We start from the raw sequence: 60,948 nt of genomic DNA, 5'->3' as shown, positions 1-60,948 counted from the left end.
CATTAAATTCATCAGATAAGAAATACGGGGTTTGCCAGGCAAACTCTCTTCTGTTCAGTTAGCAAGTCTTGCTCTGAACTTACCTGCTGGCGGAGGCAGCAAGCGATGCCTCCCCACCCTGCCACGCTGCAGAAGAGGCAGATTCTGCCGTTATAACCCAAATAAAAGCTCTGCACTGAAAGCCTTCAACTTCTTAAAAAAAAAAAGACAAAAAAAAAGTAAATATAGATCTTTGTAATACCAGAGATTTGGCATAAAGCTTTGTAAATGATGGGAATTACATGATTATGTGCTGGGGAGGAACAAAGCAGCAAAACAGGGGAAAAGACCTAAGAAAGAGGGAGAGCTTAGTCCACCTATTCAGCATCAATTGCTTTTTCCTTACGCCTCATTTTTGTGCAACTGCTTGAAGTAACACCTTACAGCTGGAAGAAAGCCCACTTGGTGTATAAAACGAGTTGGCCTCGTTGGCTCAAACACGATACCTGCAGAGGTCCTGTGAAGAGGAGTAACCCGCAACGGGAAGGATTTTCCCCCTGGGAAGCCTCAGGAGAGCGGCTCAGCTCCGTGGCACACTGGACCCCACTTCTGCAACCTGCAAACCGGCTTTGCTGTACAGAGGCGAAGCGCGGAAGAGGGTGGCTTCAAGTCCTCCGTCTACTGTCCTCTCTTGCCCACAAAGAGGTAAGAGGAGCTGTAGCAGCTGTACAGGGGGGGCTGTTTCCTGGCTGCTAATCCGCAAGGAGGCAGTTATACACATCCCAGTCACCACAACGGTCTGAACAGGATTTAGCTCAAACTCATCATCTTCAATGTCACCACGTAAATGGAAATGTTCGATGGCCAAACAAGCTTCAGAGACCACATTCTGCTCCACAAGTCCTGCCTGGCTGGATTAGAAAGCGGAGAGCTTTGGCCGGATGGAATGAAGTGCAGCACTGTCCTCCTTTCTGAAAACCACCATGAGAGGGCTCACACTTCCCCGCTGTGAGGGGGGGGAAACACGAATGCCAGGGGGAAACACTGCCGTGGCAGCTTTCTCTCCACGGACTGGAAGGAGCGGTCTTCTTCCACTGTATCTCCAAGGTAGAGGTTTAGGATTAAAAGATGCAGCTTCCAGCCCTCATCTTGACTATGTAACTTCGCTACAGCTGAATTAAAAGATGGGGAAAAAAGGAAAGCGCAGCACTTCCCTGCCTTTCACAAGGAGCTTTGGGCTAATGGGGAGCATACAAGAAATAGCATTTTCCTGAAAAGACTTGTAGAGTTTGTGTTTCATTGCAGCCAAGGTGGGAGGAGATTTATACATGTTGTTAAACCCCGTTTAGTTTCTCCTCTTCTACTGGTTTTCCTCATGAAGCGGAGCCACCACTGGCACATAGCCGGTTGTACTATCATTGGCCAAGTAAATAGATGTCACAGGACAACCGCTGAATTCCACATTTGCAAAAGTTGCCCTACATCAACAAGATGAAAAACAAAGGCAGTCCACATCACAAGTCACAGTGAAGAAAAACAAAACCTGTCAGCAGAGTCAACCGTGCTGTTTTAACGTGTTCTTCACAATCGTTCCCTGCCCATCACACCCTGTCCGTCTCGTGCCTGCGTCCCTGCAGAGGCATTTCGCGCAGCTGGCAAGGTGGTGTCTGCTTTTGGTGGCCTGCTTCCTAGCAAATGGCCTGGGAAGCAACACCATTTGCCTTTCCAGCGGTGAGCAGGACTGCCCGCTCTAGCCACGTGGCACAGCTCAAGCTCCAGCAGGCTCACACCATGTAGCCCACCGCAATCTTGCCCCTTTGGCACATACCTTTATCACAGCAGGAACATAATGGTGTTGGCGTTAGAGGGGATCTCTCTCTCTCTCTCTCATACAATACGTTGATCTCATAGCATGTATCACACAATATACCGATACCATATACGATACTACTGCAGCTGACCAATAAGCCCCTAGGAAGGGAAAGGCAGCTCAGTGGAGATGGGCAAGGGCGATGCACCCGTGAAGCTCCGGGAATAACGCAGGGTGCGACTGACCACAGCCATTGCAAAGCTGACTTTAGCTCAACACAAAGGGGACCAGAGGGTGGCCTTTGTTTCAGATAAAGAGCAATTGACAGTTGAGTGGATCAAGTGGCGGTATAAACATCTCCCCCAGTTAGGCAGACCAGCATAGGGGGAATGAATCCATAGCTCAGCCCCACACAGTAGAAAACCTAAAGAACCAACAGAAGGATTTCAAAGAGAGCAATGGGCTTGAGCTGGCTTCAACCCATCAGTTCCTGACCGGCGATGAGGGATGCCCAGCATCGTGACGGTGAGCGTATTACAGAGACTGGTAATGGAGACCCCATCGGCATCATGCTTGAACTGTGCATTGCAATTGCTGTATTTTGCTGAGTGTAACTTATGTTTGTATCGTGCTGGGTTTTCAGTATAATTCGTATCATGCTGCTAAATCAGAAATCCCATGCAACAACAACTATTTTCAAATATCTTTGATATTAAACATTACACCCCTCCACATACGGAATATCTAGAAGAACCCAGTCAGAGTGTATTGGACTCTGACACACACACACACACATATATTGATAGATATAAGATAGGTTAATGGATGTGAATCCATAGGCTGGCAAAATCCAGAGGAGTACTTCATTAACCCGTATCACAGTTATTAAGCTTAGATCTATCCATAAAAATCTGTTAAACTTACATAAAGTTTTGTTTCATAGATACACTCAGGCTGTCAAGCCTCTTGGGAAGAGATGCCAGTTTCAGCAGTACGTAGAAGCCGCATTCACCTCTTCCTGCCCCCAGAAAGCCCTCTGCCCAACGTAACTGCAGTCAGGAGTGTAGCACATCTGAAACATGAACTCACTCCCAACGCAGCAGCTGATCGTGTCTGGTGTTGAGGACACAACATTGCTTTTATGGGATTCCAGGCTGTTTTCCCAAATACATTAAAGCAGTATGGGAAGAAAAAGGGTGAGATAAGTGAGACTGAAGAATCTAGAAGAGCTACACCCAGAAAGTGCCACCACCAGTAAACTTCCGACTGTGTTTGTGATTTAGAGAGGTTGTGTAAGAAACTCCCACAACTTGAAGGTCACTGTGATGTAGACTGCTTAATATAGAAGCAAACCCCCCAATAACGTCCCCGGTGCCTTCAATTCAAGTAGCAAATGTTTTCTTCCACTTCATCTACCTTACCCAGTGCTGCCCAGCACACACTGTGGTGACAGGCAGCCTCATTAACCTCCCCTTGTCCATACACCTCACTGCTGCTGCTGCTTCTCCAGTACGTGTAGTTATCATCTCTTGACACTGGCTGGTTCAACAAGAGAAAGCAGCTCAGGAAAGAGGACTTGCAGAAGGTGGACAGGCAATGAGAGAAGACAGGTACCTCTGAGGACAAGAATTAACAACAGAAAGATTTCTTCTGTAGCACACAGCAAGACAACAGTCATCAGGGAAGAGAGCTCTGCCGTCAGCTTTGCTTGTCATGGCTTGGCTTTTGCATGCATGTAACTAAGGATCATACCACCTTAATCAAATGAATTATTTATTATGCTGTACTGATAAAAACTTCAACCCCTATTTTTCACCTTAAAGCTGAAAAAAATAGTCCTGGAACAGATCATTAAAACTTCCATATCAAAATCATCAGCCTTTAAAAATGAATTATGGTTATGAGAGGATTCAATGGAGGCACAGAGGTAAGAAAAGCTGTACTTGTGCAAACTAGAAACGTTTAAAAAGTAAGTTTCTGCTTGTGTAATCTTAGAATCAGAGCCCGTTTCTCTCCACACAAAGGTCTGTCTGTACAGTGCCACACGCTGCAACTGAGCTGTCATTTTAAGGCAGCTCAACACAACCTGCAATATTCAAAGGAGCAAAGGATGAGGGAAGGGAAAACCTACAGGAGAAACCAACAACTCGGTGCTTGCAGTCTAGCAAAAAGATGACAGAGGAACATGATATTGTCACATGCCTTGTCATTTGTTACAGGCACAAGTATCCTAAAGAAGAGGGACCAAGCAGGTAGAGAGGCTGGGCAGGGATATACCAGAGGTAGAAATTGTAGAGATCTACTTCTGCTGGGCAGCTTCTGGCAAAAATATGGGAAAGGGAGCAAAAATGCCGAGTAATCTTCCAGTAGGTCTTGGTTTGCTTTCAGGTGTGAATGTATGACGTGGGCGTAGAGCTGAGGAAGGGGGAAGGTCTTTTATCTTCCTGTGAAAAATAGAAACTTAAAAGATGTCAGATTTGAAAAGTGGTTTAATCTACAGCCATCTACCCATACAGCCAGCTTACCCTGCTGGAGTCTCAACTTCATAGATCATACAGCTTTGGGTTTACACTGGAGGATTCTTCAGGAAAGGAACATCCCTTTCCCCCCATCCTGGTCATTTGAAGGAGCCACGCAAAAACTTTATATACTGCTTCTATAAATGCCACGGAAATGCACCGTCCCTCCGCACTCCTCAACGACTGGCTTAGCGCAGGGAACGGCCGCAGGGTTAAGCTTGTTCTTCACTCCCAGCCCCCACAAAACGATCCACCCAGATTATTGCTGCAGACACATGGCCCTCGCGTGGATCAGTTTGCAGGACTGAGACCAAAAAGCGTAAGTGGAAATAACAACCAACCAAAGCAAAAAGAAAATAGCCCTTAGTGCATGTTTAGCTAAGAAAACCAGAGTGGCAAATGGGAAAAGGATGCAGATCTCCCAGTTAAATTATCAGCTACTTACTCAGTAACATTGCAAAAAAACAGATGCTGGGTAGTCACCCTTTTTCATTCAAGCCCAATTAAAAAACCCTCTGTGCCAGCATGTTATGTACAAAATCACACACGGTTAAAATAAGCAAGTGAAAGCGTGAATGAGATTCTAATATACAGTACTTTTCACACAGCCAAAGCTATTTTATTTTACAAGATGAGTCTTTTGCGTTAATCTTTTTCCGAAAGCCCAGTAAAAACAGCGTGAACTACTTAAGCAAAATTTAAGAGACCACTTACAAAGTAATATTTGCATAGCACTGTAAATCTGCGTATTTGTTTGGGCACAGTTCTTAGTAGAAACTACAGTAGGTGACAGGGTTGGGTTTTCTTAATACCTTCGTTTTTAAACCAGATTCAGACGCATCTCCTCTGAACGTCATAAAATCAAGTGTAGGAAATAACTGTAAAAACGTACAAAAATATATACACATGCACAGTAAATGCGTACCCTGTATACAGTTTTATTACTCGTTAGATTTGGCTAGTAATGATCATCTGGTACTTACTCTTCCCTCCAAATGCCAGGTTTGCAACAAATCAGTCAGGTTAAGGATGGTGAGTTTTCTGAGAGAAGGTTTTCATTAAAGCTACAGTACTTGCTGGTGATCTTTAGGAGTGAGCGACACGCCAGCTGACAGTGGCTGCCTGGCGTTACAGGCAAGTAGCATTCAGTTGTCACAAGGTACAGCTCTGACAAAGCTGAAGCAAAGTAACACGAAGGGGCAGCGCAGCTCGGCTCTCTGCACAGATGCACATGCACGTAATAAAGGAGGTATACAGAAACCAGTTCATGCCTTGGGAAAGAAAAAATTCATTCCTCGTTAGCCTTTGCTGCCCACTCTTCCTCCCTTCGCAAATTGGATTTTAGTGTGACTAGTAAATCGGCGTGTTTTCCTTGAAAATACACCCTGGCCAAAATAAAAACCAAAACAAAACTTGTCTAAGACTGAAAATTGGTAGCCATAGCCCCCACACTAAAGAATACTTCCAATTCAGATTTTAAAAGAACTATTATATTCCACTTTCTGCTGAAGTGTCTATTTTTAAAATACATTTGCTCTTAAGATAAAATGCTGCTTCTGTTAAAATTTTTTAGAAATAGACAATCAGCAACACTCAGCTACTCTCAGAAGTGGAAGTGCACAAATTAACTTTCTTCCAAGTTTCAAAAACTGAAGAGTGGATTGCAACTATAGGTATAATGTTTTAAGAAATACAGTCAGCTTTCCATAAACCTTGAGAGGCTGAGGATAAGAGAAACAAACAGGACATATTTGGCCTACAGATACCAATCCACTGTCTTCCCGTTTCCAAAGAGTAAAATATTTTCATGACCTTTTCTGGTGGCTACCAAACGTGGCACAGACCCTGTAATGTGGGCTTCCAGAAAGTTTTCTCTCAAAACCATAGCAGGTAAAAAACCCACAAGCAACAACCTGCAAGGATCTTGCCGCAGAGATTGCCGAGACAATCAGATAAATTAGTCTTCCAGATAAACAGGGGCAAGTGTGGCAAAGTAGGAGTTGCCATCTCTAACAAGGAGATAAGCCCTTCAAGACAAATTCTGACCCCAATCAAGTGAACGTGGCAAGGGCTACCTCATAAGTTGTCGCAGGGTGGTGTGACACTCGTGTTAGAGTTTGCCTGCCCACACACACGCTTATCTCTGCTTTGCAAAGCTCCCGGCAATCGCTCAATTTTCTCAGGGCAAGAATTTGTCCAGACCTGCCGGTGTTCCTCCTCCCTTCAGCGATGCACCTTGCAGCTCTCAGCACGACTGTTACCTGCTTCACATCCCGGCTTCACTCAGCGCTGGCAGCCCTGGAGCAGCCCATGACAGATGAAAAAGTTCAGAGATACAGGAAAGAGTAGCTGCGAGTAGCAAAGTACAAACTCAGCATTACCATTATGTGGATTCGCTTCTTTCCACAGGCGTAAACCAGTGTAGTAATCGTCCGCTGTGAACCACAAGCTTCACACCAAGTGATGTAAGCACACAGGCATCCAGGAGATGGTGGGAGCTCCACCGCTGCATCCGATTTTCAAAGGAAATCTAGGAATGGATTTTTCACTTTTATCTGCGTTGGCCTCCAGCATCTGAACGAAACATGCTTGGGCTAGGTCTGTCCAATTTTGGCCTCAGACTTAGTTAATACATACTTCTCCAAGATGCCAAAATGTGAGTATTATCTGTCTTCAATCTGGAACACTCTGCATCCTGTGAACTCAGCATTATTAAAAGCCTCCAACCCCACATTTCTTTAATCAAAACCAGATTTTGGGGCAGTCCCTAACAAAAACTCTCTCTTTAGCAATTACCAGCCATAACAGCGATTCCTGCTTGATAGTTACTCCAACTGTTAGCGAAGTCCTTGTCCCAGCTCTCCTTTATTGGCTTCATCAATGCCAGAGGGACCTGTTACCAGGTAGTGATGGAATATGTGAGCAGGCCTCGGAAGGACTCCTCTTCCCTAATAAAGTTTTGCTCCGAAGCGGCAAAGTTGCATTATCACTTAACACAACTATGCTACTTGAGATATATTGAGCATGCCAACCAGCACCAAAATGCAGGAAGGCAAAACCCCAGCTACGTGAGATGATTTCTATAGATTGGTTGAACTGGAAAGCTCCAAGTTCCAGCTAAGAGGTTGTAACCGAACCATCTGCAGAAGATACAGGCAAGCAAATATACAGACATCAGTAGACGGAGACAAGCTGTATCACGTGGAAGTGAGCAGACACACTCACTTTTTCTGTGAATACTAGGCAATTAGGACAAAGGTAGTAGTCATATTCATTGGTCAGCATTTAAGTGTAAAGCCCTTCAAGATAAGTTAAAGCAGAACAAAGGAACGTTGCCCATGCTCTTTGTGTCAGACACGTATTTTGCTCAGTAACGCAAAGTCAATTGCAAGAGCACATTCAGCCCACAATGAGCAACAGAGAACTATAATCCCTACTGAGCCAAAACCTCCAGATACCAGTTGTCTGGTCCTTCTTCAGCATCAGCTTTTTGTGCCTTCCTAACCGAGAGATGCCACAATGCTAGCAGTCTTCAAGCTCTCCCACCAGGTTCTTAGATGCAGGTCAACATGATGCTACCTTGGAACTGCAAGTCCCACTTTGAGAGCAACATCACTGTTCTTCATGACAATGACAAGCACTGTCAAGGCCAAGAGCGTAGCATTTGTCCATGTTAGTCTGAGAACCACTGATCTTCGGAGTCAGTGCTGAACTCCATGGCAGTCAGCTTGCAAGTCCATACTGGAGAACACGGTATTTAGTCTAAACAGTCAAGCAATAAACGGAAGTTCTGAAAGGTGGAGAGAAAAAACGCTCCTATAGCTTTTAAGTTTATTAAACCCTAGCATGGTTGAAAAGCAAAAGACGAAAAACATGATACATTTCTGTTTATTATTGCTCTTAAAGGGCTTGGTAGTCAAATATACAAGCTATGTTCTATTAAACCAGAAGAAAATAAGATATAAAATCTATGCTCACTTTTCCAATCCAAGCCACCTGCTAATCTTCATTAGTGACATTAACTTCAGCTATTTCCAGTCATTTTAATTTATACATACTCTGTGTATGTGTGCGCACATGTGTGTATAAAAACCCCTACTCGAGGCGATAAAATTCAAAATGAAGATATTTGTGTTGGTTTTGTACTGTTTTGTGCATTGCTGTATATTTCCGTTTTCCAAATGGTCACTGATATGTCAGTTTAGAAGAGCAAAATTTAAGTAACTGATGATGTATTTATTATATTTTCAAAAAGAAAGCATGACCAATAAGTTATGATAAGAAAATATGAAATGTTGATTATTCTCCCCTTGATGTACATGCATTAATCCCATGATTCCTAACAGGGAGTTACATGCACTAAGAGGAGAAAAGGATCCTGTAAAGAGAAAGGCTATTAATTCCCTTCTCCTTTAAGCATGTCCCCTCTTCTCAGCGTTAAGAGGGGATTTAATTTTGTAAAATTTTTGTCATGCCCATTAATATACTTCTCAAAATCTAAGTATAAAACATAGTCAATGGTCAGCCTGCTTTGCAAGCCTCACTCTGCTAAGCCAGTACAATTTATATATACTCAGTATCGTCTTCAGGAAGCAAGTGTACAGCATTTGTAACATCTTTCTAAGAAGCGAGAATTTTATCCATTACTGAATTACTTAAAGAAAAAAAAAAAATAAAGAAAAGAAAGAAAAGCCCACTGCTTTTAGTCCTCTGGTTAAAAAAACAGGGAAAAGCCAGAGAGTTGTCTTTACCAGCATTTAGAAGTCTAACCACATTTAAAGACAGAGTACAAAAACATCCAGCAAGGAAAACCAGAGTCATGGCCAGGCTCCTGTTCTCCTCAATTCCCAAAGCGTATTCCAAATTCCACTAGCATTAACAACAGTGTTGCATCCCCTATCTTAGGGAAGATTTATTGAGGGGACAAAGATGACATACTAACGCTGCGGCTACAGGTACAATGATTCACCGAGGATGAGTATAACAGGAGACAGACAACACAGGTCATCCTTCAAATCTTGTTGAAAAGACCACAAATAAAAATCAAGTGCATGACAGAACAGTGATTAATGATCCCAACTAAAATATTTTTCTAAGTTACAAAATTGCTCTTCCAGTGTTTGAAAACAGAAAAATCTGTGGGAGGCTACATTCCAACAGTTAGAGTAAATACGAAAGGAAGGTAAATTATTACTCTCTTATCTTGGTTACTAGAGCAAAGATGAAAATAAGGACCAGTGCTTTGATAAGATCTGCTCTTTACAAAAGTTAAGATAAATATTCTAGTGGCAGCTGGGTTAAAAATACAGACCCCGAGGGTCACCTTCTGCCCTCAGCTGTAGATCTGCAATCTATTTCACCAACTTCTGAGCGTAGCCAAATGCAGATTGTGGCCTTCAGACTTGACCACACAGGTAGTTCCCATCTGTTTGCAAATAACTCTCCAGCTCTGCATACAGCAGCAATCTACAAAACCTTCAGAATGTGTGTTCGTAAAAAAAGAAAAAAGAAAGAAAAAAAAAAAAGCCACAAAAGCAATGACAGCCATGACTCTGATCTCTAATTTTCAGTGAAAAAAACCCAAAGGTCAACAAATAAAACTAAAGATATTTAAAATCCCTGAAGAGACCCCATACTCTTTCTAATGCTTAACAGAACAGCTTACCTTGCAAAATACTTCACATTAACATCTAAAGCACGACCAAGTACAAAGTGCAGCACACCCTATCATTACAGCACACAGGGTAAGATCCTGGCCCCATTTGAATCAATGTCAAAACTCTCATTAAAAGTTCAAGAGATGCCAGTATTCGAAATTCGATTGATACAGACCTCTCCTTTTCAAATTCTTGTAAAAGACGACATTTTGAAAACTATTGTGCTGGTTTCTGCTGCTGCCTCCCAGTTTACTGAGAGAAGTTGGCTGAACTGGACTTTGGTGATGAGAGACGTGAACAGAAATAAAAGGAGAAAACATCAGGAAAATTGATTCAGGTTCCTTCTTTGCACAACTCCAAATCCCACAGTCAGCATTAATTCAGAAAACAAAACAAGTCCAAACAGACTATTCAAGATTATCATACCTGTATGACGTGAAACAGGGCAAACAACACTCAAGACTGAAGTAATATTTTGAAATTAAACGGCCTTGAGCAGTTAGAAGAAGATATGATGTGAATTTTATACTGTTTTAATACTAGTGGATCTGTTCTACGGTATGTGCTGATCAATAACACACTGCTTTCAAACTCCACCATTCGTTCTCTCACATTACAGAAGTTTTAAGACGTTGCCTGAAAATAAAAGTATCAGTGTACCATACAAATAGGTTTTCATCTGTAGCCATGACAACGCAGCCTTTCCAAAAATGACTCTAACCCAATGAACATCTGTCAATTAATTTAAGAAGGTTTTTTTTTTTCCTGGCTCATTAATAAAAAAAGTTGGAAATCAACAAACATTACGTTGGCTTTAGCAAGAAGAAACATTCAATGGCTCCTGTTGTAAAAGTGAGTGTAGTGCTCTTGACAGAAACCAGTGTATTCAGTCATCTGAAGATGCACGTGGCCATGGCCAATGCCCTCTTTTCTCCCCCACCCCCGAGTCCCGCAACAAAGCAAGAAAAATTAGTTTCTTCTTCCACCCCACCCCAGATTTTCTCCCATAGTTTGACTACAGTAATCCTTAAACAGGCAGAAAGTTGACGTGTTCTCTTCAGTTGATGCCTCCGACTTCTTAATTCTTGGCTCAAGTTTTATTCATCAATATTAGTCATCAGTTATTAAGAAAAAGATAGTTTCTAAGTGTTTCTTGTTGTTTTTTAACTGAAATTAATTGGGTACCATAGTCTGGTTATATGTGCTGAACTGCAGCTGTCAGTTACTCCTTTTTCTTGAATTCTTGGTTGCCATAGCTGGAGCCTTTTTCTATTTCAGTTACTCCTATCAGTCTACGAACTCCAAAGGAAGCTTTAAAATATAACAGAGAAATGGGAGGCATATTAGAACCAGTTCAAGAATTTAGGAAGTTACATGTAAACACACAAGCAGAACCAACATGAGTTAACCCAGTCCTGAAGACAGTACTGACTACAGACCAACATTGCGCTGTATGAGGCTATACATGGTTCACAGGTCAGACATCACTAAAAGAGCAGGACAATCCAGATTTAAAAATATAATTAATGCTTCTATGTTGATTAACAGGACAGGTAGTATGCACACTGAAGCATATCCCCCCTGATCTGGTTTTTGGGTTGGGTTGTTTGGTTTTTTTTGAGGAGGGAGGGTTAGGGATTTGGGATTTTTGTATTTTGTTTGGTTCGGTTTGGGTTTGTTTTTTTAACTCACAGATAAGGTGCGCAGTAAAAGTATGTTCTCCATCAGGCACCATAATAATGGGCTACAAGACTCACTTGCTAATGATTCCTATAGATATTGCCTAAGATATGAAGGCAAGCCTGCCTGCATTAAAGCTCTTGAAATAATAAAAATGCTATACAATATAAAGACTACAGGTGAGCCCCAACTACTCTTCTGCAAGTCTCATTCATGTTAATTAATATGTAGAACTTATTGGAGGCAATGAATCCTGTTACATGTCACTTTGGGCATAGCATCTTCTCTGGTTTTATTACCTGCTCCAACAAGTCCCAGGAATGCAAGGATAAGGAGAGGTGATCCACTTGCAAAAACTCCAAAGCCAAATGTGAAGAGAGGAGAGAGGAGAACTGTGGCCCAAAAAAGAAAGTTTAGGAGAGTCCATGGTCTCCTAGGAGGTTTAAACTGCTGGCCAGGAAATATGCCTTCCTGATTATACATCTCTTGCAAAGCATCCTGGGAGAAAAAGAAGATAGAAGAAAACACATTCATAATGCTTGCACCCAAGCAATACAAGACTAGTCAACTCCAGGGCAATGTCAAGGACAGTATCTGTGGTAAATACCCATCAAAAGTTCACAGCATCCATTTCCATCTGCTGTCATTTATTTGGGCATTTCTGCTGACTGCTGAGCCTACTGAATTAGCCCTCTGAAGGCAGTCTTGGCCACCATCAGAAACTGAAACCGTATCAGCCTCTCCGCTACCAAATACCTATATCTCTTCTCTTAATTACTTAGGAATTTAGGGCAGTGTCAGGCTAGAGGCCAATTTGTACACTACCTGCCTCTGCTTTTTCTTCCCGCTTTTACTTCCGAAAAGGTCAGCATGATTTAGCAAAGGACAGCAGAAAAATGCTGTATATACAGCCAGAAGAGGAAGGCAAAGCACAAGCTGACCAGCAGAGGCAGCACTGTACTAGCCATAAGCCCCAGACTTCAACAGAGTAGTTGCATCCTGATCTGAGCCTGCAGAGAGATGCAATCGCGAAGCACATGACTTCAAAGGAGCAGCACGCCCACAGTCTTCCCTCAGTTTGTAAGAATGTTTTGTGAGGTTTCCAAACCATTACCAAGGATGGCTCAAGTTTGTCTACTTCTTATTTTTCCCCAGTTAAGCTGTTTTTGTTTTAGCTTCCCATATAAAGGGCTGAGAAGCATGAGGCGCTCCTTGCCAATAACACAGCCTTTTGAGAACATACCCTCTGTGCGGGAAGAGCATTTTAGGGATTCCAGTTACAACATATTGCTAACACCACGTCGCGGTTTACACTGGGCTGGCCACTAAACGAACAACAGATGCTCTCTTTTAATCTCTCTCCCTTCCCAGAAGAGAAGGGATGGCGAATTAGGGAGAGAGACTTATGGGTTGAAAAGAAACTAAAATTACTTTAATGAAATATTAATAATAAAAAGACAGTAATATTAATAAGAAAATAATGAATTATATACAAAACCAATATCCAGCTTCTAGGATGATGATCATGTCACTGGCAGGCACTGGGAAAGTCCCAGACTGGACTCAGTGATGGACGGGAACTGGGTTCAGGAATTAGATTCAGGAACACACAGATCAGGATCAAAGACAGACAAACAGAGTCCTCCTCAGATGCTGGCCATTGAAGAAAGAGGCTGATCCCTTTGATCCCTCAGTTTTTATACTGAGCATGATGCAGACAGGATGGAATACTCCACTGGTCAGTTTTAGGTCACCTGTCCTGTCCACTCCTCCCCACAGGTGTGACCCCTTTACAGGAGGTCTGCTTCCAACCCTCCAACGTGGCACATAACGAAGTTAGCTAACCTCGGTGGTTATAGCAATAAGTAGAAGCAAAAGCCTCTCTACATACCATCCCTTGGTATTAACTATAAACATCAGACCTTATCACTCTGGAAGTAGACACTGTCTGAAAAATATGCCATTAATTTCAGTTAGAAGAGACTTAACTGAAAAGTAAAAATCACTGAAAAGAAAATTGGTTCTGTTCTACCTCAAACCAGAACACACCATAAGATCAATATATAAAATACCTCCCCAGTAAAACCTCACACCAAAGTTGAACAGAGGTACAGCCGACACCAACAAGGAACACCAAGCCCTCCATCTGCAAGCAAAGCAGAGCATTCAGCCCAAGGAATGGCACCACGCGGAATGAACGCTCTGTGCTGCATCTGCTTAGCTCTGCATTTACAAAGCGGGAGCCAAGCAGAGACAGATCACCCCTGTAACATGCACCTTCACGTCTGCTCCTCCAGCCAGGCAATGTCAGAAGGAATTGTTACATCTAAGAGCCTTTTCACAAAGGAATGACATGATGGCATGTCCCTGATAGCAGGAGACAGGATTCAAGGATCCCAAAATTTATTTGGGGTTGTTTGGTTTGGGTTTTTTTAAGCTCTCTAATCCCCTATTATACTAAGTGGCCCACAAGCTAGTTTGATACACCTCCTAATGGGAGGTGGCGGGAGAAGACGATGACAGCTACTGTTCTTTGTAAGATAATTTAATTGAATTAGAGCTTAGGTATTCAAAAAAATTACGTTAAAATGAACAAAATGAAACTCAGAACAATCTGCTGCCTACCTACAGGCTAAGCATAATCTTGGAAATGCTGCAGCACAGATCATCACAGCAAAAGAAAGCCCAAGATAGTTAAAGTTTCTGTGCCCCTCTGTTTTCCCACAAAGATAAGCAACACAAAAATCAAGATACACATTTCAAGTTCAACAATCCAGCAATTAGATCTGGGCAACATTAATTACAGTTCTCTCCTCCTCCCCACAGAACTGTTAAATCTGTGGTGAAGAAATTAACCATCTAAGGTAAAAGGAATACAATACACTAGGAAAAGCTTTGAGCTGTTTGAAGGCATGCTGACCACGTGCCACATCAGTCCCTGGCAGCAGATCCCAGGGACTGTCTGTACCGTGTCACACACCACTGCAGAGGTATTACCAAGAGGCAGAAGGAAAGTGACAGTAGAAGAAACGTGAAAGCAAAGGACAATTGCAGCTAAGAGATGGACCGGCTGTCCCTGACATACAGTTATCACTTTTCTTGAGTGCCTAAAGACACCCACAGGGAAAATGGAGCTTTTAGAAATGTATGAGACACCCAAGAGCTGAAGAATATAAATAGACAGTGGATTGCTATTAGTCTTCTGCAACTCAGACATATCCCTGAATCTCATTGTGTTTCCCAGCAATTTGAGACCTATTCACTAGCCAGTCCTCTGTGGCCAAAGGGCTCTTCTGTACCACTCTTTCCAGAAGTTTGAGGGATGGCTGCCAAATTATACATAATATTTCCATCTCTTCTCTCCATTCAGTGGAAGAGTGTGCATTACTCGGTGCCTTAATACACTACCCAAAGTCCCGAAAGAGAGAAAAGAAAGCAAAGCTGTTTACCTTTTCCTGGTAAAGCTTATGAAGCCAGTTTGCAGCTTCCTTTTCATCTTGAGGGATATCTTCCAGAGGAAATCTCCTAGTTTAGTAGAGACATTAAAAAAAGGGGGAAAAAAAAAAAAAAAAGAGAATTAAGGGAAAATCCAGGTATTTGACTTTAGACCTCTACTAAGGAAGATCTTCTATTCACAGAATCACAGAATGATATGGGGTTGGAAGGGACCCCTGGAGATCATCTAGTCCAAGCCGCCTGCCAAAGCAGGTCCTCCTAGAGCAGGTTACACAGGAACTTGTCCAGGTGGGTTTTGAGTGCCTCCAGAGACGGAGACTCCACCAGCTCTCTGGGCAGCCTGTTCCAGTGCTCTGCCACCCTCACAGTGAAGAAGTTCCTCCTCATGTTTAGATGGAACTTCTTATGTACAAGGTTATTCAATGAAGAGCATAAGCTACAGATAATACTGCCACTGATGGCACAGAACTGGGACTTGAGTAACACCTGATTATCCATCTAAAACTCAAATTCCTGAGACAAAAGAAACTGTACAAGCTCCTATCTATTTCAGAACACAAGTAGAACAAGCATTTCTCATTCAAACACTGCTCTTCCTTCACCAGAACCTCACCGGCTGATTCCCACTGAGGTTAGACTGAGGCACCCAGAGGTGGGGAAAGACAAGCAAGTGGCAAACCCCAGGATAATTGTTTGTTACACTTTGTTAGTGAAAACCCCATTTTGGAAGGAATGGGAGGGGTAGTTAAAAATTCACTTACTACCTGCTCCAAGGAAAGGATCTTCTACAGCAACTGCACTTCCCTCTCCTTGCCCCTCCAGCCCCGCAGATTGAGGCATGCCGTTCTGGGTGCATGCAAAAATTATGCCCAGCTCCAGGTATTGACCTGACCTTACCGAGAACAGGCACCTTTTAAGGGTGTCTTTCTAGTGGTGAAGAGCCAACCATTTTCCTGCATTCTTTTATTTTCCAAGATAGGCCACTAACACGCTTGCAACTGTACCATTTCTTTTCTCAGTGGCACACATCTCAGTCCTGGATCAATTCAGAAATAAGTTGCTCCATTTGTAGAGGGCAGGCACACATCTTACCCTCAGCTTGACCACATTTTGGTAACACTTAGACTGTATCAGGGCCCTCTTATAGCAAGAGTGACCTCTGGGAGGGCTCTAGACTCACTGATCCCAGATAAAACTTATTTGCTGCTGTTTAACCAGGGAATATATTTCTGCAGTACAAACTAAAGCCTTCAAGTCTGCAGCAGCAGAGGGAAGATATTCTAATACATTTCTAATATCTTCTGTATCCCATAAATGAATTGAATACTGGATTTTACAGATCTGCTTTCATTAGCTCTAACAGGAGAAGCTGCTCAATTAATATAAATAATGCCCAATAAAAGCTCAGTAAAAAGTAATTTGCTGAAAGCTCTCTGCTAAATTTGTCGCTGTGTTGCTATCACCACTAGAGGGTACTCACAGCAATAAATAACATTTGGTAATTTAGCTGATTATTTTCTCTGGAGCCAGTCAGGAGAAAGACTGGATCCTGTGCAGAGAGCTAAGCTTCTTACCTCTGCACAGGTAACCGAATATGCAGATATGAAGAACAAGAGCTTATGTGCTTCCTTTCTCTGAGCTAAGCTAAGTCTGCTAGCACGTTAAGGACATGTTCAATTTTCAGCAAGAGGACTGTAAAAATAGTATTCTTATTCTCATAACTTCCTCTCCAAAACAGAGAGAAAGCTTCAAGTGTAGAAAAGCCTCTTGAGAGTGTTGATTCAGTCCACAAATATATTTTAAATCAAAATTATCTGAACGTAGTCATTAATTTCTATAATAGGATACAATTAGTAATTTTACCTGGCAACATCCTCCTCAACAGAATTTTATGAACTCAAATCTCTTCTAACAAATATTGAAAACTACATTTCTGTTCTTTCCTCCCGCTACCTCACCATTAAATAAAACCGACTTGCACCTGCATTAGCAAGGCATAGGATATTTAACTGAATGTAGCTGCTCTTCAATGTATAGAGACGTACATCTATCCATGTGTACCCCAGATCTAGCTATACATGCTACATGCATCTGCCATCACTATGGAATTACCGGTGGAAGCCATCTGACCAGCTGTTTTTCTAGCTGTAAGTTGTCTGCTCACTTTCCTCACCAGGAATATATCTGGCAAGTGTAAACAGTCAAAATGAAACCCCTTGCAAATGAGTGACCCCATCTCTCCCCATCACCTCTGCAGCCTTCTTTCCAACTGAAAGACTAAAATGTTGTGGAAGTTGCAGTAGCTGAGAGCATAACTAGAACACGTCCTTCCCTTCCCAATTAAGGCTGCAGCACTCTCCCTCTCTTGAGATAACATTTCTTCCACAAAAGCGTTGCTGCTATACCTCGACACAAAAGATAATCAATGTGATTCCCTACAAAGTCTTTAACCCTTCAAGGCTCTGGCAAGACACGCCTGCCCTGTAGAAGGAGAGTGTATAGAGCCAGTGCCACGTATCTGCAATGCAGACCCATGGCCAGTGGGGAAAGGAGTGGAGGAGGTAGCAAGACTTTTTTTTTTTTCCTTTTCTTTTAAAAACCAAACTTCAACCTCATCACCATAATGTAGCAATGTTTTCCAACGTGTGGGTGCTGTGGGTGAAATCCCTAGAGAAGAAGTGAACTGTCAAAAGAACAACCAGGTCGCTTGTCACATGCAAACATAAAAGGGAAAAGAAGAAATGCAACAGGGAAGGGTCAGTAGTTCTTATGATCACAAGCAAGCCTTTAAAGCAGAAGACAACAAGGAGAAAGCAAGAAAGAGAAAACATGTGTGTGCATGCACGTGTGTACATGCTGCGTAGAGTTAGGTATTAGCAGTTACTCTTTCAGGCAAAAGAATAGTGACGGATGTGAGGAATGTATCACCTCATTCATACAATGTCTGAATTTCAGTATTATTTAACTTCTAATCTGCTAATCAAACCATGTGAGAGAAGGAGAGAAACTGGAACAGTAAAGAGCTTTACACGATTTATTACAAGAGACTACTGATGTTGGACAGGCTATTTATACTATGCGTATGCTCACAGGGGACTGGGAAGGGGGCAGAACAGTTGGTTTTCTGTTCCCATCAGAGAAAGGAAAAAGGTGGGCTAGTGCCCTCACTGCACGAAACTTGGGGAAACCCTGTAGCAACAATGTGGTCATATCCAGGCTTAAAAAGTCTGCTCACTGCTCTCTGACTTGCTGGGTGATATCATGGGATCTCACATATGAAAGGGAACTACAGCAAGGGGAAAACGCAGAGGTCTTCGTAGCCTGCAGAGAAGCTTGAAGGACAAGGAAGAGGGGACTACAGCAAAGGACATTACCCTGTAAAAACTGAATACACTACACCATGCCAAAGCATGCATCTTAAGGCTTACCTCCATCATTATATGCTCACCTTACACACATATCTGCTTCATATTTCTTTCCATAAAGAATTCCTAATAAAGACGGGTTCTTGTTTCCTCTGAAATTTAGTGTTACATCGTACACTGCTGAAACTGTTACAAAAAAGAAAATATGGCTGTTATATCAGCAATTCTAGCAACCACGTTGCCAGCATCCTTACATTAGACAGCAACAGGGCCTCGTGCGAGCCTTGCATTAATGATGTCAGGTAGCAGAGTCCTTCACTACTTTGTGTTTACACGTCGTATTTTTCCATATCAGCCACCTGACATTCCCATCTACATAGCAAGTGTGTTATCAAAACACAATATAATTTGATGAACTTAGCAACAGTGACATAAATGAAAGGTTTATTATTTTTTAAGACTGGTATCTGAGAGTTATGTGGCACAAATTAACAGCTGACATGCTGAATGCTTATCACTACCAACTCATTAATTGTAATGGATGTAATGAACAACAGCGTGTACTACACTGTGCTACAAAGAGAATATTAAACAACACACTACAATAAATGCAACAAACAAGTAGTAGCTTGCCAGTACCTGTTCCCCTGAGACACTGGACAGCAGTGGTGAAACCTTTGGTTCTGGGCAACAGGTGGTATTTCAGTTTAGGCAATCCCTTGGATTCAGCTACCTCCATACTGATACGATGCTTGGTCTCCGTAAAACGAGTTCCTTCACAGTACAGGAGAAACTAGTACAACAAGAAAAAAGGCAAAACCAAGGACATCTTGAGATCAAAAGAAACCAAGCAAAACACTGAAAATATGTGTAAGATAAACATACATCCATGCACATGTACACACTTAGTTGTCTCATTTGATCATCAATTATTAGGCATAAGTACCACCTCACAACTCATTTACAATTATATTTAATTTTATCAACACTTGTACCAAATTTAAGGTGACAAAAGGTCTAAACGGTTATACCTGAAACATTTTTTTAAAAAAAGAAAAATCCCTGAAAGCTTTAGCTGGCTGATGATGGACTAAACTACAAATCAGAAAAAGCAATCCAAATATCAGTACATGACCACTTTAGGAAGTAACATATTAATCACTAGCTACCTCATTTGAAATGTGTACAGTACAACCAGAATTATTCATCTGAATTCAGATTTGTTTGTCTGAAAGCTTTTCCCATTTATTTTTGTTTCCTATTGGTATCAGTTGTGTTCATAAAAAATGGTACCTTTCCCTAAAGCCTGTTCCTTGTTCATCTTGTAAGGCACCAATCTGACTGTGGTATTCTAAGTAATTATTAAAGGCTTAAATCCTCCCATACTGACTTCAAGCAGCACAAAGCAATGCTCTGTCCTTCTCCAGCTTCTATATTGCCTCTGCTGTAGTTGAGAGAGAGAGAGAAAGAGAGAGCGAGCAGAAGCGATGCAAAGTAAAGAGCAGACAGAGCCCTTCTGAGGGCCCTAGGGTGAATTCCTGTTTATCACCGGCCTTTTTGAAAGGTGGACATCATTCCCATTGTGCCAGCAATAGAAAACATTGCTGCATTTGAACACACAAACGTCTGCACCCCTGGCAAGCAATGGAGGGGGAGAAGCGCAGGTTACTACTACTCTCTCATAGCAGCATCATGCAACGCTGTAACATTGCAATTCAAAAGAAAGACTTGTCGGATGCATCACCATACATCTGCTGTTTGTCAGTACTGTGGTTGCTTGACTTTTCTCTGTAGTATATCCACATGCTGCGCACCACAAAAAGCAAATTAAATGAATGTTAAAACTGCAAAGCCATGGACATGAGAGTTAGGCCTGCCAGAGCACAGTGGGAGAACGGGAGCTGGTCCTGCAATCTTCATTTGGCCATTGCGGGCACATCCATTATGAAAATGTGACCAACCAGCAGCACTACCACCAAGTGGTGAGGACAGCACCAGGTACAGAGTGTAACGCCACAGTAATCAACCCCAGTCTGCAATGCAAGCTCTTTCCTCTATACCAGACTCTCACCCTCTTTTAGTCAACGGCACAGTGATCCTTTTGAACCAAGTATGTGAGGGAGGTACAGACTGCGCTGCAGTGAGCCTGTGAGAAAGACCTCACGAAGGAAGGTTGCACAGACAGCCCTAACTGTGGCATTCAGAATGAACAGAAATTAGGAAATTGATTTACTCAAGTCAATTTAAATCATGATTTAAATTACCAAGCAGGAAGTCTTGATTTAAATAATCAATGCTAAGTACGTTTTGCATTTATATTTTCTAGTTGTTTTCCCTAGAGACTACTCTTTGGTTCTCAATCATAGAATCATTAAAACATATAGATTTGCAACTAAAGTACAGCATTTTAATTGGTATGGGTTTTTCTTTTTTTTCTTTTTTCCAGCACTAATCAGGAGGATATATTAAGTGTAGTTCATATCATTATCATTCAAGCAATTAAGTAGTTTAAAATACGTTCTCCAGATTCTTATTTTTTTATCTTTGTAATGACAGAAAATCACAAATGACGCATTCACAATGTGCTACTTAAGGCTTACTATTTCACTATTCATTTTAACAAGCTGTACTGGGTAATAGTGAAAAAAATCACTTAAAATGCACAAAAAGCCCCTTAAAATGTTTTGTGAGCCAAATTACATGTGCTGCTATAAAAGCAAACCAGTAAATTTATCAAAACGTTTGCATTCAATACTAAAAGAAGCTTAATAGGTTGATTACAAGACTGTGCTCCTGCAGTAAAATCTAACAACATTGCCTATAATGAAACATAGATGTTTCACCCTTGACTTCAAATAATGTCGAAATAAAAGGGAAAAGCATAATTGCAAAAGCAGATGTAAGCTTACACGGAGTTCTTATAAAGACTTTTTGGGAAACCTGTCAATGAACATATTAACAAGAACTTCCTATAAAAGTCTATGGCCTGTGCATCTCCCCATCAAAATTCTTCACTCACTTCTCCAGAAAAGACTTTTTTGTTTATGTGTCTTTTTAGCCTACCTCAGATAATGTAGCTTAGGGTTACATTAGGGTTGGGTTTTTTTAAAGGTAAAAATAAGATCAGACAGAATTAACAAGTATTAGATGAACCTGATTTTTAAGTTATCATCATGTTTCTAATCACCTATGCAAGCTTCTGAACTGTTTCCCAAAGGGCTTCCCTTACCAACAGGCAAACAGAGCAACACTTTACCAGCATATCCCAAAAGACCTCCTGAAACACATTTTCCTTGACAACACTTGAAGATGAGCAGACCTTTTCCTGATATATAAGGCTACAGTATCATGTGAGTATCTCTGTCAACATTTCACTTCTAGCAGTCAATACTAGAGGAGGAACTCAACACTTCCTTACCCACATATATTCAGGATAATCAGCCAAACGTTTTAATCCTTCAATAACCGTATCTCTATCTTCTTCCCATTTTCTTTTGCAGAAAACAATCTCAAGGAAGTACCACGTCCAGCCAATTAGTGGCACATATAGTAGCTCTCTCTTAGCAAGAACTTTGGAACTCTTGGAGAAAAACAAAAACAACAATTAAAAAATGTCACTTGCTGATTTGTACAATGAGATCAAAGACATTAAAATTGTTACAATGACAAAGAGTTGATGGAGTTATATCTAGAAACTCAAATGCAAAGAAACTGTATGCGCATGGGTTTTAAACAGATCTATAGTCCTCCTGATGAAGGGAAAGCTCATGGCCCCACATACCCCTAGCACTCCAAAGCGTTCTGTCATAGTCCAGCCACACAAGAAGTCGATTTCAAAGTTGTGATTCAAGATGATGATGACGTGTTCTTTCCCAAAGGTGTTCACCGTGGCCTCGTCTGAGAACAAGGTGCACTCTGTGCCTGACCACCATTCCAGCAGCATTACCAACTCTGACAAACATGATGAAGATGGAGAGAGGAGTTAAAGGTGCTGCTTACAAAAAGCATTTAGTGTTTCATCTCCAGCCCCATTCAGTGCCTAGTCTCTCCCAACAACTCTGTCACATTTTCAGTCCAACCCAGTAGAGATGAAATGAGAGCTTAGACAGGTGTAGACCAAATAACATCACCATCCTGAAGCAGTATTTAGGGCACTAGATATATGCATTATGGATAATTTAACAAGTTTTTAACAGTGACAAGTTTGGGCATTATATTATGAATATGAAATTTCATGATCACTGGAAGAAACACCAAAACTTTGTGCCTGAAAACAGACAGTTGAGTCGTTGATTGCTCCACTAAATGAGTACAGTTTCTCCCAGGTGGAACACAAATTATGCATAGATGCAGCCTAATGCTTTTACTCAACATGAAACAAGCTTTATGGAGGTAAACAGACCAATGATGGGCTTTTAAAGGGATACAGTGCCATAGATCTTCTGCAATAGATTTAATATTACAGCACAGGTCTCTTAATTGTTCTGTATTATGGTCATCAACACAGAGTCAAAAGCACCAGAGAATTGAGCTAATTTATCAAAATACCCGGGCAAAGCCAGGAATGGTAACTTGTGTCTTTATTTTACAGCAAAAGAAAGAATTAGCTCTTTCTCATCTGTCTTCTCCAGCTCTTCCATATCCCAGCATCTGTCTTACTCCACCCTGAACATTTCCTTCATTACCCACTCTTCTTATTTTCCACCTCCCCTTTTTTTCATCTTATAAAAACCATTCCACTTAAATTCAGCATGCACTGTATGTAGTTGCTATGGTTAGCCTATTTCCCTCATTTCAGTACAACCAGGCAGACGGAAGGCATTGCTTCTATCATGGGACAACTATAAAAAGTATGAGAATAGTTCATTCTCCCAGGAGGAAGATTTGCTTCCATGCAAACTGTAGTCATTGATATTTTCTCATTTCAATGAGATACGGGTGCAATCAGAATTTTGATGCACAAGTATGGCAGTTAAAAAGTCCAACTCTTCCCATATAACTACAACTAACTTGCACGGTCAAAACTGGAAGGCGCCCCCTTGGCTCTCCACATCAGGTTCTGCCACACAGTATTTCAGCTTTCCATCAAGAGGTCCTGGTTTTGCAAAATGGAGCAGTGCCTTCCTGCATAAGGGCTTCTGATCACAGATTCACACAATGATATGGGGCTGGAAGGGACCTCTGGAGATCATCTAGTCCCCCTGATCAGTGGGATCACGACAGGGTAATCTATCCATAACACTAAATAAGAGAGGGTCCAAGTTTGGAACATATCAGAGAGAAGGCACACACAGTATTTGGGTGAATGATAGGGAAAACCAATCCTGGTCTGCTCAAGATAACATAGCTTCTCTCATAGTAGTTTTTTCACTTATATTTCGCATGTGACCACTTATCCACCATATTATTCCCCTGTATCATTTTCAAGACTCGCTCATTTGGAGGCATGACAAAGTTACGCAACTTGCTGATGAAGACAGCGTAACCCTGGTAAACTGGAAATACAGCAGAGGAAAGACAGAATAATAGTTTATACAAACTAGAGGTTTCTATCATTGCTTTCCAGCTTTGTCTCCTTTGCAAATGATGTGATCACTTACCTTTCTTGCTTTGGTTATCCTGGCTCAGTAAAAAGGGAAAGAGGACATCAAGTGTGTCCTTAGTTGAAAGCTATGCTCTTCCAAGCAGGTGGCCGGGAAAATGGAGCAGTGGTACCAAACACAGTGTGGTACTCTGAGTGATTTTACCCTTTCCACTGCTCTCTATGTTCTAAGGAATAATCTCCAATACCTGCCACAGTTCCTGCATTTTATTCCGAAAAATAAAATAAAATGGGTGTGTTTCTTCTTCAAAATAAGAAAAAAAAAATTCAGAGGCAGGTGTGGATGATTTTCTGCAGAGCATTTCTTCTACTACTCACTCTAAAATAGTGGAGGAAGCTTTGCTGAGAGATTTGCCAGAGTTCATACTGCGAGAGCAGGGTTGATGAGCCGGAGAATTAATACGAGGAAACAGATTGTCCTTTACAAGTGTACTGATAAATGATGTAATTATAACCGGGAGTGGGCTCATTTCCTTTTTCTTTTTTTTTTCTCTGGTGTGTGGGTTACAGCTATTTTGTGTGGCACCAATCCTGCCAATGCTACAGCAAGCCCATCCTTCTGAACGAAGGGACCATAACACTTGCGCTACCTGGGCTACTCCCTGTAGAGGACAAGCAACACTTCCCTACAACAAACCCTCTCCTGCAGCCAAAGTTCCCACATGCTAAGGCAAGCGGGGTTATAGCCTCGCAAGCCACCCAGAAACAAAGCAAACGAGGCATAGCGCACCTCTCAATTTAAAATACTAACATTTGAGAGATTATTTTTGCAACCAGTCTAAACCAAATGTGCTGAGCTCTCCAAAGGCATGAATCACCTGAAAGGAGCTGATGTAGGAGAGCCTGAAGTACAGACTACCCATCATGAATTACATGCGCTGCAAAGGGTTTACATTGAGGCCAGAGCCCAACAAACATTTTTTTCCCCAAACATCTGCCATGAACACTGGATAGATTCTATCTCCTTCTCCTTCCCCTTCTGAAGCTGGGCTTTATGTATTTGAGAAGAAATAGATTAAGAATAGAGCCTGGTTTTCAGTGGGCTAGAGTACATAGCCAGATACACAATCACCTGTGTTATGTACTTCTGCACACAGATCCTCTGCCAGATGGGCAGAGCAGCTTCTGTTACAGACAGCTCTGACATGAACGCTCTCAGCTTAGAACTAAACAGCTTGGAGTAAGCGAGCAAAACACAGCATCCAGAACAGAACACCAACCCACAGGTTCATTGCCAAAAGGCTTCCACATAATGAAAGATATTTCATTATGAATGGCAACATTTGAACTGCTGCATTTACACGGCTTACTCAATTCATTATAAATCACAATTGAAGTGCCTATTCTGTCAGCTCTTCCATTACAGGCCATCAGCACTCTGCAATCCCCTATAACATTTACGTTAATTTTCACAGTTTAATTTCTCAATCACTTAATTTATAATAGGCTATACATGAGGGGTTATCCTACATACAACCCAATTATCTACTCAGCCTCTCCAAACCTTTTTGAACAATAGTGTAGGTTATTTCAAGTATATATAAGATATAACAGCATTTAAAATGTGATTTTCCCATGCACAATGCTAACTTGTAGAAAGCAGGGCTCTAAACCTACAAGCCTCACAGGCACAAGCAGCTCATATCCTCAGAAAAGCCAGACTATTACTGTAACAATAGTTTTCAGGATGAGATCAAATTTTAGATTATTAAAAGCACATTAAGAAATTCTTACAAGCAAAGAAAAAAAAAATTCCCATATGCCCTCACTTCCCTCCAACCAAGCTCATTTTGAAGTTCCTACCTATAAGGTCTTCCATTACAATACCTTTTCTCCTGACGGTTTGCCTGCCACTCTCTATTTAATTTCCTTTCTCTTCTGCTTCTCAGACAACATTCTCAATAGGTAGAACAAAAAGCACAGAAAGGGCAAGAAGCTTAAAAAGAAACTGAACTAGATACTTTGGAGAGTTTTTGTTGGTAGTACTTCACATCGATGATTTAAGAAATGCGGGTGCCTGTCAGTGGACAACTCGACTGTAAGTACTCATTTGGGTGACTCATTTACCCAAAGTGAGAGTTGGATGCTGAGCTGAGCACTAAGGTAAGAGGCCATACACACTGGGAGGGGATGGAGAATGGAAACAAATTACATGATTCATTGCTGAAACAGGAGGTGACATTTGGACTCAGGAACCTTCTAAACATCCATTTCAGAAATCTAATCCCCTGTTAAGCTGTCTGAGAAGAAAAAAAAAAGCCATCCACAGGGAGGAAGTTTTGCAAAGGTCTGAAAGAGGAGAGCAAAGCAGCTGCACTCACTGTAAAGCCACCCCATGGGCAGAAGGAGAAAAGAGTGACAAATTGTTCATAAGAGGAGACACTAGTGTCACAGGTGGACACTGCAGGGTGTAAGAGGACTCTGAAGTTGTCACACAGTTCAGCTACAGAGTCACCTACACTAGATGCTTTAGGACAGATACCTCCCTCTGCAGATCAGAGTCAACTTAGGCTCCTAAGTAAGTAGTCAATGTCACACATATGCTCAATACCCAAAGCAGTCTCTGTGAATTCCCCCTTCCTCATCACTTAGTACAGGCTCTGATGCTGGATGAAGATGGTATTGAGAAAGAATCAGCAATTCCTACCAGTCCAGAGAGGGTTGGGGGTGGGTGGGAGGAGCTTTTCAAAGCTTCTCACTTTTTTGAATAACAGAGTGATAGTATGTACCAGTCCCTTGACTTTTGTACCTGTTCCCAACATTTCATGAAAGATGACTGCTTTGAACTGCTCTAACTTATCACTTCTCTCCCTCCTTCTTGTGTTTGTGTCTGTATACATATATGTGTATGTATATATTTTTTTTCTTTAATTAACAAATAGAGAAACAAAAAACATTCCCTTCCCCACCCCCAGCCCTCACATCCCCCCCTTCAAGCATACTCACGGCTCCAAAGTGAATAGGCAAGGCGACAGTTTACTCGGCGATAAAACTGCTTGTTTATGGGCCAGAGGACTAGCGTGCATAGTTGAATGAAGTTAATGATCAGTCCACTCACAACAAAGACGAACCCAATGAGGAGGTGAACTATGAACTGAGTCTTCAGAAAGGCAATGAAGCCCATGATAACCACTCAGAAGCGCGTGCAAGGGCCGTCACTCAGAATAACTGTCCTGAAAGAGAAGAAAAAGAGGCAAATGGAGACTGGATTTACAAGCCCTGAGGAAGGGCAGAGCAAGAGCCCTGAAACAGTCCATGCAACTTCAGCAACAGGAACCCAATCCAATGCACACTCTGCTCTCCAAGCCTGCCTCGTTCAGGTCCTCACACAATAAACTGCTGATGGTGCAAATCACTTCCAAAAATAGGAAGGAATCATTATTTGCAATTTACAGCCCACTAAGAAGATTATTGCTTGCTGAAGATGAATCTCACACCTCTCTTCAAACAAAGATCATATAATTGGACTTAAGGCTGGGAGAAACACAGAGAGCCCTGCGCTCACAAGTAAAGCAGTCGAGCCCTGATGGGTAAACAAGCTCCACCGTGACTGCTGGACCTTCAGGGGCTGCCGTCCCTGAACTGCAACAGGAGCCTCAGCCCCCCGCACCCAATATATGGCATGCCCAGCCTCTGGAGCTGCGCAAACGAACCCGTGCCTTCCTGGCCTGCCTTCAAAGCCACCGCTCTGTACACACTTCTCACGAACAAGCACCCAGCACTGGTTTCCGGGGGCTACAGAGATTTTCTTACACATTCGCTCTGACTAGAATAGTAGTCACAACAGCAGTCCATCTGGGGAGCAGGCTCTTCATCCCACAGCACATTTCAGGATGAAGAGAGCAGGACTGGTCACACAGAGCATCAGTCTGGCAAATAGTAAGGCATGGAAATGGAAATTAGGTATTCCCACAACTGAAACCCAGGCTGGAGCAAGTTTAATAACTTCTCACTTTGTCAAGCCACAGTTCCATGATCAAATATACCAATTAGCGTGGCGAAAAAAGGTAAAATAGTAGAAAAACCTTAGGCTATGTAGCAGTACAAACTTGATCTGGAAAGGGCTTTGGTGCAGAATCTTGATTCCACTGAACTAGCCGGAGCACTTAATTCTGAGCACGTGCCATATTTATACCGGGTGCAGAAAGATGAACGATGTCTGAACCAGCAGAAAGTCACAGTAGCTTAGACGGACAAGTCTGATCCAACACAAATCCTGGCAGTACAAAGTTAACCCAATAAAATGTACTTACTAAGCCACCAGATTGAGTTTATTCCAAACCCTGCATTTTTGGCAATGGCCTTTTTCACCCGTTGGGTACTAGAAGCCCTCCAACTAGGCCAACCAAGCTGTCAAACCACAGCCTCAACATCTCACCCAAAAAATAAAAGCATGACCCTGATTCTCTGCCACAGCTAAAGCTTGCTGACAGTACTTGTGCTCAGTTTTTACAAGTGTTGCAAATGACCAGACCAACCAGCAGATGGTAACAAATACTTCTGACAAGCCAAGCATTCGAAGCTGATGCAGAAGTTCCCAGTGCCCCAAAATAAATACCTGCCAGCTGTGAGGAACCAAACCATTTTAGTTTGCCACCTGCTTACAGTATGGTGCTATTTATAAAACTCAAAACCAATTTTACTCATGAAAGCTTGTTTTCTATCATCTCTTCTACAAATCAGGTACTGCCTTTCAAGGCACAGAGTGTCTAGCTTTTGCACAATTAAAATCTGTTTGCATCATTTGTAATTTACCTACTTCAGAAGCACATTACAGAGGAAAAAGTTGGTTTCGATACAGCCACTATTGTGCCTACCACAGAAAACAAAGCAAAGCAAGTTGAATAAGCTGATATTGAAGCTTATGATGAATAATCTAAATTCTCCCATTGTTTTCCTGTAAGAATGGAAGAAACGTTTCTTCCACTAGTAAATTACTTTAAGAACAGCTGTTGGGAAGGAGAGACTTGTGTTTCAAAAGAAACAAGTGGAGCCCTCCTTTCTCTCCCCTTCCCAAAGGGTTGCAGGGTACAGTTGTCTCATACAGCCAAAACACCGCACCAGCACTCAGATGCAGAGGAGATAGCCATGATGTTTGGTGCTTGACTCCTCTTTTCCACTCACATGTTCTTTAAGTTATTGTATTAAGTGCCGCCAAACATTAAAGTTCTTCACTTCCAAGATCACTCATTCTCTTAATCTCTCTCAAAAAACAGTTCAAACAAAACCAAAGAACTGCCCCTTCTCCCTCTCCCCACACAACTATTCCTTGAAATCCTACCTGCCTTCCATACAGTCACGTGCAGGCAGCTTTGCTGATGACTGTGTCGTACTCATTAGCCTAACGCTGCCTTTCAATGCACAGCTTGGCCCCTTCTAGACAAGGGCCCAAAGAGCATAAACTGCATGAGGAAGAATAGAAATGTCAAGTATTATCCTCAAATAAAATGATTTGGCTTCACTTCCATGGTCTCGTTGCTTTGAGCAGTCTCGAGCACTCTGGTATTTCTCCCTAACATTTAAGGACACTGCCGTATTACAGACCCAGAAGGACACATCCCTTTTTACAAGACAGAAAGCTGGAGATGTTGCAGCACATTGCTTCTCCCAGTTTGTTGCACGTGGAAAACAGGATTCATCGCTTGTGTGTTGATGCTGTGCCCCACACTCTGAGCACTGTCTCGCTCTGGCGGGAGTCTAGAGCTGCATGGCTCCAGTGGGCAACATGGCACAAGCACCTCGTGTGCCTGCACCTGGGCCCACTGCACCCCTGGGCATCCTGGGGACTCCAAGTCTTACTGGTATTGCTACAGGGTAAAGAGAACAGCAGCCAAATCATAGCTGGCTCCCCTCTGGCACCTTACGAGGGCAGCATTTGCCCAATTTCTCCATAAAGCACAGCTGGTTTACTTCCACTTCCTCTTAAAATGGACAGGGATCAACTAAAAAAAACGGGTTAAGTGTGGTTGTCTGATCTTTCCAGATTCAATGCTGGATACAGAACCTGCCAGTGTCCCTTTTGCCAATCCCTCGCTTGATTGTATTTGACTTTTAAGATAATTAGAAGTTAACCCAGGAATTTTTTACTTTTCTGCATTCCTGCCGATGTAGGGCAGCCAGGCAGCTCAGGGACAGGCCAACAGACAAAGGGTGGTCAGCAGCTGTTTTGCTGAATCCCACGGTCAGGTTGGGGAAAGGATGGGGAAATCAGTACTTGCTGGAGCAAGGAGAATCACAGAATCTTCATGGTTGGAAAGGATCTTTGAGATCATTGAGTCCAACCACAAAAAAACCAAACCAAACCAAACACGCAAAAACCCCAAACAAATAAAAACCACAAACAAACAAAAAACCAAAAAGACAAACAAACAAACAAAAACCAAACCCCCAAAAATCCCACAAACAGACACAAACCAACAATCTCTGGCATTAGAGCATGCCCTGAAGTGCCATGTCTTCATGTTTCTTAAATACCTCCAGGGATGGCGACTCTACCACCTCCCTGGGCAGGCTGTTCCAGTGCCTGACCACTCTCTCAGTAAAGTAATTCTTCCCAATATCTAGATCAGCTAAGTGAAGTATCTAGAAAGTAAACATCTACCCTAGCTTAAGACAGCAAGTCCCAGCACTATTCATTTTTTTCTATACCCATATCATGTGCATATTCAAAGACCTGCTGGTTAAAATCTTTTTTTCTCCCTTCTTCTCCCAAAGCACCTTGTAACTTCACAACATCGACCTCTCACCACAAAACCTCCATTTCCTCCTGTGCAGCCACACTGAGAACTGCGGGCAACTTTAGCACTCTTCCTGCTTTCACATCCTCACCAAGTGCCTGCTTTTCACAGCCATGGTGCAGGACAGCAATAGTGTAAAGCCCAGCTCAAACCACACAGCACACTTCTATTGCCTTTCAGTGCCTTATCTTGCAGGGTCGTTTGACTTTCATAAAGTCAGAAACCGCTCCCTATAGTATTGATCTTTATCTTCTCTGATGAGAAAGCTCTTCAGTGCTTTGCATCCTTCTGGTCTCCCTCCCGTATTTATATACCTTTCAAGTAAAGGGCAGGGAGGCAGATGTGCTACAGATTTCTTGGGTACAGAGTCACATCTTGAGGCAGCTCTGATGGATTCACATAGATTCTCTGGTATCTAAAAGATACTATGGGCCTCTCCGCAGAAGGAGGAATACAATATTTTTCCTTTACCCAGCTTTCTACATTCATGAAAGTCCTAATGAATAAACTGCTTTGAGACTTTTACCTCTCTGTTAAATGCCGCTGAAATGTGTCACCAAGTTCAAAAGCCATTAGGAAGGGAGAATGACAGACAGCGTGATTGCATCAGCCTCATTTCATTAAGAAATCGGGTTAAAAAACACAGATGCACGAAGTTCACTAAGCACGTTACAGCCATTTCATGAAATGTGTCATTATTTATGAACTCAAAATTAAAAATTAAGCCATTATTCATTCTATAATACAGTAGTTGCAGCTCGAACCCCAGGTTTTAATTAATTTATTGCCATCATGTGTGTAACAATTCCTCTGAAGTTCATGAGGTTTGCATGAATATGAGCATGAAATTAGAAATTGGTCCATTGATTCTAATATTCCAACCCAGTGAGAATTAATGTGCTCAACAACAACAAAAACTGCGGCAGCCAGTATTTACATCTTTAGCCTTTTGCCTTCAGTTTTTTCTGAGCATGCTCTGTTCCCATTTTCCAGCTGCATCTGCTCTACTGTATCATATTTATCTCCACTTATGAAACTAATTATCAGCACCTCTTGCTCTGAATGTGTTGCCCCACCCTGAATTCTGGTATTTTACCTACCTCAATGTTTTTGCTAGTTGGGGAATTGAGTTAAACCCTTATGATACTCAATTCTACTGTTTACTCTCATATTTTAAAATCTTGCATTTTTCAGATTGAGCTTGGTAAACCTCCTTCATCTGTATAAACTTGGCAAACCTCTTGGAGCACCTCCCCTATGAAGACAGGCTGAGAGAGCTGGGGTTGTTCAGCCTGGAGAAGAGAAGGCTCCAGAGAGACCTCATAGCAGCCTTCCAATATCTGCAGGGAGCCTACAGGAGAGCAGGAGAGGGTCTCTTTGTCAGAAGTGTAGTGACAGGACAAGGGGTAATGGTTTTAAATTGGAAGAGGGGAGATTTAGATTAGATAGCAGAAAGAAATTCTTTACTGTGAGGGTGGTGAGGCACTGGAATAGGTTGCCCAGGGAAGCTGCGGATGCCCCATCCCTGGAAGTGTTTAAGGCCAGGCTGGATGGCGCTTTGAGCAACCTGCTCTAGTGGAGGTGTCCCTGCCCATGGCAGGGGGGTTGGAACTAGATGATCTTCAAGGTCCCTTCCAACTGTAACCATTCTATGATTCTATGAAACCCTGTCTATGAAGAAAGGCTAATAATGTTGCAAGTTAAAAACAGTACAAAAAGGCATTATGTTGGCCAACCTCATCAAAAGTTTCTCTACTATTTTTCAGAATTCTACAAATTGCCCATTGAAAACACCCAAGGAAAATTAAAAACTAATTTTTATCTGAAGTGAGAACTATCTGTTCCATGAGCTGCTTCATGCTTATGAAGTGGACAGGGACAAACAGCAGCAGCCAGGAGCTGAAGAAAATGCTTTCCACCCCCCAGATTTCTCTGATGACCCAACTCAGGCTACTTTTCTTTTAAAACCAGCTATGAAAATCACTAGCATCAGCGTCTTTTCCCTCACTTCCCCTTACAAGATCAGAAAACCCAAGAATACTAACCAGCTATCCAACAGTCGAGGCAGAGATATGAGGGGAAGCTTTCAATACCACTGCCCATACTGTTCGGTGGATAAATAAAAGTACAGGTCACAGTCTGGTCATTCTAGCATCCTTCAGAAGTACTACATTGACACAGGGGAGGCAGATTATTTTCCTGGACATTTCTGGGACACACCACACAAAAATAAGTTGATCATCTTATGAGCTGCATTCAATGCTTAGGATTAATTACCCAGGTTACCTTTAAGAGACAATTTTTCCTTGCAGAATATGCAATACTTTTCTAGCTAAAAGACAAAAGTACAGTGGCCGTCCAGCTTTTAAAAGTGTAATGATCTATTCATAGCAAATACCCCTGATACAGGAAAATACTCAGGAGGAAAGCAGGTAATTGATGGTCTTCCACTTCCTGCACTGTACTACATCTCTTTCTGGGATGAGGAACCTGGGAGCCTGAGCCATGTGGTGCAGAAACCATACAAAACCAATACAGTATTTAACCCAAGGCTTTACCCCAGACTTCAAAAAAAGCAACCCAAGGCTCCTGCCCACTCTGCCATGGCACCACTAAAAGCAGTTGTCACTCAGGCCCAATTTATTTTAGAAGTATAGTTTTAGAAGAACCACTGGCAACCACAGCTGTCTAAGTAGGCTAAAAAACATAGCTTAGATCAACAGCAGTGAGTCAGTATAACTAATAAGCAAATGAAAGGAAATAAGGTATAGCAACAGTTTTGGTATCCATTTGAACAGTCTGTACTCCAGATATGCTTCAAATATGCTGTAAAAATAGACAACTATTCAATCACATCCCACACAGCATTACAAACTGTCTACTACAGACCTAGCCTTTTAAACCTAAGCATGACAGGAAGATTATCTTAGTTTCTCACACAATATAGGTCTAATTTCCATGCACATCTCTCAGTGAAATTCAAGACTGATTCAGAGTTCATTAAAAATCTTGCTTGTCATGACTTTCTAAAATTGAAGTGTATGGAAGAGGACCTTAAGCCAAACTTAGGTCACAAAGATGCAAAGATTTGTGACTTAGGTCACAAACTTGTTTCTGAGTTGTGAGAACTAGGAATATGATCGCAAAAAGAAGAAGTGTTACTGAGTTAACATCACGGAATTAGATGAGAATTTATTCCTTGAAATTTTGTCAATCTTGGCTTTGAAACAGCACCAGAGCCAGTTTCTAGAACATGTCAAGAGTAAAAGATCATCACCTCTATCTGTCTGAAATATATTCATTATTTCGGTTTTGATCTAAAGCCCATTAAATCACAGAAACTTTCACAAGTGTCAATAGGCTTTGTTCAGTATCTGTAGAGATTTTTTATGAGATTAGTCTATTTCCATCAAATAGAAAGCCTTTTGCTTGACTCATCATCCTAATAAGATGCTGATACTTCAAGGTTTTAAAAATAAATAAATAAATAAATAAAAAGCACTGTGCACATTGCTCTGACATTCATCATCATTTAACAGGCATGGAAAATGAGAGATCCTGAAGAAATTATTTCTTTTTTTTTCTGCCATAGGTAAAGTGTAGGCATTAACTCTAGACATGATGCGGTGGTCACTCAGAACAATGACAACCGCATGAGGAGCACGCATCCTCAACAGAGACACCAGTCCCTGTTCGTGCCTCTTCCACTCTTTAGAAATCTTTATCTTTATTATCACAAGACTGTAAGTTTACCATTTTAGCTTTGGGAGAGAGTAGGCAAAAAAATAAAATGCATACATGAATAGCTTCTGCACACCAGCGAGCCCCATTGGGGAGGGACCACAGGAAGTCAATGCCCTCACCCCACAAATGCTGTGCTAGAGCATGGCCCCACTGTGGGGAGCCCTTTACGTGCTCAGGGCACCTCCTGCCACAGCAACACACCCTGTCCTACGGAAAACATCCATAACAGGTCCACACCCTACCAGGACTTCAGCCCCAGCACCCCTTCCATTTCAAAATGTGGGGAAGCTTGCTATCAAGATATGGGTTGCTCTAAAAAAATTAGATCAAGATAACCAGTTATTTAGCTCGTATTTTGTAGATAAAAGACCACAGAATATGTAAACAAAGCAAAAGAAAAACATTCAAACAACTTGATAGACCAGAAGGGAATAAACCACCTCTTGATACTACGTATCACCACACCTGAGGGGCAGTTTTCCCTCTTCCCTGCTCTAAATGAAGTGCTACTGACGTGAACAAGCCTCCTCGCCAGCTGCGGAGAGCACTGTGCTTATGCCTCAGCTAGAAATGAAATTATATTTTTCTAACTTGTTGCTACAATATTAGAGCTGAAAACACAAGCAATATTAAAATGGCTATTTTCCAAATTTAATTTCAACCATTTCCTTTTACCGTACTCGGCAGATACAAAAAGAGCAAGTGTGCACAAATTCAATTTCTCCTCAGCATTCAGTTAATTCAGTCTCTATTTAAACAAATGGATCAGATAACCGAAATGAATCCTGACTTGCTTAGAAATCTGCCGGCTGCAAGGCAACCAACACCAGGAAGCAGAACTGCTTGAGAAAACTCCCTCGCTGCAAGCATCTCTTTATCGACAAAAAAAATAATGGTATTTTCATAAGGATTTTCTATTCGCAACAGGGAAACTAGAGAGATTCTGTAGCAAGTTCACTGGGTAAAAACCAGCCCAGACAACTTCAATGTCACAGCTAAATATCACTGAACCAAGCTGACATCATTTTTTTCTGTAGAACAGCCTCTCCGTACTTGCAAAATACTGCAGGATTCTCCATTGAGCTTTCCAGTGAAGGAGTTCCACTGCTTCAAAACCTGGTTGTGCATGCGTGTAACTTGTTTTTATTTCAGGAAGACAAACATTGCCTTATGGTTTAGTAAACTTAGGATAGCTTCTATTATAGTATGTAATTTACAACTGCTTGTAGGTGTTTGCATGCTGTTTCTCCCCTGTATACACACACACACCATTTGTCATCATTCGATCTGCAGTCTGGCACTTTTGCTTCACTATGAACAACATGTAAAGTTAATTTTTCCTAAAGCTATAATTACAAAACCGTAATTGCATGTTAAATTTAGATTAGATAATAATTTGCAAGTTTCGCAAATCTACCTCATTTCTCATACATACAGATGGGTTTTGTGGCTACACACATATTTATAGAAACTTGGGAGAGGGCTTGTAGAACTCAGCCTTAATAAACCTTGTCCTAAACTTGAATATTACGAATTACAAAGATTTACCCAACTGCAAGCATTTGAGGTCAAGTTCTTTCTTTTTGACCTGCTTGCCATCAAGAGAAAAAAAAAAAAAAAAAAAGAACCCGTAACTTATCTTGTTCTACATGGCATACAATTAACCTCATATTGAAAACGAAAGGCAGGTAGACACACATTACTCCTGGTTTCGTCTTTAGTGGAAAAGGGAAAATTCAACAGTTGGGGCAAAAAATAAGAGCTTTTCTATTCTGGTCTCTACACTGCAGAAGTCAACCTCCCTGCTGCAGCCATGCACAGAGACATCAGCTATCGACCCAGGGCAAGGGGAGAACGTGTTCCCACCAGCCAGTTGGCACAGCAAGACACAGCAGGAACAAACCTGGCTCTTACATGGAGGGGAAGAAGATAAGCAAGACTGCAATTTAAAAAAAAAAGAAAGGATGAAACCGGGGGAAAATACCAGTGCACAGCAAGACATTTTACACTGAAATGCACGAGCTAGAACACTGTCATATTCTGTATATTTTAAGAAATAAATAGGAACAATTATCCAGTTTTGCAAATTCCTCATGGCTCCAGACACACAGTTAAGTGTGACTCACTCAGAAATGGCTGTCAAACACCTTATGCCAGTCGTGCTCCTTCTCTTGGGAGCTTTTAAACCTCCCCCTGGCCCTTTTTGTTTGTTTGGGGGCAGCTCTTCTCCCCCCTTTGCCGCTTTAGATAAAACTCCTTCAAGGGAGAAGCAGGATGCTAATCCTTGCTAGCTCCCCAGTTCCCTATTCCTTCCCTCATGTTGTAACTCCTCTTTTTGTTACATACGCCCGTGCCTTCCCAGGCCTGTGCAAGAGGCCTGCTATGTGCCACAGAGGATTTATGCCATTCAGTCATTGTGCACAGCGTTACAGGCATTGCCTGCCCATCTGGTACTCAGTTGGTACATCAACCCCAACTTCTGAAAAATGCTGCCAAGCTTCCAGCTTGCACAGGCTTTGAGAGCAAAAGCAGGCCGGGAGAAGGCTCTTGGACCACTTGGCACACTCCAGCAGGTCTAACTGGTCCACTCCAATTCTCTAAAGGACAGCCAAATATTTTCTGTCCTGCTAACTGCTCTCTGCAGTTTCACTCTGAGTGCAACAGCAGGGTGTCCTGCCCAATTTCAAGCGTGGCAGACGATGGGCAATGCTGGGACGTAATACCTGCCAAGCAGTACTGGGATGCTCTTGGTGCTAAATGCTCCCTTTCTTTTCCCAGCCAGGTTCACTCATCAGTGATATCTAAGAAAGCATTTCAGTGGCACCTTCAGTAAACGCTGTGCATCTCTTTAGCTCTGCATGCAAGGGAAGGGATACCTGTGAGATGTAGCTTACTGCATAGCCTGGCAGCAGCTCACACATCATTTAACCACTGCATTCGCAATGAACAAAATCGCCACCAGCACCACAAGACATTTAAGCAGTTTTGAATGCTCAACTTGAAAAATAAGCCAGCAAACCTCTAATAACCACAGTGTCTGCATGCTTCTGACTTAATCCCAAAGTTAACGCTGCGGGCAGAAGAATTCTTTTTTTCTTAATGCCAACACACAGCTTTATGATGCTGCAGATGTAAAGCACATCCTCACAGGCACCCATCAATTGTCCACTTGCTTGCGTTGTTCATGCTCTCTGCTGTGGTCTACGCCATGGCTTAGGAGTTTGTGGGCAGCACCACACTCATGTGGCTTTAAGGTTTCTGGGTCTCAGCTGGCCAAAACGGAGTGGGTGGACAGAGTAGGGCAAGAGCCTACAACTGTACCCACAGATTTGCTTTGATACTCCCACCGCCACCTCTTCCTTGAGCCTCATGAGGAGCTGAGACACCTCCCTCTCTCACAGAAAGGGAAAGATATAAAATATTTCTCCGCTATGCAGTGGGATTAAATGGCTGAAAACACGCATGCCCGCTCCTGGGGCTGAAAACACATTAGCTCCATTTTCCCTGTAGCAGAGGACCCCAGTTGTCTGGGCAAGGGAACAGGAAGCAAGATGCTTCTCCCTGGAAGGAGAAGCATGGAGGGGATGACCCGTTCTAGCCAGATTTAGTGCTCACAATGTGGGTGCCCTGGAGGTCTTGTAGATTTGGTGGGTAGCACCACAGTGATACCCCCAAACAATGATCCTCAGCTGACAGCAGGTACAGTAGGGCAGAATTCCACACGGGCATGGCTTTGAAAATCACTTTGCTTATACGTACACACACACATATAACATGCACAGGACATATCAGCAATTTTCAGGATAGCAGTGGTAGGCATAAAGGAATTTCATTTTAACACAGTAGTTATGCTAGTATTTGGAAAGAAATGGTCCGTAGAAAATTAGCATTGTAATCAAAGAAAGGGTGGTAAGTGGAAGCCAGGAGAGCGTGGACTCCATGATTTACAAATAATAACACAAGGCTGGGCTGGCCATAATCAATGTTCTTCTCAAATCAGCTCATTATTTATTCCATCCCACTGCTGTTTACATACTATCCAATTGCTACACAGTATCTGTGATCCCACAAATCTATGATAAAATTTGCATTTTGACAGAAGCATGAATCTTCCTTTTCTTCAGGCAATGTGGCAAGAATATCAAATCTCTTCCCTCTCCACAGAAGTAATTGATGTCAGTTGAATTTTTGCTGTTGAGCTAAGGCATAGATCATCCAATACAGAGTAATATGAAAATTAAAATGAACATTTTTTTTATATATTCTTTTCAAAGAGGACAGACAAAAAGTCGTAGTTCTTCCCAGTTTTTAACTGGCTTGGAACAGATTCTTGCCTTGCATTTAACTTCACAAATGCTAAAGAAATTCTATCTATCTGTGATACTTCATTGGTTTCTCCTACTTTCATTCTCTCTGCAGGTTATTGTTATTGCTTCACAAACACCTTGAATATTGGGGGGGCACTGTTGCACCGACCAGCCTGGGTGCTGGCACTGCTCTCATGGCTGTGATGGGCCAGAAGGAGCTCGGAGACCAGGGGCCAAAGCCCAGTAACCTGCCCTGCACTCCAGCCGGCCCCAGACTCATCTTCACAAATTCCCCCTCCACTTTATCTGAAGGTGGGCAAAAAACCCAACAATGTAAGTACATACTGTGAAAGAGAAATACAAAGAGAAATACAACCCAGGTTTTCAGTTTGATTTAAAAAAAAAAGAAACACTCCTCCAGTTGCTTAAAATTATGAAAGAGGACTGAGATAAAAATTTACTATATATATACACACACTATATAATTACTAACATGTAATTAACCACAGAAATAGCTGAAGCTGCAAGTTACCTCAGTGAGTTCTTCTCAATATAACTGAAAAAAGGGGCATTTTTATTATTTTGAAGAGTTCAGGACTTCTGCCCCACCTGACTGGAGGTCAAGTCAAGATTTAACCACGAGGAAATCACATTCTGCATCTAGCAGGTCTGTTCTTTTCAGTCTTTCCCATTGAGCAAATGCTGATATTGGCATTTTTCCCTCAAATGTAAGCATTTTCAATTCCTTTTGCGAAGAAAGTCTTTTTGCCTTAATTACTTTTGGTTTTGATAGAGCTAGCAGGTGTAGCAAGACTATTTTCTTCATTTCAGCTAGTTCATTCAAAGTTGAAAACCCGACTGGGAGTTGAAAAAGGAAAGAGCCTCTTGGAATCTCTGAATAAAAAACAGGTGGGAGAAAATGAGTTCTCTGAATTTTAAATGGGGCCAGACTTTCCCTGGTACTTACATCTTGTTTTTTCCCTTATAGTATACTTCTGCTCTTAAAGTGAACATGTTCCAGCTGTGGCTACTCTCTTTAGTGAAAAGAATGCTGTCCAGAGTGGATTTTCAGAGTAATTCAATTTTCCTCCAAAGCCTTTCATTCTTTCTGAAGTTAAGCCAGACAGTTTGCCTGCACAGGTGAAAATGCATTTTTATGGATACAAATATCTGAAGCTACTACAATTACGATTGGTACCATAAAACAGGATTTGGTCAGATTTATGTCTAGATGATGATAGCAGCACTTTTAAGGCATTAAACGAATGCTATAGGGAAAATACTAAAAATATTTAAAGAGTAACACACTTAAATAGTTTATCATCACTTTGACTCCTACTTTCCAACTTGAGATTAACACCTGCATTGCAGCTGGCAATTAAGTCTCCCATTTGGTCCCAAATTCTGATGTTTAATCAGGTTAAAAAAGTTTTAAGTGTTTTAAAAATACAGGTTATATTTCAGTGAGAAACTTCAGTATTTCTATATTTTGATGCAGGGATTTACAATTTGACAGAAGATTAGTTGGAGCACTCTTTCCTGGATCACCTGCTCTGATTTGTTCAGCTTGTAAGTTGTTAAAAATTTCAGAGTGCCCCCACCCTCACTGAAGAGAGAGGTTCACTGACAGCAAGTGGCCAGAGCACTTGCCAGCCAGTTGAAGTGGCAAATAAGAAAGTAATTAGCCGCAGTGACTTCTTTAAAATATTAGGAATTTTTTCCTAGGTAGCCCAAATAAATTTCCTAACACAAATAATCCAGCACTTTTCAGAGAACAGCAAAGGGTCAAAAGAAGTACAAGTTAAATATTGTATAAAAAAGTCATCACTTGGAAAATGTCGCCTTTTTCCAGATTAGTGTATGGTTTCCTCAATGACAAAAGTACACGGGTCCCAGCTGTCCTTGTAGTCACTTCCCTGAATGGAGGGACGTTTCCCAAAGTGAGCCATGCAACTGCAAAACAGAAAACCTGCCGCATAGGACCGTCACTACTGAGGTCAACAGTAAGTTCAGTCCAAGAACCGCACAGGGAGAGCGCAAACCTCCCTCAGGATGGCAGCTTCCCCACATCTCTATGGAGCCAAGGGCAGGGAGGATGCTCAGTCATAAGCGCTCAGGCAGGTAAGAGGAAGGGGAAAACAGCAACCTTGACATGCAGATAGCTGCAGAGCTGAGAGACTAAGACAAGAACAAAACAGCACAGGGAGCAGACATCACCGCCAGACCATGCTCCCCCCTGTAACCTGTACATTTGAATTCACAATGTGAATAAGTCTTCCATCCATCACTCTCCACCTCCATGCCAGTATATTTAGCATGTTATATCCCTCCCCTTGCTACATGCAACTACAGGAGTTATTTATACGACAGGAGAAATTCCCATCACTTTAATTTGTCCCCCTACTTTCTGAATCCACAGAGTAACATGACAATCTGGTGTTCTGACATCAGTTTGATAGCTACCTACTGCCATTCCACAGAGACACGGTTCATGTTGCCAGTACAACACTTTGATTTAGCCAGGCAGGAGGAGCTTACTAATTCCCAAAAAAACCTCTAAACTGGGCTATTTGTTTCCTAAATCTTTGGGTGCATGAAAGAAGCCGCATACACACACACACACACACACACCCCCACACCCACCCCACATGCACTGCTGCAGCTCTCTTCAGCTCTGCCCCATGCATCAGCTTCCTTCCACCAGATCTGCTCCCAGTGGATGAGCAAAGCAATCACTGGTCAATCCAAAAATTTCTCAGACACATCAAAAAGATAGTAAACCTAAAATATCCCTAACTTATCTTGTCTGCTTCTCCACGTAAATGTCTATTTTCAGAAGTGTAGCTTCTATTATTGATCTCTCGAGAACAACAAGGGTTTTGTTTTAAATTCTCCCCTCGCCATGGCAATACGTGTACCAAGTAGAAAGATGGTCTATTTAGTAAAGTGCATTTGATGCTATTTCTGAACACAAGATACAAAATAGTATCCTAATGGTTTGCCGAGTTCTATTTTAACAGTAATTTCCCAAGAACTCAAGTTCCCATCAATTTTTTGTCATTACAAGCCACTTCCTCAGTTGTGTTTTCTGCTAAAAAAATTTTAAACAAGGGCTGCTATATTTTAAAAACAACATTTTTTTCCTGACATTTCATTTCATACTATCATTTCTAGTTAGTTTTCTCTGAAAAGCTTCTCCCTCTCCTCTGTGTTAATGCATTCTTGATATCTACACTCTGACGGCATTTTTGTTATCTTACCTACTCCATGTACACAGCCAATTAGTCTCCTCAATCTTTCCCTGGATGACAGTTCCTGCAAGCACTTTATGATCTTGTCTGCACATCCCAAAATTTTGCTTTCAGCTTCTAGTTTTATAACTACATTGTACCATGCGAAAGCAAACAGAATACATACATGACAGTGATGTGAAGGAAATAATCTTTTAACAACTGCTGATGAACGTATATTTCAGACTATAGGACAGGCGGGAGAAGGAGAGCAAATCCAGCTGCTGATAACTTCTATTTTCCTAGCAGACTCCTAGCATAGGATGAGAGATCAACTCTTCATACAGACATGGCCAAACTGGGGACACCTACACATGGTTTGATTCTCTCCTTTCCAGGCAAAACGGCAGCAAACAAAGAAAACCCATGAGCTGCTTCCAGGTTTCAAGGCCACCAATCTTCAGATGTTTGCTTTGCATTGTGAACTGGCCTCTACCAAGAAGTAGCCTCTGGAAAAGGTGACCTATCGCTCACCTTTGGACATGGACTAATAAGAAGGCACCTCAGTTCCCAAAATTTTGGATATGTATGAAGTCATCTCAGGACATCACGTCACAAAGCCAAACCACTGACATAAATTCTCTTGTCCCTTCACCCTCTCTGTCTGTCTGCACGACCTGAACCTGGCCAGTGCAAAGGGAGACAGTACTGGATGTACCCTGCAGTCATCACGCTGGGCACATACAGGACAGCCATCACAGAGGTATTCTCTGTATTAGGGACCCAAGTCCTGCCAGGGGACACACTCCCCCAGTGACAGCTCACAAGAGCCCAAACACAAACATTGGGAAGATCAAAAACTTCTCATTAACAACAGCCCTTCATGTTCCCAGAACTTCTTCCAAAAGGAATTAACAGCAAAGCCTGCTCCTCACCAAGGTTTCCTTCCTTTCTCTCTTTCCAGACATTGAAAGATGACACTGATTTGTACTACTGCTAGCTGTATTAACAACACGTGTACAGTGATTCAGCACTCAAACAAGTTGCCCAGGGAGGCTGAGGAAAGTCCATCCTCAGACATTTTCAAAACCCAACTGGACAAAGCCCTCAGCAACCCAATCTATTTGTGAAGTAAGCCCTGCTGAAAGCTGCCTCAAACTCAAATGGCACACTCCAGAGGTCCCACCCAACTATGATCTTCTATATTATTTTTATTTTTATAATGAATGCTTGTAAAATTACAAGCCTGTTGCTTGTAGGCTTGTAATAAAAAAAAAGGATGCCAAGACCTCCTATTTGACCATGGGAAACCATTCTGAGACATCTTTCCTCCTTTAAATATCATCAAGTGAGCTCTACAGGAAGGCAGGCAATGCGCTTTGAGCAATAATAATTAAGTAAAATAAATAATAAATTAACTACCTGAGTTTTCACTCCACTTCCCAGGTGTTTTTTGGAGCCTGCAGTGAGCTTTATGTTGCCATGGCTACTCTTACAAGCACTTCACCCCTCCTTTAGAATGAATCACATCACAGCTGCAGTACAGACATGCCCAATCAGGTAACTCACCCACAGATTAATTTTTTCCCCTTACCACCTCTGCAAATCTAAGATTTGATTTAAAGCAAGTTCATCCTTATTAAGACAGATGCAAGTTTAAGTATTACTTAGAGCATTTGCTTTGCTACTCTCTTCACTAGCATTAAAATGATGGGTCTCTCATTGTAATCTTCCAAATTTCAGTGTTAACTCACATCTCTTTCATATCACAGTCTGACATCATTTGTTTGCAAAGGGCATCCAAATCAGCCACTGGGAACCAAGTGCCTGGGGGACTGCATGTTGCACATCGTCAGTGAAACGGGAACAGTGCCTGCCACTAGAGGTCTGTGGCAGAGCAACCACTGCAATGAGCATGATCATGATCAGCAAAGTCCCTGAGGTCAACTGGGTTTGTGTTCAAGAGTAAAAAACAGTCTGTATGGTGTTGACAGATGCTCTTCCAGTCTTTCCTCCAGCCTTTAATATCTCATGTTTTTCCTGCGCTCCAGTGCCGACCAATATATAGGAATCTCCGTTTAGTTAATGCATAACAACTGCTCTGGTTTCAGAGAAGAGCTTGAGTAACCAGATACTCATTGTTAGAAAGCAGCCTGCTAAAGAAATGAATTTAACAAGGAGTTCCCAAAGCCTGGTTCCCTACAAACTTGTATTTTAATGTTGACTGACCCTTTTACAGGCTCACATCTGTGTGGAGATCCAGATATCAAAGAACATCCAACTTTAAGTCATAACACTTCCCTAAGGTGAGGCTTTTAACAGCCCCTCTCTCCTCTCCCCAGCTATCTCCATGAAACTTACAGGATTTCAGTTATTTTGGAGACACCATCACTGCCACCCAGCAGCCAAGCATGGCTGGAAACCCCTCAATGGGTTAAAAACACAGCTAAGGACAGGAACACAGATAAACGTCTTTGAACAACACAACACTTAAGTTTTATTTCCATAGCGAAGAAGGCTGAAAATCTGCCAAGCTCAACCTCTTCAAGTCATCAAATTTAAAATACTGAGCAATGCTACGTTAGCCTGGATAAACTTGTGGTTTATACATACGGGCATGATCATGAAATTCTTTGGGTAACGGAGTTTTTAAGATATTCAAGATTTCCACATTTGCAGATCCACGAGCAGCAGCCACAGTACAGAAACAACTCCCGGAAATCCACATTGAGAACCCAAAATCCACATTGAGAACACTGCTCAAAGCTTCGACTTCTCTAGAAACTCCTGATTTATTTGAATACTCTACAGTCTTAAAATTGTATGGTTTGGTGCTATTAGGAAGTTTGGTGTGTTAGGAAGACATTGGCTGTTTTAATCTCTATGCACTTGTCTCATAGACAACTACCAAGTCAACGTAGGACACCTGCCTTGTCAGTGCATGAGTTTAACCCTCTAAATAAAGCAGCAGAGCCTACAGTGGCTTTTACACAACATGGTGATATTTCAAGTACAGCAGACCATAGATTATGGGCACATTATCCACAGATGAAACATTTATATATAACATCTATCATGTCGCACTCTGTGTGTTGAGTGATAATCTGCACAGATGCCCCTGGAAAATGGAACTGCTCCTCTACCAGGCTCAGGCCCATTCTTCCTTAGCCTCCCTCCATGGCAGCACAGAGAGCCGCGTTCCACAGGCCTGACAGAGAACGTGCCAGCCAACACATAATACTCCTCTCCCCTGCTGTTCTGAGAAAAGCATTAGCGAAGTGGATTAGCATTTAGATATGTGAATGATATACTAAGGATAGATGAGGCATATACTTTTTTAAGTCTCCGTCCCAAGAGATACCCACCAGTGAGAGGGCCCTCTCTCTCCCCTTCAGCCATCATGGAAGGCAGGGCCCGCCAGGGGAGCGGTGCTCTTCAGCCGCTCTGCTCCTCCCCTCAGGGCTGGGGAACTGGTGCAGGAGCACACACGGACGGCCTTGCTACTCATTTTTGCTTATTTATCTTCTTCGGAAGTCAATCTTTCATTAAAACACTATTTTAATAGGCAGTCGCTATGCAGCCTTTTGCTGTGCGACTCCGAGGGAAAACACAAATCAAGCTCTAACTTGACAGGAGCAGGGAGGGCTTAAAGCTCACTTTCGACCAGTTTAGCATTTACAGTGCAGTACTTCCCAGGGTGCTCAACCATCCCCAGGGCTTAACCGCCCACTGGGCTCCACACAGAATGACCTGTGTGCAAATCACCCCTCCAACATGTACAAATTAGGAACCTTCAGCGCACTCTGCCTAAAATAACAAACAAGACATTCTCTCCAAAAATACAATGATGGTAAATACTAATAAAATCCAAGTGAAGACAGACATCATTAGCGATCATGTGCTAAACTATTGCTTCAAACACCCAAAACCAAAAGAGCAAAGCATAATTGCAGTCAATAAGCAAATAAAATAAATGGGCAGTGAAATTACACAGCTCATTAAAACTGCTTGAACGTGCATGAGAGTCTAGCATAGGCCTCCCCTCTCTCAACGTGTCTCAAAAACCGCGAAACTATTGCAGCACAAAATACAACAGTAGCCAGAACTTTGTCATCTGAATAATTTTGCTCTTAAAGTGCATTAATGAATTCAAAACATTCATGGCAAGTTCAGGTGTTTCAACGCATCACTCAACCTACAGGGCTAGGAACGTGGTAAGAGCTCCAAGTTAAATTACCTTAAGTTCTAAGAAAAGGTACATCAATTAATCAAGTATTTCGGGTTCCTTTGGTGCCCAGAAGCTGAAACTTATAGGGCAGATTTGGCAATAGGGGAAAAAGAAAGGAAAAGGCATTGGCTTCAAACATTTTGTAGCTTGGAAAGGGTCAATTAAAAACGCCCCAAAAATTAGAGCAGAGAATTCTTATGAGTTTATCCTATATAAGTGATGACAAGCACACACAGAATGATAAATGCATTATTTATGTGCTAAGTGATTTTTTGATTGGTGAAAAAGGACAAGTCTTTTAGGGTGCCATGTTGTGGGCACACTTTCACCAAACTCACTCCCTGACTGATCAAAGAAGAAAATACAATGTCTCATGCTCTTATAATTTCTGTGGACTTTAGTTTTGCACTATGGGTTATACAATCTGTATATACACTGTATTGCCGCAATGTACCTTGTAAGGCACTCAGACCTGATAGCAGAACAAGCCTACATGTGGAGAAGTAGATGCATAGATGCCTGTTGGACTATTTCCTACACAGTTGCCTATAACTTCAGGAGACTGTAACTGTGGTGGTCCTTTGCACATCTTCCATTGCTTCCTGAGCACCAGCCTTCACACAGCTGCACAATGCATTTTAATTTTTTTTTTTTTGAGGTTGGTGGTGTCCTTGCATCAGACACGCAGCAAGGGAGCAAGCCCCAGGCCTGCAGGGTGCCACATAAATCCCTGTGGAACAAAGACCCTTCTCTTCCTTAGATGAATTCCTTATAGAGTACAAACTAAATTTAGACCAGGTGGCCAAATTACATCCCGTCCAGCAAGCTAATAAGGGTGCTTCAATACAGGAGAAGCAAAAGATCACAGATGGAATTACAGAAAAAGCGGGTTAATCTCTCAATATGCAAAGTTGATTCCCTGCTGAACTGGTGATCTCTGATCTTAATCACCCAGCTCTGTCTGAGGATATTCTAAGGAATTGCAGCAGCCACGCTAACACATTTAAGAAAAAAAAAACAAAATAAAAAATTAGTCTTTCTAGTTACTTCCTACAGAGCAGACATATGCTAAAAACTTAATATACTAAAATATTTATCAAAGTCAGCTTTCTTCAAGCATCAACAAATTAAAGAGTTAACAGGAACCAAAACCAACAAAGCCCAAAAAGGACTCTGAAGTGCTCGTGTTAGGTCTCATCCATATCTAATCAGAGAGGTTTGAATGAGCTTTCTTTTCACAAACAAATACATGATGTCATTAATTTTCTCCTGAACCTTGAGGTTGTTGAAGAAGAGGATCTGACCTAATACCAGTTAATTCCTGCTGTGTGCAGAATTGTAATCTCTCCTGCAAACCAGATCTGACCTGGATTTAAGTAAGAATTTTAAGAGTGAATAAAATCAGGGAAAAATAAGAATGACAAGAGGTGTACAAGCTAAGCCTATGTATAACACTCACACATATTTATATTTGTATCAAAAGCACAACTGATATCAGATGCATATACTATACCCTGATATTGAGTCAAAACATGCAGAATTAATTAAAAACTACACTGTGTTCATGCATATACCTACCACATGTACTTTCTTTGATAAAGAAAACATTTAGCAGGGCAGCTGTTAACATATGTCCCATTTTCTTGATCATTTTGAGGACTAAGCAGGCTAGTAATCACATACATTGTAATTTTGTGTTACCACACCGTATAGCTGAAAGCTTGCATATCTGCAGATATTCACTGTAAAGCTTAAACATAAATAAACTCATTAATATTAGAAGTGTGTGCGTACACACACAGAGGATTGTAAGCTTGTAAATAGCACAAGCATAACTGCCTGGAGCAAGCACTTGGTAATAACAAAGCCAAGATCACCCCACAGATTTTCATTTATTTGCCTCTTCATTGCCTTATAAAACAAACAAACAAAAAAACCCACACTTTATGCTGGAGACTCGTTCTCAGCAACATCACACCCCATAGAAAGTATTCCAATCAGAGCCATATTAATTACGACTCCAGCAGGCTTTTCCTTTTACAGTTGAAGTGACATGTAATTTTTCCACCCCAACTAGTCAACAGATTGCACTCGGGTTTCGAAAAGTTGTTATTTGCTCCAGACACAGCTCTAAGAAGTTCCAAGATTTTATTTGGCTGAAAGTCTTGGACATATGTAAAGACACGTAGAAGATGCCAGCTCAGAAATCTAGGGCAGCACTGCACCGCTCTATCTTTCCCAAAGCACACGCAGACCCATTGCTACGTGCTGCCCCGCAGCACGGCGAAAAACCTGGGCTCCCATCCCCACTGGTCCATGCCATCACCCTGCCAGGCCCCAGCTTACTCCTGAAGGGAAGCAACCTGCTGAGCTCTTAGTGGGGGGGAAAAACTATGGTAGGCCTTAATTTGCGCCTGTCTGAAATATTTCTTTTGAAGTGCTGAAGACATGGGTGTCCCACAAACACCTTAATGCACTGTGAGCCTGTCACAGCTTAATTTCCAAGCTGCGTGCCAAGGGAGACAGCCACGCGAACACTAAGCAAGAGCACGAAATAAGAGTGGAAGAAGTTTAAAAAGGCTCTCACAACAAACTGGGAAGATGCAATCACCATCTTGCCCAACACATGCTCTAGCCACTATGCTCTCAGCTGAATAAAAACATACAAAAACTCAAACAAAGGCAAAACCCAGCCCACAACAACTAAGAGGGCACCGGAATGAATGAGGGAAGGTATCGACCTCTGGCCACGCATTAGTAAGTATGCAAGCCTCTAAAAGCATTTCAAAAGGACCACCACTCTCCAGCCCACCCCAGGAACGTATTTTAAAGGACAAGCCACCACTGCAGTAACAGCGCAAAATCCAACTTACCAATACAAGTAATAGGCTAAAGCCAGGGCGATGAGCGTAGCGCAGATTCCAGCTAGCAAGCATATACCTGACTGGTTTACCAACATCTTCCCGATTTGTTATTGATTAATAAAAGCAAAAAAAAAAAGGAGGAGAAATGGAACGGCAAAAATGGACGATGCGAGTCTTGGCTAGGAAAGCAAATTAGTCTTGACATGGAGGAGGGATTATGATGACAAAAGCACATCGAGGTAAATCTGGAAGCGCTGCAGCTACTAAAACTGCCTGCTCAGCAGCAGGAAAAAAAACAACAGGTGGGTGTCCTCTCCATTATGTGGCTTTGTAAAACACCGAACTAAAAAAGCCCCTCTCATTCTAAGAGTGAAGGTATGATTGGGACATAAGTGGACTAATATTTAAAATAGGTAATACTTTTCAATATATATTACTGTCAGGTGGTGTTGCTGACAAACCAAGCTTTTGCTCTAATCCAATAATCTTCTTACAGCAAATTACCAGGCTACAATCAACTAGATTTCGCTCGTGTGGTGAGGTACGTGTGTTCAGCCCTGCCGCTTGACACTTTTTTTTTTTTTTTAAGAGCTGACAAAAGATTATAACAAAATCTAGATTTTAACACAAAGGAACCTCCCACCCCACCAAAGCCTGTCTCTTCTCCATGAAGAGCCAACACAAGGCTTGAAAGAACATCACAGCAGAGAATGGGTTTGGTCTGCATCCAGAACACAGCCCTTGCAGGGCAGAAGGACCACTCGCCTTTGTGGTGTGAGGAAGGGATGCCTTTGGACTGCACAGACTGAAGAAGGGGGCTCTGCAGCCAGCCAGGGAGCAGGCTCCTGGGTGCTTTGTTTGGAGGGGGACTTCCGACTCCACTGCCCTTAGCCTTTCTTTGTAGGTGTCTCTCTCTACCCAACTAAAGACAATGGTATCTTTTCTCCCTACTCTCCACTCCAAATTCAGGGCTTTTGGGAGGCCTGACTCGCAGCAGGCACACTCCAGCGGCTTGATTAACAAAAAGGAGATACCAGACCCTAGAGAGGAAAGAAACAAGGTGGCAGTGGTTACACCCTACCCAGACAGCAGGAACATGGCGCCGCTGGTGTGATTAAGGCTCAGGGGCCCATCCACCGTTCTGTACCATAATCTGGACAGGCCAGATAAAGAGAGACTTGTGTCCACATCCACACAGGGACACAACAGTCAGACCAAAGAGTGTGATTCCCCTTCACCTACCATTACCCCAACACAGCTCTTCCCACGGGTACACCAGGCGTAACTGATCCTCTCCTGGTAAGAGTTAGGCCTCTAAAAGCAACAAGAGGAAACAAAATCCAAACAAAATCTAGCTTAAAAGCCAAAGGAAAATTAAAATGGTAGTGACAGCCCCCTGACGCTCCCATTTTCTGAGCAAACTTTAGCAGCAGCACTACAGAAAGCTGTTAGCTCCTCTTAAACCCTTGGCTGCTCTCTAAGTGGAGTCACAAGAGATTTTAGGAGATTTCAATGAAGTGGAAAGAGACAGTACAAAAACACAAGATACAATAAATAGAAAGTTTTTACAATCAAATAAACAGACAGTACTTGGAACTATTCGGCCAAAACAGAAAAAAGGAGGCTGTGAATTTAAAAACCAAAGCCAAATAGGAGATTTTTTATCTTGTATGAAGTTCAGTGGAGCTGGGTGGAAAAAGAAGACAGGAAGCTGTCTCTGAGTTTAAAAGCACACACAAAATAAACACAACGTACTCCAGAAACTGGTGAATAGGGTACAGTGGAAGCCAACTTCTCAACCAGGACAGAAGCACCACAGCAATCATGAATTAAAGGAAAAATTTGTGTGCTCTCTGTGCACCAAGACAATAGGTCCTCCTGCCCTCTTATACACTGTGCAAAGTCCAGGTTTATTGTAAAACCTTTTCCTACAGCTCAACCACAATTCTCAAGTGACTATGCAGATAAAAGTCTTACTACTATCTACATCTTTGTCAGTGAAGGAGATAGCTTGCAACTGAATTCATTGCTTGGGAATAATCAGTTTCTGTGGGGTCCAAAGGAACTTTTACTGATTGTGTTCCCCAATCTCATTTTGAGACTGCTCACGCTGTTTCTGTTCTCAATTACAGAAATAAAATTATATTAACTTATATTAAAATAAACCCCAAGCCCCAAGGACACGAACACACATCTAGTTCAAAGATGACAGGAGGGTTCCACACATGCAGAGTCTGTAAACTGGCACTTGCAATGTTTTTGTAGGTGAAGTTCAATTACCAGCTTCCGGGACTGCTGATCAATACTTTTCCAATGCACAATATTCATTACAGAAAATGCATATAAAAGAATATGACTGGGCACAGGACAGCCTCAGGATTTTGTAAATAAAAACCAAAACCAAAGTTGCAATTATCAAAAGGCCTCATTCGGAAAAAAAAATAATAATTAGGATATTGCAATAATTGCCTATATTTGGAGCAAGGCTTACTTGGTATTTCTATTATAAAAGGAATTCTAAAATTATAGTGCTGGTATTCAAACAGTGATTCCATAATACCAGCCCTTACATAACACACAGAAAAGGAGTTATCTAACAGAAGCCTTATTAGTACAAAATTATTTGAGTAATAGGCCTCTTGTATTGTATAAAATAGATCAATGTTATGTAATTATACAATGTTGCCAATCTTAGTCTCTGATGATTAAGAAAAACCTCAGTAATGTCTACTCATCTCTAAGACGACACAAAATGCTCCTCTTCACTCCAAGTAGTTGATTTTTCAAGGCAAGTGGGAATTCATCCTTTGTATTCAGATAAAAATAAACTACAACAGATTTCAGGAGTGTAAGGGCATCTACACACCAACCTGTGAAACCTAAGGACCCATCTCCTTCTAGATACATTGTGTGAATCTGGAAAATGCCTTCTGGCACAGTTTTCTTACTTGTTAAAAGAGGGATGCAAAATAAAGGATAAACAAGAAAGTCTCATCTGCGATCATCTGAGATAAGTGTTATAAGAAGAATGATGTACTTTGCTTTCTGGATGGAAAATTATGCAAAAAAAAAAAAAAATCAACCCTCAAAGATGAGAAACAAAGGGAGCCAACAGGAGATATCTGTCAACATGCAAATGTGCTGTGGCTGAACGAGGAGAAGCTTCTGACTGCTGCTAAATGAAGTCTCAGCAAACACCGTATGCGTGCCCACAAGCCCCTACCCAAGTTCAAAGCTTTTCTCTGAAGTACTGCATACTAATTGGGAAGAAAATGAAAGTCTGTCTTTTGAGAATTGCTGAGCTGCTTTAAGCTTTCGGTATAAAACACTACCTTCTGCAAAAGAGGAGCAATATGATTTATTCTGTGATTGCATCCACGGTAATATATAATCACCGGTGCAAGCAGGCAGGCTCTCGGGGCTGTCCAGTAGCAAACCTGCCATGCCTCTCCTGCCTCCTCCCGAGAGCAGGCAAGGAGAAGCAAGACTCGGCACATTGGCTTCACTTGCTTATGCCTCGTGCTTCTGCTCCAGCGTTTGTTACCACAATCTGAACTGCCAGGATGGAAAAGCTTAAATAAATACAATTATTTAGTCTTATTAAATAAATAAGTAAATGAATAATACATAAAGCAAAGGCCCCAGATGACACCAGAGCTATCCACACACTGTAAGAATCACAGCTGCAAAACCAAGGAGACAGCAGGAAATTTTTCCTCCTGCAAGTGCTCTGCTACACTAAATGCAGAAATTCTGCAGAAGAGCATTCATGTTATTTCACCCTACAAATGTACCTCCAGTCTGCGAACTGCTCACAGCTTACTAGCAATGGAGAAAGGCTGCTCTAAAGGATAGCCAAGAAGCAGAATATATGCCACTCAATTTTAACTTCATGGTCCCCAGCTTTCTTGACGGATCTGTGACAAGTGAGAAAGACCAACCAGCCTACTGTCACCAGGCTGACATTTGTCACATGGACAATGAAACCTCCTCTAGACACTTCTTTATCGGAAGTCTACGCTTCCACCAGCAAATCTTCCAGGGTTCAACCTGAGAGGGAAGTGGGGGCTGTAAGAAGGGGGAAAGAAGACAAAAGCCACTGTTCTGAAGTATCTGGGTTTGGAAGATCTCTGTCACAGGGAAAACAGAGAGAGAAGTAAAAATACTAAAATCAGAAGCGGTAGGTGTTCTGCTGGGTGACTGACAATCACCGAGACACCTTAAGATGAAACCCCATTGTTTTGCATTCAGGAAGGAATAACAGGTGAAAAGTGTGACTTGGAAAACCAACAGGTACACAACCCAGACAGTTCCTCAGTCGGTTCACATGAGCCAAACTGGCAGCCTGAATAGCACTGGAGACTTTGATCTTGCAGAGGAGGAGGAGGAGGAGGAGGAAGAGGATGTTCAGTGCAATGCTGCCTTGTACAGAGCTGCGTGCAGTCTGCTGTTCACAACCCAAAGGGTAAGAAAGCAAGAGAGGTACAGCAGTATAGCAGGGCAGGGGCCCACATCACCTCCCTTCTTCCTTGTACAGGATCCAACTTTTATCCTCTTTCCTGTCACCTCGGCTGCTATCAGCAGCATGTTCCTACCCAAACACAATGACTATACTTCTTTTGGGTTATTTCACTGACAAATATTTCACAAGGCCGTTATCAATCTGAACTCATAATTATCCTTGTGGTCAGATCTCTTTTTGCATATCCACAAAAGCAGGTATCTTTCTAAAAAGACAGGGCAGACTATCAGGCAGACTGATAGCAAAAACAAATACATGCCAGACAAAGCTTTTTGTTCTGTGTTTTCAGACAAGATTATACCAGCTCCTTCTGGTTTGAATACCAATACTGACAGCAGCCACACACCACACAATCTTTTCAGTGTAAATGGAAGAAAAACTCCACTCCAAACAACAGGAGAAAAAAAAAAAACACAAATCAGATGACCACAAAATGAAAAAGCCCTTCTCTACTACACAAATTTGAAGACCACATTTTAAAAGATAAGGCTGAACCCCATGCGCATGAATGTGTGCTTTTGCACATAGTGAAATCTTTATAAATTACAACCAGAACACTTTATAATACAGTATCCCACTCATTCAAAAAATTAACTTGGAAGAGGGAAGCCTGCACACTCTAACAGTTCAGGCTTTTGCTGGCCATTCAGCCGGGAAACGGAAGGGCAGCCACTCTACAGACAGCCCATCTATTTTCAATTCTGTGTGAGAGACAGACCTGGAAAGAAAGATCTACAGCTCTCCCCAGTTCTTAAGATCTTCCATTGCCTTGTAGCTTGGCATTCTATTGCTAAATAAGCCTCTTGAGTATATATAGTTAATTCAAACCATTTTGAATTCCGCAGTGCCGGGGACCCTTGTATGGTAACCTGCGCAATCTTTGAAAGATGATGCCAACAAAGATCAGAAATCCAGGACTGGCTCGCGTTGTCACGATTCAGTTTCACTTGTTCAGCTGCTTCTGAACAGTAGCCTTTTAACACAATGTTTGAGAGGGAGGTGACCTAAATATGCTTTTAGTGAAGGCTGTAGGGATCCTGGAAACGACTGGCCCACTAGAAATGCATGCCTGCCTTGCACCAGCAAAATTCAGACAGCTACTTTGCATAAGGGCTGCTCCACAACTGACAGCAAAAGCACAGGAGTTTTCAAACACTTTCTGCTCTTTTTATCATCATCTCATGGAAACTAGCTCTGGCTGGACCTAGACAAAAGAACATTAAAATAATTCTGACCTCGTGAGTACCTTCTCAGACCTACAGGATGCCACGGGACTGATACTAATCTGACCACGGGAGATTTCTCAGCGACCTAACCCGAGCCAGGTGGGCAGCTGCCTGCGTGGAAATTTCTACATCTCTGTACATTCCACTGCATCATTTCCACTTCTGTCACAGAAGATCACCGGAGCAGAGATTGTTTTCTGTTACCTGGCAGAGTTATAAAACACTGAAAGAAATGTGAAATTATAGTATAAAAGTGGGCACCCATTTCTCTTGGAGCTCACAGCGTTTCAGAATAGTTGGACTGCCAAGACAAAAATTGCTCCCCATCATTTGAAAAATTAGAAGCTAATTAGTAAACAGAGGTGTTTATTGTAGCAAAGCCTCATATTCAAAAGAGACTGTGTGCCATATTTGAATTCTGAATGTCACTGTTGCTAGCTTGGCACTGGTCTTCAAAAGCCCCTCAGTCAGGCAGAGAAATGGTTTGAGAAGCAGCACTTACACTCTTATTATTCATTTTTATCTGCCAGAATAACCCTCAGATCATCTGCAATTATATGCCAAAAAAATCAGATATTCAAGGATATTCAAGACTGCCTGCAGTTCAATGCAATGTGTTAATATAGAAAACATTTATGGACAATGCATCTAGCAAACCAGGCCAGCTTAATTTAAAATAAACAAACAACCAGACTGGTCTAATTACCAGAACTAATCTAAAAGAAACAGTATTTCTCCAATCAAGACATATAACAAGAACCTTCATGCTATTTACTCAGCAATGTATAATTGCTTCTTGAGTCTGCGGTCCGTGCTGTTCACCTTCAACCCTATTAAACATGAATTACTTCTTTTGATTCATTCAATTTAAATTTCTTTTACCTTAACTATAATAAGTCAGATTTTGGAAATACCTATAATAATTGAAACTTCACTGCATTAATAAGAAGTATTTTTCTGTAACTAAGTTCATTACTTCCAGGCCACCGGGAGCTTATCCCAGGCCTTGTTTGACTCACTGCTCCCAAGTCCCTACTCCCAGGCACTGCTAAAGGCTCACTTTTAACTCATGCTTAAGGTCGGCATGTCCTGGGGTTTGCTTGTATAACTGCTTTTACAGTTATTACTCATCCCAGGTCTGTACCAACAAGATAGATCTTAAGCTAAACTGTTGTGTTGTGTTTTTTTATTGTAATATCTGTTTAGAATTTTTTAGCAAATAGATAATTTCCATAGACTCGCTTAGGGAACAGTTAACCTAGTAAAGCTGAGAAACTGGTAGTGGTAGGCACAGAGGGACAAACAGCCTTAACACAGTAGCACCTGCAACTGGGCTGTAAATTTACGTTACCAAAAATCCCGGCACTTCACTGGCCCACAGTCATGATCAGTGAAGATGTTTTTCTTCTTGGGGCACAGCATAACAAGAGGCATTGGTACACCTTCAGTACAGGAAAAAGAACTACATGAGGAGGCGCTTAGGGCTTTTGCTCCCATCTTGCAATACAGATCCAACATACCCAGATGATTTCTGAACAAACAAGGCAAAAGCCAAGGTAAGGAGTATCTGCCCTGACAGCCATCCAGAACGGTCCTGCAAAACAAGCTGCTGCAGCCAGGCCCTGCGGTGCGGGGTGAGCAGCTCACACTTGTGGCCAGCTGATGTTCACCCATCCAGCTCCAACATGTACACCTGCTCTCCACTGAAGTACAGCACCAGCAGTTGCCACAACCACCCCAGCAGTTGCATCACCCGCTCACACCACACTGAGCTTCCTTCTTGCTCTTGTTCTCCTTACATCATGGCAGGAACAAGGCTTGTTCTCGTTTTAGGGGGGGGGTGTCCTTTGTTTGCCAGCTGTTTTCAATCACAAATGTATCTGGTTGTGTGATCTCCTCCGTCTCAGGCCAAGCCACTCGTGCATCAGGCTACTTGTCCCATTAAACTTGAACACCTCAATAGGTCGATGGCTGGACTCGACGGTCTGAAAGGTCCCTTCCAACCTAGACAATTCTATGATTCTAAGTTAGAAAGGGAGGCACAGGTGCCGAGATTGGGCAAATGAACCCTTTATACAAAACTGGCCTTGCTGGTAAGGCATAATAATATCATCCTGAATCACATGCTGTGACAGCATTCATATTCCCATCTGTACTTTCTGCTGCTTTGGAAAATTCTGTCAAAGGTCCTGAATGTGTGGCTTTCACAACTTAAAAAGCATGTAAAAGTAATCGCTCCCATGGAAACATTGACATTTTCAAAACAATTATAAAAAAGAGTAAGAGTAAATGCCATTATAGCTTCTTATGAAGCACTTTTACTTTGGTTTTATTTTTTCTTCTCAAAATAAACATCCCTAGGAAATCAAGTTTGTAGGTCCTTGGTCCTTGACTTGCAGCAGCTGATCCCCCCTGGCTAGAAGTGGTCCCTGTGCTGGCCCAAAGCAGTGACCACGCCGGCAGGGCTGACCAGGGCTGGGTCCTGGGGTCAAACATAGCCAGCATCATCCGACAAGGCTGCTCTTTCCCTAAGCTTTCTGAGGTGCAAAGCTTAGTGGGGTGCAGTTTGAGTGTTTTCAAAGATCAAGAGGACCAATGCTTCACAACACAGTTGTCAAGCTCGCTTCTTCCAAATAAAAATCCCAGCAAGGAGAGCTGATCTTCTGGTGCTCGCCTCTTATATGCAGGCTGAGTAGTTAGAGGAGACGTACTGAAGCAAGTCAAAAACATGGAAACAATATTCGCCCTGTCCTGAGAGAGTTCAGAGCAACACTTTCCACCTTGCAGAAGAGTGCTCCATCCTGTAATGCACCTAACACAACCAGACCTTCTTGAGTGTTTCTAGACTACCAAGAAAAATTAGTCCTCTATTTTCATAGAGTTCCAAGTCAGTGTGCTATCTATTAAAAACTGATAGGAGAGAATATCACTTCTGCATGTTGTACAAAATTAACTCTTAGCTTAAAAACCACACCACACCAAACTAATGGCAGGCATCATATTTCTAGTAGCAGCTTTTCAAAACATCAGTCTGCCAGGGAAGAGGCCTCTGTCTTAAGGGTTTTGAAATAGTCCATTACCACAGCCTCCACATTGGTAAATTAAATATCAAAGCAGAGAATGTAACTGGTTTTCCCCATGTACTTTACATTTCTCCTTGCCTGAATGACAGAAAACTCTTGAAATTGTGACTGCCATGACTGCTTTTGTGAGCTTCGTTTTGGTCTAGCCTGCTGATCTTTATGTCCACAAGTACTTTGCGAAGACTTTTTTTTTTTTTCTCTCTCTGTGGCCCCCCAACTAAGTTTATACGAAAACTGCATCTTCCAGCAATTGTTACAAATTGTAACACTGGCAAGTCAGAGAGAGAAATCCCCTCATGAAGACATACAATAAGGACAATAGCAGCAGATGATACCTATAGTGCCTCTGCTTATGTATAAACCCCAACAGGAGAGGACGGCTGCTATGGCAAATACCATCATAATTTGGCCTTCCCATAATTCAGTCCCTCACCTCCTTGACTGTGTGCTTGTTGGCACCAGTTGTGCTTTGATTCATGAAATGGAGATTTGTTCTGCAGAAGAAGCATCCACTGGGACACTGAAAAGCTCTCAGTACAATTTCTCTAATCCATATTAATATCTGCCGACCCGCTCAGGATTTATCTTAACAATCGAGAAGGTGAAGGCTGAAGGAATTATTCATGGGATTATTCAACCCATGCAGCTTCCAGCACGGCCATCCACTTCATTCAGAACATTTCATTTCCAGATTATTCTTCCTTGCAGGTTCTAGTGACCCAAGATAAGACACCCAGGCACGCACTACACGAAGGGCACAGGCACCAGGCTTGGCAGCCTGCAGGGCTGGGTAAGAGAAGCCCCAGTTCTCTCTTTTCCAAACAGAAGCAGAGCTTGAAAATTCAAGAGCTGTGCACAGTTCATAAAATCCTGCCCCGCCAAGCATATTTTAGCTTCTCAGTAACACTCACACTGATGGCCTTTTCAGGCCTTACACAAAGAAAAAAGGCAAAAATTGCAGTCGTGTAAGCTGAAAAATATGCTACAAAACAGTAAATGCATAAAAACAGACTTCCATGTATTTCTGGGGCATTGCTCTTACACCAATGGCAATGAGCCTGGGCAAAAAGCATTTTGCAAAAACAGTTTTGAAAGTAGCTGGTCACCATGACACTGTAACAAGGCTACCTTCATGAACTGACCTGCTGTGTTCCCTTCCACCCATCAAAGCTGTTGGTCAGTATTTACCAGATTCAGCTGCAATAACTCTTTTTTGGGGTAAAATTTTGATCCAAGAACATTTGGAGCTCACAGACGGTGGTTATTTGCCCATCTAATATGATCTGGGATAAATGCTTTAGCTTCCTCTATAGCAGGAAAATGTTCATCTTTAGAAGGTACGTAACTTTGCATGGGGTCAGAATACATTCCCTGAACATAGACTGTGGCTGATCCAGTATGTACTGCCCTGTGAATCAGAGCTTTGAGAAATATCTCACAGAAATGAAAGCTTCTTGAGACGCTACTTGTCCTATAATAGACCTTGAAAGGTTATAGAATACAAAAGGAATGCTCTAGGTCTTGGCAAAATCACCAAGATTAAATTACTTTCCTATAAAAAATAAAAGCTACTAATACCCTGCCCTTCATAGGCTATCAGAGATCATCATTAAAATGTCAACATCTGACACTAACCACTCTGAGGTTTTAAGATCCTGTCCTGGAAAAACCCTTTCCTACTGCTGTTGTGTCACCGGGGTCTCATCAGCTTTCCACTTTGGCTGTCACCGTTTGTAGGAGAGACTACAAAAAAAAGGGCAAAAAGAAGGAAGTTTTCTGCTGTAACTTAACATTTCTATATCTGGATACTGCACAAAATTTAAGGATGTTTGGATTAAGATGACTCCAGAGTCAGTATTCAAGAGACTTTTAAGAACTCTATAAAGGAGGTCCTTAAAGCATTGTAAGGCCACAGTTCCCCATCTACATTTAAGGGGGGGAGGCAACAGTTAAGTATTTCTAGAGTCCTCTGGAGGTTTATTTGTGGTTAAGTCTTTGCTGCAATGATTGCCAACAGATATAGCACACACAAGAGAGCAGGAGCAAACATTACAGAAGCAACAAACTGAAGCGTTTTGTCCCTAAATTAAAATTCTTAGAGTGGGAGACTTCCGACACCTCTCCCAGCAATTCATACAGCTCTATGAAAAGAACAGGATTTGCACCCCCATTTTTTTCTAAAAGCATCTTATTGCTACAGACAAAACGCAAATACAGAAATGTGGGGGAAGATTTCTTTCTTACCACCACCACTGGGGACCACTTCTGGCACCTGGCAACACTCAGAGCAACAGGAGAATCCCCATCTCCTCCCTCCAGGGAAGTACCACTGTTTATGTTTCAAGAGATTTGCTTTCTCATTTGCCTATAAGCAAAAAAGACATTCTTCAATGAATGGAGGTAAAAATAGTTTGTTTAGAAACAAAATACAATGCAAACAACATGCAGCTGCTAACCCAGTCCACAAATTCTTTAAGTCAAACTCTTCTTATTAAAATTACCCATCCTTCTCTTTTCTTTGGGGAAAAAAACCTACTAAAGCCTTCTTCCATGTACTAATACTACGCTCTGCTCCTCAGGTACCAACTACTTTCAGAGGGAACTAACTGGAACATATCTACGAAATTGAAAGCAAGTGTTTTCAACTTATATTTAGTAGTGAAATTGCAGCTTCTATTCAGAACAGAGAAAGGGCTTGTATACTCAAGAACTAGCCTAGTCTTCCTAGCTTTACTAATCAGCATAACAAAAGGTATTTCTTTTACCTACAAACCCTATCTTGATAGAAGTCATTGAAAATGAAGCAGAACCAATTATGCACTCTCAAAACACACACTTAATCCCTATATTTTATTAAGAGCGGTTTTTATGATCCTGAAGCAATTAAGTTAATCATTATTTAATTTTAGATTACTGAACTGGAGATTTACTTCAGACAC

General features: G+C 41.9%; 1 protein-coding gene across 1 annotated transcript; it reads right to left on the bottom strand.

Moving 5' to 3' along the window:
* Positions 1-10,732: 10,732 nt before the first annotated feature.
* On the bottom strand, positions 10,733-27,241 carry AGPAT3 (1-acylglycerol-3-phosphate O-acyltransferase 3). Its single transcript, XM_074148753.1, has 8 exons — positions 27,015-27,241; positions 22,248-22,417; positions 21,885-22,046; positions 19,106-19,259; positions 18,550-18,652; positions 15,095-15,170; positions 11,945-12,143; positions 10,733-11,276 (listed from the first exon to the last, which is right to left on the bottom strand). The coding sequence occupies exons 1-8, from the start codon at positions 27,190-27,192 to the stop codon at positions 11,188-11,190; spliced, it is 1,131 nt and encodes a 376-aa protein (XP_074004854.1). The 5' UTR covers positions 27,193-27,241; the 3' UTR covers positions 10,733-11,187.
* Between the last annotated feature and the right edge of the window lie 33,707 nt (positions 27,242-60,948).

The sequence above is a fragment of the Numenius arquata genome, chromosome 1 (genome assembly GCF_964106895.1).
Source record: "Numenius arquata chromosome 1, bNumArq3.hap1.1, whole genome shotgun sequence".
NCBI lineage: Eukaryota > Metazoa > Chordata > Aves > Charadriiformes > Scolopacidae > Numenius > Numenius arquata.
The sequence above is the reverse complement of the archived record's forward strand: the minus strand, read 5'-3'. Positions and strand labels throughout refer to the sequence as shown.

Coding starts and splice junctions, on each gene's coding strand:
- AGPAT3 (XM_074148753.1), bottom strand. CDS start 27,192: ATGGGCTTCATTGCCTTTCTGAAGACTCAGTTCATAGTTCACCTCCTC. Junction 22,047..22,247: donor AACGCTTTGGAGTGCTAGGG/GTATGTGGGGCC, acceptor TTTTTCTCCAAG/AGTTCCAAAGTTCTTGCTAA. Junction 19,260..21,884: donor ATTATCCTGAATATATGTGG/GTAAGGAAGTGT, acceptor TTGTTGTACTAG/TTTCTCCTGTACTGTGAAGG.